This window comes from Osmerus eperlanus, chromosome 7 (genome assembly GCF_963692335.1).
Source record: "Osmerus eperlanus chromosome 7, fOsmEpe2.1, whole genome shotgun sequence".
In the NCBI taxonomy this organism is placed as follows: Eukaryota; Metazoa; Chordata; class Actinopteri; order Osmeriformes; family Osmeridae; genus Osmerus; species Osmerus eperlanus.
The window spans coordinates 18268583-18340093 of NC_085024.1; the positions used below are offsets into that span (position 1 = coordinate 18268583).

General features: G+C 39.8%; 5 protein-coding genes across 6 annotated transcripts; 2 read left to right on the top strand and 3 right to left on the bottom strand.

Moving 5' to 3' along the window:
• The first annotated feature begins 8558 nt into the window (after positions 1-8558).
• Positions 8559-18680, top strand: tmod4 (tropomodulin 4 (muscle)). Its single transcript, XM_062465489.1, has 10 exons — positions 8559-8704; positions 12891-13085; positions 13495-13651; positions 13975-14097; positions 16558-16650; positions 16921-17051; positions 17225-17332; positions 17508-17651; positions 17843-17987; positions 18391-18680. The coding sequence occupies exons 2-10, from the start codon at positions 12984-12986 to the stop codon at positions 18411-18413; spliced, it is 1026 nt and encodes a 341-aa protein (XP_062321473.1). The 5' UTR covers positions 8559-8704; positions 12891-12983; the 3' UTR covers positions 18414-18680.
• Positions 18681-19957: 1277 nt separating this feature from the next.
• On the bottom strand, positions 19958-22780 carry scnm1 (sodium channel modifier 1). 2 transcript variants are annotated; one of them, XR_009930770.1, is made up of 9 exons: positions 22578-22780; positions 22329-22399; positions 22138-22226; positions 21943-22037; positions 21755-21855; positions 21519-21649; positions 21085-21214; positions 20651-20922; positions 19958-20453 (listed from the first exon to the last, which is right to left on the bottom strand). XR_009930770.1 is itself a non-coding variant. In XM_062465490.1 (8 exons), the coding sequence occupies exons 1-8, from the start codon at positions 22626-22628 to the stop codon at positions 20784-20786; spliced, it is 807 nt and encodes a 268-aa protein (XP_062321474.1). In that variant the 5' UTR covers positions 22629-22780; the 3' UTR covers positions 19958-20783. The 2 variants fall into 2 exon arrangements, 1 of the variants encoding a protein (XP_062321474.1); XM_062465490.1 differs by having other exon boundaries at positions 19958-20922.
• Positions 22781-22794: 14 nt separating this feature from the next.
• lysmd1 (LysM, putative peptidoglycan-binding, domain containing 1) lies at positions 22795-24513 on the top strand. The gene is made up of 3 exons (XM_062465492.1): positions 22795-23383; positions 23535-23842; positions 24027-24513. The coding sequence occupies exons 1-3, from the start codon at positions 23204-23206 to the stop codon at positions 24205-24207; spliced, it is 669 nt and encodes a 222-aa protein (XP_062321476.1). The 5' UTR covers positions 22795-23203; the 3' UTR covers positions 24208-24513.
• Positions 24514-24969: 456 nt separating this feature from the next.
• tnfaip8l2b (tumor necrosis factor, alpha-induced protein 8-like 2b) lies at positions 24970-30249 on the bottom strand. The gene is made up of 3 exons (XM_062465493.1): positions 29774-30249; positions 26287-26610; positions 24970-26093 (listed from the first exon to the last, which is right to left on the bottom strand). Exons 2-3 carry the CDS (start codon positions 26602-26604, stop codon positions 25851-25853), a joined length of 561 nt encoding a protein of 186 aa, XP_062321477.1. The 5' UTR covers positions 26605-26610; positions 29774-30249; the 3' UTR covers positions 24970-25850.
• Positions 30250-32075: 1826 nt separating this feature from the next.
• LOC134023850 (soluble guanylate cyclase 88E-like) lies at positions 32076-38945 on the bottom strand. The gene is made up of 16 exons (XM_062466208.1): positions 38941-38945; positions 38660-38792; positions 38285-38459; positions 38099-38190; positions 37607-37864; positions 37118-37376; positions 36708-36833; positions 36504-36624; positions 36107-36236; positions 35570-35716; positions 35086-35232; positions 34481-34637; positions 34111-34220; positions 33900-33989; positions 33599-33717; positions 32076-33427 (listed from the first exon to the last, which is right to left on the bottom strand). The coding sequence occupies exons 1-16, from the start codon at positions 38943-38945 to the stop codon at positions 33064-33066; spliced, it is 2433 nt and encodes an 810-aa protein (XP_062322192.1). The 3' UTR covers positions 32076-33063.
• Positions 38946-71511: the final 32566 nt, after the last annotated feature.

Below are 71511 nucleotides of genomic sequence, written 5' to 3' on the forward strand. Positions count from 1 at the left end.
TGATGACACTGACTTACCTGAAGGACACAGGAAAAGGATGCCACTCCCTACTATTGTTTGATTACATTACTCTTTTCAACCCCATCATAACTTTTATTAGCCTAATTGAGATATGGGACCAACAACACAGTCTGGAAGTACCCAATTATCTGATGTTCAGAGCAGTGGCTTGTCTTGATGTATTGGTTAGGTATTCCACACCTACCATGTGGAGTTTATATCATTTAAGTTGTAGATCTATGTGCATATGTCAGTTTTACACTTCACTGTATTGTGCTTGGTGCTAGAAGATTATATTGGGGGATCAAGCTTTAACCAGCCTGTCATATAGTTTGCAAATGTGTGCATGTTTATGACTTATCACTCCTTGTCTCCTTTATTTGAGTATTTCCTTTTCTGGGCAATGTTTATGTTAATGATCTGCATGTGCCATCTGCACATGATTATTGCGAGCATGTTTACTCCAGCCTTCCCAGTGTCTGTTAATAAGTTAAACCATGTTGGTTCTCTCTGCTACTGTACATGAGGCATTGACAACAGGGCATAACATATTTAAGTATATTTCACATGCTAAGAGGTGGAGCTGAAGTACTCTTCTACTATAAAAATATCAAAGGCATGGGTTCAAAATATTTTTTTATCACATGATTTAATAATAACTTTTTTCACTCCTTTTTCAGCCAGTAGAAAAGATACTATCATGATGAATATTTCTAGATTTGAAATAGAGATATGAGTCATCAATTTTCATCAAGACAGCCAGGAATGTCTTAAAGGTCAAAGGAACAAACAACAAACACAGTGGCGGGTAAGGTGATTTGATAACCACACTTTACGATGGAAAACCATTATGTTTTGATTAGGCTGTAAATAATTAAAAACATTTCTGATAAGATTTATATTCTAGATTCATAAAAAAAAACTTCAACACCAAGATCTGTTCTTTTATTATTTCCTGTATGACTGTTTCACCAAAGAGCTTTCCTTGGTAGGTGTTAACATAGGGTTAACTCACAGTGTTTTGGGTACATTTGTATTCAACTCCCACTCAGTAAGTGGCTTTATTAAAGGCTGCTCTGTGGTGTTTTGCATCTTTAGACTGGGAAATTTATGTCTGCGTTTACAGAAAATCTTTTGGCTCTCTGGGTTCGGCAAATTCTTTAAGCCACCCACGCAGTTTCTTAAGGAAGCTCTAGTTTCGGGCGCTTTCACATTCAGACTTAACAGAGACTGACACTAAATAGTTTCTGTGGATATAAAGGCCTTCATGGTTTACTTTCAAACTTACTTCTTTCAAGGTACCCTGGTTGGGATGGGAATTGGCTGATTCTCATAAAGCTTTCCACCTTTGTGAATATAGTGTTGTCATTTGTAACACTAACATCAATTATATTAAAATTCCACATCTTTTATGTAAAAGCAGTTTAGAATGATCTTGGTCAGGTCATATTTAGAAAGAAATCTTTGAAAACAGTATACTTAACAACCAAAATGTCTCATTTGACACTTCTTTATTCTTTATCTCTGGCATTTCTTTGTTGTTGTTTTATAGCACTGGAATTCTTTTCCTGCTCAACTGACTTACCAGTCCTGACAAGTTAAAATGATTTTGACTTTAGACGGCGACTCTCTTTCTTCCTCTTTCTCTCTCTGTCTAACTATTCAGTACTTCTCCCACCTGATGTTGTTGGCTTCCTTCCAGAGAAAACATACCCTGGGACAGGCTCAAAACCTGTCTTTTCCTTGAAACTCATATACCTATTAGTATTTACACTAGTACCATGTTTAATAACATGATAAGGAAGTTCACATTGCATACCAGTAGGCCAATATATGAAATGGATTGGACATCTCCCATGCATCAAAACCACTTCTAAGGTTATTTCTAATCACATGAATACCTGTCCGAGGCAGTACACTTTGCCCCCTGTCAACATCCAACCTGTTCAACTGTAATCACAAGCCTTTGGTTATTCCAGTTTGTTTTGTTTCCAGTTTGGGGGAGGGGTAGTCACCTTTACTGTATAGCTTCCTGGCACATAACAGGAGGATTTCACAGTGAGGCTCATGTTAGGTCATATTCAGTTACAGGTGAACTGAACCAATAACATTCCCAAGCAGGAAGATGAAAGACTTATGCTTTGTAAGCACTGTTAAGAACAGCACCATCAGCTGTCTGTGAGAGAGTAGAGAGTAAACAGGTTAGAATCCCATGAGAAAATAACAGGCCTTTAATTCTTTGAGGTGCAGTCAACCTTATCAAAAGGCTTGGGAATGGTTTGAATGTCTTCATGCTAACAAAATGGTGTAAGGTGACTATTCATGTTTTCTCAAACAAACACCTGTGGGAGTTTATCTGAAAACATTTGAATTGGGTTGTAATGTATTTTTTTTCCCACCTCCATTTTATTATCTTCACTGCATATCCGATGAGTACTTTCTCACCAATGACTACTCAGTTTCAGGAAAGGATTCTAAATCTTGCTGTACACTGGCCAAAATAAAGTTGGTTGAGAAACTGAAATAATTTCAGAAAAAGAAGTAGTGGGGGATAGCATAAGCAAAACATTAATGTGAGAGAGCTTTCAAGCAAGACGTTTTGTTTGCTGCTGAGGAAAGTACCTAAAAGCCTCCTGCCAGAGTGAGGTTGGTGAAATGTGGTGAATACATATTTTTATGTTGTAGCAAAAAGAATTAAAGTTGAATAAAATAAAGAAAAAACAAATAAACACTTTTTTATTCCAGAATGTTGATTTCAAGAAGAAGGAGTTGACCACAATACACTATCATGTGTAAAAATTCATCTGTCATTCAAGATGTTCATGTTTGGTGCCTTTATACTTTCTTATATAGCTAAATAAACCTGGAATTCAGTTTAGGCTGTGAGCTACAGTATAAGGACTCAGCTTGCCAGTATTTTGCTCTGGGAACAGTCGTTTACCCTGTTCTCATCCTGTCATTGGCGTTGACACACAGCCAGATCTAAAGTGTTTACAATAGCTGGGGCATGGATTATGGCTGTAAATCACTCTGCAGAAAAAGATGGATAGAGAAATATCTGAAAGGTTATTTGTGAAGAAAGATTATGATTCAGAAGAGGGCTGCATCATTTCAATGTACCATCACAAGTTTTCACTATGACAGTTATGTGCAGACTGACCTCTGACCGATGTATAGACTTGGGCAAAGGTCTCAGTTTATAGAGAACATTGAACATGCATGAACTTGCCAGGATAGCATACAGTAGGTTATGTGTGTGTGTTTGTGTTAATTCTTGTCTGTTCAAACATCCACACCTATTCATTTCCGCCTCACACCTCACAATGGGCAAAGTCGAAGATGTTGGTGTGGCATGTGAAAGATGCCCATTAAAACCAACTTGGGCTTAGTAAAGAAATGCTCACATGTTCTGTGAGCAATTAAAAAATGCAGCACACACCTTAGTTAAGTCACAAGTTTGCCCAACCCTGCACAAACATGACCACTTACAGTAATGTGGAGGCAAGCACTATCAGGAAAGGAATGGCATTCCGGCATTGTCTAATGATCAGATTGTGTTCCTTCCTTGTCTCAAGTATTTCTGTGGGAGTCAGGTGGCTGAGTGGTTAGGGAGTCGGGCTAGTAATCTGAAGGTTACCGGTTAGATTCCCGGCTGTGCCAAATGACGTTGTGTCCTTGGGCAAGGCACTTCACCCTACTTGCCTCGGGGGAATGTCCCTGTACTTACTGTAAGTCGCTCTGGATAAGAGCGTCTGCTAAATGACTAAATGTAAATGTTAAATGTAAATGTAAATTTCATACACGGTATGTCTTCACTACAAGTTGAAATGTACTTGTTGATGTTTGATGCACCGCCCCCATAGATTTCTATTAGACCCACAAGTTGCTTGTTTGACAATTAAGAATTGTTCTGTAAGTCTTGAAGAAGCTTTTGCTACTTTAACAATGGTGTCAACCTCCTTTCCAAATAAAACATCTGTTGTAAAAGTACTGTACATAATGTAGTTATGGCATGTATAAAAGTGTACATAACATCACTGCAGACAAGTTTGGCGTGCATGCATACCTCTCTATGTAGTTATACAATCAAGCTGTTTTGTGGATCTGAGTGGATCGTGAGATCAGCTGGGATGAGGCATGACAGTGAGAACATGCAGTATGACAACTGGAATAAGCATGCAGGATTCAGCTTGTTGTGCGTGTATTGAATAGAGAGGAACAGTTACGTCAGTCACTGGACAAGGAACATTGTGTTCCGAACCAAAGCGTGGTTTGGGCTGGGACTGGGAGCATGTCCTGACTTGCAACATAGACTCACTTTAGTGAACTCAGCAGACGTTACGAGATGTTAAAATAACAAGGACTAGTAACAACGGTCATTCATCCTGGCCAGACTAGATCTTTAAGGATGATGGCCACATACCAGTGACACACCAAAACAACACTACAACACATCATTTTTTATGTTAACCCTTGTGTTATCTTCGGGTCATTCTGACCCATCAGTCATTGTGACCCACCGTCGTATTGCGACAAATTTACCTCCTACAAAAACAAAGTGAAGCATTTTCTTTTAACTGTTGGGCTGTCTCAGACCCCCCACATTGCAATGGTTAAAAGAAAATTATTTTTATTTGTTTTTGTATTGGGTAAAATTGGGTAAACACAACGGTGGTTCGTTATGAACCTTTGGGTCATGTGACCTGAAGGCAGCACAAGGGTTAACAGTCTTTATGTAACCCCCTAAAAACCCTCACTGTCACCCTCCTTTTTTCACCTAATCACCATGTAATTCTGTTCTGCTGCCACAGAACACTGTATGAAGCCTTCTGAAATAAAATTTCTGACAGTTTGTCTCAGGCTGAAGATTAGAAGTTGACACAGCAACACACTTTGTAGGTAAATGTTGTCAGGGTAGTTTTGGACATGATGGATGTTCATTACATAATTATGTTTTGTTGTGTTGTCAACACATGAGAATAAGCCATTTAATTTTCACTTTCCTATTGTGCATTTTGTTTTTTAAATTCCTCATTGTTGTCATTTACACTCTACTATTTGTTAGCAATGTCTTTCCTGAACACCTTTTGTTATTTAGTTTTGACCAGAAACCTCTGGTGGACTTTTTGGGATTTTCTGAATCTAAATTGAAGTTTGATTGACAAATAAATGCCATCATCTTGTGTTTTCCCTCCCCTTTTTGTTTTCACTTTGTTTTCTTTCTCTTTCACTTTTATACACCTCTAATCACAGAGATATAAGGTGATATCTGTTCTCAATTCTCTTTCATCAATTTGGTTTTACATAATTCTGCTTCTCCCAAACTACCAATTTTTCTGTATACTTCTAGCATACTCCCTTTTCTTATACTTTTCTAATTCCCCACCATATTCCCCTGCTTTCGCCTCTCTGTGTGGCATGTGGTTTGGATTCCAGCCCAAGGACTATTCAGTCGATGAGAACAAGGCCCCCCCAGTACATTCTGTTTTCCACATTCCAAACCCTTGACATCAGCTTGGCTGGAGGAAGGACACGGGGGGGGGGGGGGGGGGGGCTTGTTTTGCTTTCAATGACGACTGTGTGCGGGAAAAGGCCCCTGACCCCAGTCTGCCAGGCAGACCCTCAGCTACGGCCCCTGCCGGCCTACAAGAAGACGTCCACACAACAATACAATCAAAGGCATTTTTTAAAGGGGGGATGCTTCACATACCACATGTTGTTTTTCAGTATAATTTACGATCCTGGGATTATCCTGGGAGTATGGAGATTCAGGTCACATATTTAATGTAAACACTGATACATACCCAAACCACTCTCGCTGTAACTTTGTATTGGGATACATATGTTTGTTTTATTACTTCCTCATCAGGGTATAGGTTCATGGTATATTTACACGTATCATCGAGATTGAGAGCCCTGGCAGATGCTGTATTGTGTCTGCACTGCCTCAATGGAGAGCAAGGCAATGAGAGGGGAAAACTGAAAGAGGGGGAGTGAGGGAGTGAGAGAAAAAGAGAGGGGGAGCAATGTGGTAGGAGGAGACATGAAACGCCAAGGGAAATTGGATCCCCTCTCACAGACAAAGCAGCCTGTGAGGTTCAGGGACAAAGGAAATGCGATCTGCCATGTGACCATGAACGCTGGGACCTTGCTCACACGTAGCAAATACCTCAGCCTCCATTCAACTTTTCCCCCATTCAGGTTTATATATATTTACAAGCACAGAGAAAAACAGTAGTAATAAGGTCAATTCAAATATACCAAAAATGCATTAGACCTCGCCAAGTCTCATTAATGTGACTACATTTGTATTTACCAGAGTAGACTTTTAATAAACTATTGTGTCAAATAAATAACTTAGCACGGGTTGCATATTTAGCCTGTTCGTCAAATGAACTGCGTACCTTTATGCTACCTATTTCATGCCTCACCCAACTGAACTATGTACTAGATATGACTACAGTACTTTGGGTGGAGAGAGAAAATACATCACTCATCTGAGTTTTAAGACATTTGAACAATGACAGGCATGGTGGGTGTGTGTATTCATTCCATTCCATTCCAACCTACCATCCAGTATCACAGATCACCCTAACTCACCTCCCAACTAGGGCGTTATACTGACAAAGAACCCCTCACTCCCAGAGATATAAGATACAATGTAGATACAATAATATCATATCTCACAACATGAAGAGTTGAACAGTCCATACTTGGCTACAACTAGCTAGTTAAGATAAGAAACAGCCTTTTGGATGGCAGAATGAGTCAATGGAACGGACAGGCCATGCATGCTGTTCAAAATTGTATTATCTGATAATTTTTCAACTTTCATCAATATAATAATTGTGATTAACATGAATCCAGAAAAATCTACTTGAATTGCCAAAATAATACGTCTACAAACATAACACCAGAGACTGCAGATCTAGAATTCCTGACACAATAACTTGATACAGTAAGGTAATCGTGAAACACAAGAACAAAAATGCCATGACCTTTTATAGTACCAAAGAGAACACACATACAAGTTTAAATCCAACTAACTTTGGAGTACTTCCAAGCTATCAATAATAAAGACTATTACATTCTGTTGAATGTGCTTGTAGTTTCTGACACATGATTGGCTCTTACAGTTTCAGGTGTTCCTGAACCCAAACTGAATAGGAGTCACCTAAACAGATTTTTGTTTGCTGTAAACACTCGTGCTCCGAGCACATTCTGTATGTGTAAGCTCTGTGAAAAGACATATTTGCAACAAAGACCTTTTGTCTTTCAGCTCAACTTGTTCCTCGTTTTAAAGAGCGAGTCCATCTGGTGGCCAAATTGAGAATTACGTATATATGGTTAATTTCCTGTTTGGAAGCTATTTAGTGACGCAAGTGACCTAAATAAGGAAGTCTATTGTGTTTTAATGTCTATGACACATTTTTTTCAGATGGAAAACTATTCTGTGCATGTCAATTCAACATATTCTGCATAGTAACTATTCACAAAACAGAGAACAGAAACTTCTGTCACAAGCGATGCCAGTTCATGATGTGGTCCCCAATACAGTATCGGATACAGTAAAGAAGGGTTATGATGAAGTAGGAGTATGAAAGAGTTTCATACTCTTTTTCAAAAGATTTAATCTGAATTGATCACATTTTTTTTTTAATTCAAGCATGCCTAGCATATTGTGTAGCACTCATTTTGACTCACAGCAATGTTTCATCATGTGATAATAAAGTTAGGTTAGTTAGTTAACTAGCCTAATGCATGCTTGAATAATTAATGTGTTGTAATATACAGACGCACAAGAGGTGTGCATGTTTCATCATTGCCACAATCATGTTGATCTTCAGTCACGCAACAGAGAACCCAGATCTTGAATGGAGGTTTGTCGCCTCCTGGAGGGACGAAATTGTAATACAGAGGCATTTGCATCCACAGAAAATTTGCTGGGAACTATCCAACTAAACTAAGTGTCACATAATCATGAAGAAAGAAGGACACATTGACTGTACTGTAGAACACCGGAGAAGTTTCAGACACAAAGAGGGGGTTGGAAAAGATGCCAGAGAGAGTAAATAGAAGGATTAAGCAAAGGAAGTGATAAAAATAGAAAACCGAAGGCAGGCCCTGATGCTGTCCACAAATCAACCTTTACTTGTAGAACTCAGATCGGGCATTAATTTATTAGAGTAAGAAAAGAGGAGTAGAGTAAGGGACAGAGGAGAAGCATGGTACCAATGACCAATAGCATGACAGACATTCTGTAGCATATCTGTAACCATGGGTCAGATGGTCAAATGGTCAGACTCATTCAAATAACGACCACTAGGTGTCATCGTTTCCTTACAGCAGTTGTCCCCCGATGGCAGTTTGAATCCCGATGAGCACATGGATGGTCCCATCACTCCCTACACCCACCCCACTCTCCAGTGATTCACAGTCACTCTTGCAAAGCCAAAATAATAAAATGCTGACTTCTCAAAACGCTGCCAGTATCCCTGTCTCAGCATCGCAGCCTAGAAGCCTGGCACACCAGAGACAGGGAGAGGGACAGAGAGAGGAAGAGAGAGAGAGACATAAGGGGAGGGGGAGATAGAAAAAAAAAAGAAAACCAGCAGGAGGGGAGAGAGAAAAAAGAGAAACAACATTATCTGGTTTCTACTGTGGGCTTTGCCTTGCCGAGGGGCTCCACTGCTACTTTGTGAAGGTAGGTGAGAGGCTGTTTCTCTCTCTGAACTAGTGTAATACTGCTGGCAAGGGGATCTCCCGTGTTTAATCTCTCTCTCTTTCTGTCTCTCTCTCTCTGGCTGTCTGCTTGGGGCAACAGGTTACCAAATGTGCCACTGTGCATGAGTAACAAAAAAAGCATGTGTATTTGAACACCTGATGAGCAGATTAATTTATGTACCATGAAAAATGGTATTGCATTGTACTGGAAATCAACTATATTTTAAACTGAATGCAATGTTGCTTTATGTTCACGTGAGTTTGATGACTTGCATTGACAGATGGGTATGCATCTACCCAGACCAAATCCTTTTTGTTCTATTATTGCCCAGGCTAACGTTGCCCATGAGTTGACATTTGACTGGGGCATTTCCAATGCAGGGCGCCACAGGGGTACCTAAACTCAAATATTGTCACTCAAATGAAACTATTCTGTAGGCATGTTGGGGTTAAGTCATCTAATAGCTGTCCAATGCTTTGCACTTAATTCATCATGGGGCTTTTTGTGATGTTGACTCAGGGGGACTATATAATTAGAAGTGGGGGAGGGAGTAAAGTCCTGTTGTTTAGTTACAGTAACTTAGCGGCGCATGGAAGGAACTTGCTATGCCGGTGTATTGATGTGTAGAGGGTAGATGTTTTGCATGTAGATACGGTTAGCATACCCTTTTCTTCTCACTCACAATGTTTTGCTCCGTAGGAATATGAAATGGAAACATTTCATATTCTTTTTCATAATTATCATAATCTTCCTATTCATTTTCATAATTATCTTTTTATGTCATGAAGTACCATTCCACAAATGCACTCCCACTCACATATTGTCAGTACATTTTGTAATTTCACTATAAACACTAAATGCTATTAAAATTTCACTTCATTCTGTGTAGGCTACTCTATACACTGCTTTTGTGACCTAGGCCTACATATTTACATAACCCATGTATATGCATTCCAATGTTCATCGGCAACCTATTCCCATTCATTCATTTGAAACAACACCTCCATACTGAACACCATACAGTAATTTTGGAATAAAAGTTCTTAGTCCTCCAAATGGCACTCTTGGTCTGGGTTGAGAGTGCAACCCAAGCCAAAGAAGATTTACGCCATTGCAAGAAGCTGACTTGTGAAGCTAAAATTAAGCTGGGGTTGATTTGGAATTTTACACTTCAGTGGTAAGAACTGGAGGAGCCGACCTGCAAATGGTGTGCGATCTCCTGATCTGCCAGCCGGACAAAGTGAGTCACAGCTTCGGGCACTTTGGACACCGTTTCTAATGGTCTTTCTACACGTCATGTTGCCTGTCATACAGGTAGTGTGTTAGACTCTCACCTTGACCTGAATTGCGTAATGCAGTTAGATCATATTGAGTCTTGCCAGAGGTGAATATGACTATGGAGTCTACAAAGTCCCTTGGACTCGAGAGACTTGGACAAATCACTTTACATTTGAATATGTTGAGAGTACCTAAGAGTTTCAGTCTGGACAGTAATTGTTGACAAAAACATGCTGTACAGTATGTGACAAAACATGTTCCATTAATGTCAGAACTGCACAAAAGAGGGACTACAAGACTTGAGCTAAATCTTTTTTAACAGGTATTTCCATTTCTATCTCATGGATTAAAATGTCTTTCTTTAGGAAATGGAGAATGCGAGGCAGAGGAGCCAGCTAATAAATGCCTCTCCTTTAATGGTTTGGTTGTTAACTCACATTTGTGGATAATACTTGTGGAAAGACACAATCTGACCCAGCTAGTTTGTAAGGTCTTCCATTCTCACATTGTTTTGGTTCCCATAAAAACCCCATGGGAATTCTGTAGACAGGTGTGCATTCATTAGCATCCAGTTTGTTGTTTCCTGGAATATGAGACATGCTATTTACAATGTTACTGCAAGTCAAACCATGACAGTTGAACTCTAGGGCCCAGTTTCCCAGACATGGATTAAGCCTAGTCCTGAAGTAAATGAAAAGTTCAATGAAGATCTCCATTGAAAACTTTTTTAATCTAGGATTAGGTTTATATCCATGTCTGGGAAACTGGGCCTAGGTCATTTATCGTATATGCAAATCATAACTCTTACATTAACTTATAATTAGACCTATTTCAATTGCTGTATGGAATGGGCATGCACAAATATGATTACAATTATCATGGCCATTTTTTTATGATTCATTATCATGTAGTTGGTTGCTGTTAATTGAAAGGCCATTTGGGCCTTGTCATCTGATCTCCAGGGCATGGATATTATGAAACTCAGTCACCATATTTATGTAAACAAAACCCCAGACTTAGGGGCTGCATCAATATGATTCTTTTTTTTTGTCCAGTGAGATCTCCACAAGTTAATTGAAATGGGTTGTAAAGCTTGTCCTACAGCGCATCACTCTGGCAAGGGAGAGGGGAAAAGACTGAACATGGTTACTATGGTTACTCCTTTACTTTTAAGCAAGTTCAAAGTATTCAGACACTTCAGAATGGCATCTGAAATGATCCTAAAGTTTGAGTCGAGTATTCTGCTCCTCCTGTTCTTACCTCCTCCATCATTCCCAAACAATCAGCTGTTTGATCCAGTGTATGAGTTGTTGGCTTTACACATTAGAGCACCACTGTGCAAATGTCATGGTGTCCGTGGAACACTAAGATTGAAAAAAACACACAAATGCACACACACCACACAGGCACTTCCTGTCAAGATGAACATTTCAATTTCAGACATTGTATAAACTGGCATTGTGATCTGTAGCACATTGTGTACAGGTACACTACTCTACTATACAGTCATTGTATTTAGTTGATGTTGTAAATCCATAGTCACAGGATGTGTACATGTGCCTTTCATCGAGTCACAAGCTAGGTGTGTGTCCACTAATAAACTTTCTCATTGTAACCTGATCATTGGATACATTCACCTTGTTGACATGAAGGCTAAGGGCATATCACTTTCAGTGGACCTTGGTGAAGGAAATGTGACATTGACATTGCTATTAAAATGTGTGTGTACATTATTATCATCCCTGGTAGTATTAAAGATTCGAAACGCCTGATGTTGATGAGTTACTTATTTCCACGTAGTTTCTCATCATCTATTTACTTTTTACCAGGTTATTTATCATCTACTGTATGCTGATTCTAAATCACAGAAACAGAAAGTTAGGGGTTTCTCTTGTTTTCAATACTTGATATGATTGATAAAAAAATAATAATAATTACATTGACCAAGTTGGAATGGAATTTTGGCTGAACATTAAAATGGATTTGACCTCTTATACGATGCTGCATTACTCACACAGTGAGTCATCTACTTTGCCTAAGGTATTTAATTGTTATGGCATTTCCTCCTCTGGGCGCCCAGGCTTAATATAGTCATTGTTTCTCGTTTATCCACCACTACTGCTGAAAATGTACTACAGACCAGTTTGTTGTACCAGTGTGTTGGTACATTTAGTCATTTAGCAGACGCTCTTATCCAGAGCGACTTACAGAAAGTACAGGGACATTCCCTCCGAGGCAAGTATGGTGAAGTGCCTTGCCCAAGGACACAACGTCATTTTGGCACGGCCGAGAATCGAACTGGCAACCTTAAGATTACTAGCCCGATTCCCTAACCGCTCAGCCATCTGACTCCTTATCTGTGGTCATTCAGCGTTAGGTTTTGTGGCTTTTCAGGGGTGGGATCTAATATACTGTATGAGTGTCAGTCAGTGATAAAAAAGGAAACACCCTTTCCACCCCACTCCTTCCCTTCTCACGTCTCTGCTCTGTAACTCTAAACCTGTTGCTCACTGCACTGAAACTAAGAATAGCAAAGAACCACCTCTCTTTCTCTCTTGCTACTTCTCTCTCATTTTCCCACCTTCACCCCATTGCCTGAATTAATTCTCTTTCTCTCTGTCACTTTGTTTGTCACGGCCCATAGAAGTTAGTATGTAAGATGTGTGAATCTGTGATCTGATTCCAGTTCAGCTTTGGCACATGTGCTTAAGTATTGAATACAGTCCATTGTGTATTTTGTGTTAATAAGTAGAACTACGATGATCTTTTAAAGAGCCATTAAGCAGTGAGCTGTCTCAATAAAACAAGTTAAGTCAAATTCGATATTATTTCACATATTCATAGTATCTAAACTCATACCCTCTCTTTTCTCTGTCCCCTTTCGCAGACAGTGCCCTCTTCACTAGGGGTGTGTGGAGCAGTGTGTGAGTGTGTGTGTGTATGAGAGAGAGCCCTAGGAGGCCCCCACCAGCCTGCAGACATGTCGGACCCCCGGGACATAGACGAGGATGCGCTCCTCAAGGGCCTCAGCCCAAAGGAGCTGGAGCAACTGGAGTATGAACTGCAAGATTTGGATCCAGAGGTACAAACCTGGATAAGGAGGAACACCCAGGGATACTGGCCCTGTAGTCTCCAGGAGTAGGGGATGGAGGAAGAATGCCCATCACATTTGGGTTGGGGTTCATTGACACACAAATGCCAAAGTTTAAAACAGGTACCATAACTGTGTACTGTACTTGACCTCAACTGGGACGATAACATATAAAGACAAAATGTCTATCCAGAGGTATTTAACCACCGCCACATTAACCACTGCTATAATCGCTTTGGAAAAAAGTGTCAGCTTAATTTTTTCTTGTATTTCTCAAGAGTACAGCCATCTAGGTTGCCATGGTTGCATACAGTACAGCCAGATAGAACACATAGGAAGACCAGCGAGAACAATCTGTACTTGTCTCCACCACATAAACATCACCTCTGCCCTCTCTCAGAACGCCATGCTGCCAGCCGGCTACCGCCAGCGTGACCAGACGAAGAAAAACCCGACAGGACAGTTTGACCGTGACGCCCTGATGGACCACCTGGAGAAGCAGGCTCTGGAGCATGCAGACAGGGACGACCTGGTGCCCTTCACTGGAGAGAAGAAAGGTAGCTAACTGAGCTTCAGCAACCTCTTGAAAACTCTTGAAGGGACATCCGCACTCTAAATACTCAATATGCATAGATTTATGGCAGCATGCAGGGCAGAACTCAGTTCCAAGAAAAGCTTTATCCCTTTTTAAAGCAGACACGATCCAATGACATCCTGAAAATACAGTCAAATCCACTCTAAGGGACACACAATGTTGCCTGAAAAATGTGAGATGATGGTAATAATGGTGAGAACTCACCATTATTAAGGTTTTTGGTCTGAAGACTATATCTTTAGTTTCCCCCTCTCTGCCCCTCTCTGTCTCCCTATATTTATCCAGGGAAGACCTTTGTGCCTAAGCCAGGTTCAGGAAAAATCCCTGATAGTGAGCAGATCACCCTAGAACCAGAGCTGGAGGAGGCTCTGAAGAATGCCACTGATGCCGAGATGTGTGACATCGCAGGTGAGACAAACACACACCCACACATATTTCTTTCATCAAAACTGGAGACTCAATATTTATCGATTCAAGTAAATGCCTTTTTTCTTTGACAAGTGAGCACTATTGTTTTGTTAACTAACTCCCACTTACAATGACATCGTAGACTACACTGTGCCTTTGTCATTTAAACAAATAGATTTACAGTGATGTTAGCATATTCATTTCATTGTAATCTAATTTGTGTTGATTGATGAAGGTCCAAATTAATATGACATAGCCATTAAGATGTAATCTTGGATTTCCTTTCGTGGAGGTCTATTCTTTCATGCAGGCTTGGAGTTACTATAACGATAGCTTATGTGTAGTTGCCCAATGACATGATTGTGCTACTGGCCCATTTTATTCCATTGTTTTTGTTGGCACATTATGTGGCAATATTTAGTTGGATCAGTGTTGGGTTCACATAACACATTGTAGTTGGATGAAACATCCCCCACTTAAAGAGAAACATGGAACCATGGGATGTGGGGCATGGAATCATGGGGGTTCCAATTCCCCACACTCAACAATACCAAAATAGGCCTGCATAGGTCCACCAAAGGCAGGGTGGAGTGGGAAGGGAGGAAGAAGGGGAAGGGGGGGAAGGGGGTTAGTGAGTTGAATGTTGGGGACAGATACTGTATCAATTTGAACCAGACACTGTGGCAATGAACAACTGCACAGTCGATTGGACCAACCATTTTTGTGTTTATTTGCTGAGGCCATAGATCTGCAAAGTGTTTGCGGGATTATGTATTAAGTTAGCATGTGGGTGAGTTTTTTTATATGTTTCTCCCCCAAGGTATTTTTTTTGTCTGGTGGACTTCACCGATGTAGCCTACTGTTAGTTTTTTGGCCTACACTGTTATATACAAAAAGTCCTAATAAAGTCAATGCATTAACAGGAAGTCGGTGTATTAGCAGTAAGCTGATGCTTCCATGGAAATATTTATAGTATTGTACTGTACTGTATATATCCATGTATTTCACACAAACAGCATAAGCAAAGCAGCCTTATTTTTAGCTATGGCACAAAAAAAAACAATATCTAAAAAGTAAATTGTTCCAAAATTCTTATTCTGTTATGTTTTATTTGTGTTCCTGTGTATAGTTGTAGTTTCCTGTAGGGTGATCTTAAGCATGCATTGGACAGTCACCCAGAAAGTGACAGTGGGGGTTTGGGGGAGTCTAGGCCAGAGAGATTAGTCTGTCAGTCCTCTCACTGAGTCCACAGTTTTAACCATGGAGGGAGCCTAGAAGGGGATTAGAACTTCGTTAGCCTCTGTCAATCTTTTGTTTCGGTGTCAGTGGGAGACAGTGTGTGTGTGTGTGTGTGTGGTGTATATGTGTATGTCAGAGAGAGAGAGAGAGAGAGACAGAGAGATATAGAAAGAGAGAGAGACAGAAAGAAAGATGTAGACACTGTGAGAATATAAGACAAAGAGTGTGTGTAATCCATGATGGACAAGCTGGCCAGCTCAACAGGAAGGGAAGCTTTTTCCTTAACTTTATTTATCCCGGGAGAGGGGCAGGAGGGCAGCATGTTGCATTATAAAGCTAACATGGACCAAGGCTGCTCTCAAGCTGATTTGGTGCCGTTGGCTCATTGCTGCAAGCAGCTGTCTCTGCATCTCTCTATCGTCACAAGGCCATTCCCAGAGTTTCATGCTCCAGGTCAGGGGGCTGTTGGGGGTATGCTGTCGCAGCAGTTGGTGTGTGACACAGTTTGGTGGTGATGGGCCGGCTGTAACCAAAAGAAGAGAAGGCATTTTAAGCACTGCCTCCTGCTGGTGAAACGTAAACACTGGCAGAAGCAACCAATCAACTTAGAACTACACTGCATATTTTTAGAAGGCCATTGTGATTTGCCCCATCTTGCAAAATGAACATAGCTGAGCTGCCACAAATCAAACGCATTGTTGATTTTGTTATTCAAAGTTCTGATTCCCTAGCTGGTAGAATGCCACTGGACCATGCAGTGTTCTCTGTGCCTATATATGAACTCAAATAAGAAGCAAGACAATCCATCATTTAGTGTTGACCCATTATCAACAAGAATAACACTGGCCTCCTACATCCCTCACATAATTGCTGGGTGTCTTAACATTTTAACGGCTTGAAATTTGATATTTTATTGATCCCCAGGAGGGCAAATTTGGCTGTTACAGCAGCAGAGAAACAAGCCAAAAAAAATCGAATTGGACAAATAATACATCTATAATCTCAACACAATGAACATTTAAAAACATAAACAACACAAACATATGAACAAGAAGGAGCAGGAGTACAGGAGCAGTAAGAAGTACATGGAATTCTTTGTACTACTCCTTTACTGTTTCCAAGCTACAGTATGTCCTTTATGAATTCTACATGTACATTTCTAAATAAATACTAAAGTTGTGCTAAGTAACAGTCTCCTCAACAAAATATCTGTCTTTTCAGCCATCCTGGGAATGTACACATTGATGAGTAACAAGCAGTACTACGACGCTCTGGGCACGACAGGCACCATTGCCAACACAGAGGGAATCAACAGTATGTGGGAAATATTCAACCAGTCTTTCTTTAAAATATCGAAACAATCTTAGCAGTAGGCTTGAGTTGTTTAATTGTAATATGATAACAATCTACTATAATTTCAGTGCATTAATTAATCCAAGGACAATGATAGCGTTAACGCGCACATTCTAATGTTGACATAATGGTATGGATTCTTCACATTTCTTCATGGACCTTGATCATGAATACCCCACCATAGTAGCCTACTGCACAGCTCCCTCACCTGTGGTACTCTGGTGCCTCCAGGCGTAGTTAAACCAGACCCGTTCAAGATATTCCCGGAGGAGCCCCCCAACTCCACTGATGTGGAGGGCACCTTGCGGAGTATCCAGAAGAATGACAGAAGCCTGACAGAAGTCAACCTCAACAACATCAAGGTAAAGGCAGTGATTTCACACAGTATTGGGATCATACAATCGTGGTTTATACATCTTCTTGAAGGAGAAGACTAGTGTCGATGCTACAGTTCCAGTGAGCGGGTAGATTTGTTTTGAGCTTTGAATGAACTGAGAGCTTTTGAAAGTACTGACTATCCACTTTTCTTGTTTAGGACATACCCATTCCCACATTGAAAGAGATCTTTGAGGCGATGAAACAAAACTCTTGCGTGGAGAGTCTGAGCATTGCTGCTACTCGCAGCAATGACCCTGTGGCCTATGTAAGTTTTCTGTTCATCAGGTGTGATATCATAAATTCACTTTACTGAATAAAAGGCTATTGTTAATGGACATAACAGACATACTTCTGTAGCTACTACCGATGCTCCCCTCTTCATGATAGTTTAGAAAAAACTTCCTGAAAACAGATTCTTCATGCATGTGTGTGTGGTTCAGGCTGTTGCTGAGATGCTTCATGACAACACCACCCTTCAGAGTCTTAACATTGAGTCCAACTTTATCACTGGAGAGGGTATGATGGCTATTGTCAAGGCCATGGCCAACAATACAACACTACTGGAGCTGAAGATTGATAATCAGGTCGGACATCCCATTTGACTTAATGCCCTTTGAGTTGCACATCATTTAGTAATTTGTAACAGCTGATTGTTAATGGATTTCATTATCTACTTTAGATATCCAGGTTGTGACAGTTTCAATGAGATATGTTCTGCTCAGCTATTTTAACCAATTCACCATCTTTCACTTTTGCTTTCCTTATACACCAACAGAGACAGAAACTGGGAGATTCAGTGGAGATGGAGATAGCCACCATGTTGGAGAACAGCTCCAGCATCATCAAGTTTGGTTATCATTTCACCCAGCAGGGGCCCCGCGCCAGAGCAGGAATGGCTGTCACCAGGAACAACGACATCCGTGAGTCTCTAGAGGAATTCACACATAAACCTCTAAACCATTGTCAGGACTATACTTCTAAGCATTCCAATTGTGTCTACAGATGTACAATATTATTGATAGATAGCACTGTATCTGGTAGGTGATTTGCAGATGGAAAAGTCAATCATTCGGATTCAACATAATAGTCTGCCAATCCACGTTTAAGCATGTTGATTTCAAAGTTGAATTTGTTTAGTAAATATGGTGTACAAGGATATGAAGTAGGATGTCATGATAACTGCATATTCTTACTTAGAAGTCAATGTTCGTGACCAATAAGTACAGTTTGTGATTATGTGTTAGTGTGGTGTCACAGCTCTTGGGTGACCAGTGACAATCTGCCACCTGCTGTTATACTCTTTTTTTTCTCTCCTCCATCCAGTTCGCCAACAGAGAGTAGGATGAAGGAAGAGGAACAACATCCCCCTCTTTCTCTTGGCTAGTAGCCCTTGGAGATTCTGACTGTGAAAGACTGCTCTTGACATCCTGGTGCTAGCTTTGACAGTGGGGTGCAACGAAGCTCACAAAAGTCCTCATTACATGCTTGGATTATACCTACACAACTTTACAATAACATCGAGATGAGCCCCCCCCCCCAAAAAAAAAAAAATCCTTCTCCATTAACTGCATTCTGTAGAACATTAAACTCAATTATAAAGCATGTACAGTTCATCTAAATGTGATGCGTCTTTTTCTGCTTCTAGAGCATGCAATGATCATCCAACAAAAACCAACAGATTTCCTTAATTCATGCACATAATGTGGTGCTATAAATAGATGACAAAATATGTAAATACTTTAAATAAAAAGTTTGAATAATGTGGTCTGACTGCATGACTTCATAAACATATGACAAACAGAATAACAAACCACTGACAAACTATATATACATTTTTTGTTTATTTGTTCCAAAACAAAATTATACTTTTTTTGTTTTACATTTTTGGTTCAGAAGGAAAACTATGTAATATCTCAAGTATGGTACTTTTATGGGCCTGAAAAAATCTAGTTAATTTGTTGTAAATCTTACACCTCTATATCAGTTTGAGAATCATGACTCTTAATTTCTTCAGTCCTCCTGGTGTGCACCCCCAGCACCTGACCTATTTTTACAACCCTCTCATCATATACCCCCAAGCCACTAACCTTCCTGTCTATGTAACTCAGTCCTCTGGGCTTGAGTTTCCCAGTTCCAAATATATGTAACAACTTTTCACAGCTCTGGAGCAGTGAGCAACATGCGCAAGTTGCCAACATAAAAATTATGAACTCATGAAGAAACAGCTGTTAACCTTTGAGGATTTTCACAGCCCTGAAGAAGTCCACAGGCTTTGAACATTTGACTTTCAAGAAAATCATTCTTTATGCAAGCGGCAGATGATTTTGACATGCGGGCTAGCATGGATCATGGTTGCATTGTCTTATTTTACATGGTGACACTTGGCATAGAAACCAGTGTTGCAATGATTTAAGTTCAGTATTACCATACCATAATTTATTTTAGGAGGTATTTTCCTTTGATAATTGTAGCACAGGAAAAAACAGGTGTATTTATGGAGACTGAATGCAGGATAACATGCAGACTATGTTAGGGGTCAGATGGCTGAGCGGTTAGGGAGTCGCCTTCTGATTCATTGGAGGCTATGAATCAGAAGGTTGCTGGTTCGATTACTGGCCGTGCAAAATGATGTTGCGTCCTTGGGCAAGGCACTTCACCCTACTTGCCTCGGGGGAATGTCCCTGTACTTACTGTAAGTCGCTCTGGACAAGAGTGTCTGCTAAATGACAATGTAAATGTTGTACTTGACCTACTTTATCAACTACCCAGCTGAGAGGTGCCCAGGAAGGATCCGTTTCAGGTAAGTTCTAAGTTTCTGGTTAGCAATCATATATGGAGAGTATTAGAAAATCATAGGTAATTTTATTGATTTATACCGCACACAAACCAGTTTTGCATGTCCAATGATACATCAGTCAATAACAATCATTCACAGTATTTGCTTAGAAGTTTACACCATCCTTTTTTTTTAACCAACCCATTCATAAAAGTTAGCTTAAACAGATAACAGATCAAGAATTCACTTATTCTCAACATCCTGAGACAATCACATGCCGAGTTCCAAAAGGACAGAGCGACTTTGACACACGTTATCAATTTCTAACTCATGTGAAGTCCACACAAACCTAACTGAACCCAGGGAGATCGAATCCAACTGGTGATATGAATAATAACCTTCCGAGAAATGTTAATCGGTGGCTCCACAACCAAAATTAGCAACTATATTGGCCATCTAACTGACAGGGGGCGTAGTTTGAAGGTGTTGGGACAAAATACAATAGGAGAAAGAGTAGGACACAAAGGGAACTGAAAATAGATGCTGGCAAGTGGCAACAGTGTTTGCAAGGTGGAAAGTCACTGTGGTCATCTTGCAACAAGCTTCGTTTCTCAGGTCAATACAAAAATGGAAGGGTGGCTGAGCGGTGAGGGAGTCGGGCTAGTAATCTGAAGGTTGCCAGTTCGATTCCCAGCCGTGCCAAATGACGTTGTGTCCTTGGGCAAGGCACTTCACCCTACTTGCCTCGGGGGGAATGTCCCTGTACTTACTGTAAGTCGCTCTGGATAAGAGCGTCTGCTAAATGACTAAATGTAAATGTAAAAATGGTTGTTGTTGTTTTTCGATCATCTTCTGGTCATATTATTTAAAAACCTAGTAGTTTTAGCTGGTTTTCCCTCCAATGGGCTTTTGGAATCACTAACAGTGATGATAGAGTGTGTCAATGCTGGTCCTCTGGTCTGTTATTGGTTGAGTCACCAGGGGAAGATGGTACAGGAGCAGGTTCCTCTTCGTCTGAATCAAACTCCACATTCTCATCCTTAACCCACTGACCACTTCTATCCTGCAGCCACCCCGCACTGTTGACGATACAGAATAAAAAATGGTAGAAAAGGAATAGGGAAGAATACTAAGAAAGGCTATACTGACACCTAGTGGTGTGATATACAAGCAAAGGAAGCAATCATAAACACTGTAAAAAGCTTGACTTAAATTCATGCCCAGAAAACTATAAGCAGTACCTTTTCAACTTTAGATAATGCTCCAACTCTCGTCTTCTCTGGGCTGTTAAATGTTCAGACTCATGGGACACTGTTGGATTTGATGTCTTCGACTCATTCTTCCTCTCAGATGGACACAATCCCTGATTAACTGTTGAAACACATAACAATGTGCAACTACAGAGTTCGTGAAAATTCATAAGTACACCGATGCATGATATTACCAGGTTCCCAAGACAATCATGCAGTAGACCAGGAGCTGTCCAATCCTGCTCCTGGAGATCTATAATATCCTCCTGTACATTTTCACTCCAACCCCTGTTGAAGCAAACATGTTTCACTTTGTACTTCATCTAATTATTAGAATCATGTGTGTCCTATTAGGGTTTGCATGAAAAGCTAGAGGACAGCAGCTCTACAGGAACAGGGTTAGGCATCCCTACTGTAGACAGTACCTGTTGGTGTGCTGTAGGCTGCATTGATTGAGGGTTGCTCTCTTGTTTGGTGCTGAGGTGATGATGTTGTGCTGGAAGGGCTGATATTAATCTCTGAGCCTGAATTTGCTGGCCCCTTTTCAGACTTGGTGCTGGAAATAAATATTTTAACAATTATTTTCTGCACAGTTTGACTTTTGGAAGTGAACCAGTGTAGTACACCGGTGTCTAAAATGTTCACCATACGATCACCATACCTGGTCTTTTTATGGCAACTATTGTAGGGTGCAGTTTTCAGTAAGGCATGATGGGCAATCTTGCGTGTCTGTGTCAGAAGGGGGGCTGAACTGGAAGGTTCCTGGGAACAACAAAATCACAAACTAATGCCTTACAATTATGGTGGGCTGTTGACTCCTTTACAAGAAAAAAACTGTCCAAGTTTTACCTGTCTACTGTCTTCAGCTAGAACATAGTCCTGATGCTTCCTTTTTACTATTTCATTTTGCAGTTGTTTTTTCTGTCCATAATACCACTTCATTCCTGAAAAATATGTACTGTGTGAGAAAGTTCAATCTCCACAGATAGTAAGTAACCTGTTACTTAAAATTGCCATTACTTAATGTTTTGCCGTCACTCTCACCTTCAAGATGCCTTTTACCCTTCCGGTGTACTGTTAGCATGTCAACTGTATCAAAAACAGGACGGTAGGAGCACACAAGGCAAGTGTATCTGCAAAGGAAATTGAGAATCATTGATAAATTATCACACTACACATCCATGCAGGCTTTATGGTCTAAGCATCGAGTTAACACGCCGCAATATACTCCCCACCTTCCATTTTTCAACAAGGCTGCTTCGTCTTCTGGAATAAAGTTAGATAGGAGATCTGCAACACGTCGTTTCTGGAAAGTAATCGTTTGAATACAGACCAGCAAGTTAGACTTCCCAGCTCGTTAAGTAGCTAGCTAATACTCCCTAGCTATACAGCTAAACAAACATGTAAAATATGCTGACAATTAGCTAGCCGTAGAGTAGAAAACGTTTCAAATGATTAGGATATGTGAAAACCACTTACAGTACCTTCAGAATATTCAGTTGACTTGAGTCATTGCCTTCTCGTTTGAAAGACATTTTTAGTCTAGGCTACGCTTTATGTAGCTCTAGCAGTCTGACCGACTACAGTGAAAGTGTTAATGTTTATTTCCGGGTTTTTGAGGAAAGAATTGTGGGATATGGGGTCTCATCACACAGTGAGCATGCTGAGCATGAGACAAATTCCTCAATCGTTGAACTTCCTTGTTTGTTTTTAGAATAACATGAAGATTGCCATTGAGATATATACACGGCACCTTATTCCGTAGCCAACCTTAGAGACTTACGTTCACATTTGATGGCAACATGCTTGCGAGCAAGCCTAGTTTATTGAGTGAATCAGTAAGTACTAGTTCAGCGTGTTTAGGTGTCTGAAATCGAAATACTACGAAGTTAGTTAGACGAATGCTAACGCGGTGCGGTATTATAGCTAGCTATAAATGATAGAGACGAATAGTTTAGAACTATTACTAAGCTATTACGTTTACGTTGCTAGCTAGATTAGCGTGCTAACCTCAGTTTGCATGACAAATCAGCTGACGGATCTTGATGGACGCAAGAAGAAGGCTGAAGGCTGAAACCAACACACCATATGTTTTCTGTAAAGTCTAGCTATGTCCTCCCGTGTCAATGAATGTGCTCCCCTACCTACGAGTGGACTACGGGGTTCCCGCACTAGGTCGTATGGTAGTCTGGTTAAGTCTTCTCTTTCTCCACTTCGCCAAAGACGAATTGAACATCTAGTCCAACCAGGGGAGACATTGCAAGGACTTTCCTTGAAATATGGAGTATCTGTAAGTATAAAGCCTAGTTAGCAACGCTAGTTAGTGCTAGATAAATTAATGTAGCTACCTTTTGGTTGTCTTTAGCGTGCCTTGGAATTATATGGGACCTGGCTTTCCCACAACGTTGTAACCTTACCTGGAACTATGTTCTCTCTTACAGATGGAAGACATTAAAAGAGCAAATAGGCTTTACACCAATGACTCAATATTCTTAAAGACATCTCTGTCTATCCCAGTTTTTTTGGCACCTGACTCTTACAATGAACAAGGTTTAGCTGAGGAGAATTTAAACCAGGCAAAGGACACAATTTGCAACTCCGACCAACATTGGAAGCCAGTGAGAAACTCTATAAAGGAGGATTGCCTTGAAGAAGAACTTTCGCCAATGGATTTCTTGAAAAGGATGGACAGTAGGATCAACCAGTCTAAGCAGGCCGCTGTCAAAAAATGTCTAGAAGGAGAAAAAAGGTAGCAATAAGTGTAATTCCACATATTCTGTATTCTTAAGCATTATGGTTTAAGATGTATTTTAAGAGAAGACATGTTCATTCAAAAAAATGTTAAAACATCAGACGATCATGTGCTGTGATTAGTATTAAGCTTTTCCTTGCCAAATATCAGTGACTTTATTGGACTGTTTTTTTATTCACAGATTTGCCTCTCTGGAAGCAGCTTGTGCCAGCAGAGCACCAGATCGCAGACTCACAAGGTCCCGGAGTGCAACTTCAGCTTCCAGAATACACCAACAAGCAGTACTTGGGGCTGTGCCCCTAACTATCACCAGATGCTCTAAGAAACTAAGAGACCGGGAGGACGAGATCTTTGAGTTGTGATGCCATTTCTCCTCTCCAACTATGGGACTGATAAAGCTAATACATAGGCTAGTCAATGGGATTGACCTCCAAGATAATCTGGCCTGACGGATTTAGAGGAGTTGTTATTTCCTGCAGAAGAATCACCTCTTGTTCAATGGGCTCCTTACTTGAATGTGTGTCCATGTTTTGTTGGGGTTAGGGTTAGCTGCTGTGCTAAACTGGAATGTACTCCTCACCAGTTAGGGCTGCACAAGTTGTAACTGTGGTGATAATTTGTGAGTCACGATTTTGGTATTTGAGGATTAAATGAATCTTGGTATGAAGTCTGGAAGCTCAACAACGGTTTTGTGTTGTACTAAAACATTGTCTGAGCAATCATTTAGATGGAATGCAAGGTGTTGGTTCCTAACTCAAATTATGTAATCAGCTCATGACTTGAGTTTAAGTCCCTAAGTGTGTCTGATTATTAGGTCAATTCAGCTTGCAGGCTAAACAGAGCCTTTCTTGTGACAGGTTAGTTTTTTTAAAAGTTGGTGACATAGATACATGGTAGTGATACTTATCCAAATGATGTTGTCCTGATAACCAATCGAGACTACAAAGGGATTACAAAAACTAGTGGAAGGTTTAATGTGAGGTTGCAGTATATTGACTTTGTTACTCATGTGAGGAGCAAATACATTCAATTTCTGCAGTTCAGATGTTCCAGCATTATTGCACACTACCACCCATCTTAATAAAGTTTTTCTGAAGAAAAAATATTCATAAAATCTACAAAAAGACAGTAAATAACCAAGATTTATTGTTTAAATTGCATTGGTTTTAATGTTACAAAAGAAGCGATTTGGAGATTCATATAAAAAATCGCTATTTTTAGTTCTTCCTGAGCTGTAACATTAATTACTGATTGTACCCCACATTATTTTGAAATAGATGTGCAAAAAAGTAACTGCATTTTTCTTAAGCATTACCTTTTTTAACCACCAGATGGCAATGCAGGATCTTGGTATCAATTTGTGATTGGGACTTCAATGAAAAGCATTGGTTTATATTCGGGTACCTTTTTTTTCCAATGCATCCAACAAATTAAAATGTACAGATGGTAATTCCATTTTTAAAATAGTGATTTTATCCCATTCAAGCATATTCCAGAAACTGGAAGACCTTTTGACCTTTGTGTTTACCATAAAAAAAACAGTAGACCAGCGGTCTTTAACCCTTTTCCTGGAGAGCTATCTGCCTGTTGGTTTTGGATCCAACCACACTTATTTGACCTGATTCAACACTAGTTACCCAATCAACCAGCTAATTATTGGAATCAGGTGTGCTAGATTCGTGTTGGAGCAAAAACCTACATGCAGGCAGCTCACCAGAAACAGGTTTGGAGACTCCTGTGTTAGACGTACCATTTAAAAATGGAAATATTATCAGTTACTAGCAACAAATATTAAGGTCCAGTTGTGGCCATGTCTTTTTCCCATTTGTTCAAAGTCTTTTTTTTGGAATGATAACACATCAGCGTCTGCTTCATGTAACACCAGTTCCAACTGTAACAGTCTTCAGTGATGTCACATCCTATCTGATCAGTCAGCCCAATGAGTTCTAAGCCAGACGTTTTTGAACACATCGATCAGTGTCTCACACAGGCCATTGCATGTGACTCATATTGTTCCCTCCTCTACCAGTTTGTTGAGTCCATTGCAGATCTTGATAAGGTTTGGCCGGAAGGGGCCATCTGGGTCATACAGCTTGGTCAGGAGCTCAGGGTCAGCGTAATGGTTGAACACATGATTGATGCGGCCATGAGATTTGGCTGTGAGGTGAGTGTTGACCAGCTTCAACAGCAGGTCCCTGCATCCTGTCAAGATCTCCGACATCACAGTCTTGTCAAAGGTGAACTCCACCTACACCACAGGAAGTGATAGTCATGTAATTACCATGGTAGTTCAGCGTTATTACAATATGCCCGTCTTTTCAAATAATAGCATTACTATCATCAAATTTATTGCTCCTCTTAAATGTTACCTTTTGTCATTGGTTATCTAAATACTGAACTACAAATGCTAAACATGAAACAAAAACTTTTTTTGCTGTTACCTCATGGAAGCTAATGGCTGTCATGGCTCCTTGGTGCAGTTTCTTCTTGAAGTCCTGAGCCAAACCTAGTTCCCCTGCATTGAAGCGGTTGTGTCTGAACAGCACACCAATCTTCACTGCAATCTTGATCATATCTTTTATTACCTTCTGGGCCTCTGTACGATTGCCAGTATACTCTTTAGACACACGGTAGAGCTCATCCATGATCTCACTGCTGTTGTCGTCAATAAACATGTTGACCATGGACTTGTTGGCCATGTGGCTGAGGATCTTCTTCTGGGCCTGCATGGCCATGTCTTTGGAGCTAAAGGACTCCATGGTCACCTGAGGAGAAAGCAGGATAGAGTTGAACAAAAATGTTTTTTCTTTTAAATTCCGTGCCTCGTCAAAAACATCTGGAACAGCCATACTGCTTTATGCACTTATCCACCATTTTTTTGTTTTAGATGTTTGGGTTTAGGGTTGTTTTAAGCCCTTTAAGTACCCTTCAGCTCAGACAACTATTTTGGTTTTTCATATTAGTACAACAGACGTAAACAGCTAAAACCCACGGGAAGCACCTAGACCTGTACCCTAAGGAGACTGCACTCCCCATGCCTACCACTCTCCAGGGGAGAAATATGGAAAACCAACCCATGGGAAGTCATCAGTGATCATTGTATCTTTTTCATGCAAACATGTACAGCTGTTATACCACACAGTCTGACAGGATTAGGGTCATTCTAGGTGGAAGCTTGACTTGGATTTGCCTAAAAAAGATTTATCCTAACCCATTTGAGAAAATAGTTGTCTGGTTAACAATGCAATCGGGCTGTACTTACAAGGCTGCTTTACTTCAGTGGCATTCATGTAGTCAGTTGGAGATTTAAGTTATCAAGAATATTATCAATGGAGGTAAATACAAAATAATAGTCCCATAGTTTATTGAGGTAGGATGTGTCAAATTGAGAAAATATGAATTAGGGTTAGTCCACTCCATTCCACATCATATAAACATTGTCAAGAGCTAACTACTAAACAACTAATTGACTCGTTGTCACCGCCCTATGTAAAGTTCTTCAATGTTGAAACCCCACTCAGGCCTGTGTGGACAAGTATGTGAGGCAGACAAGGCAGCATAGCTACAGCAGGTCCCTACCTGCAGTGCAGGTTGCATCAACACAGTGGTAACAGAGAATGTTAGAGGCCAGGACAAAGTCGCTTTTTGCTATAGAAGTTTTGGAATGCACTCTCATGCAAATGAACACCTCCTCTTTCCTTTGAGACATCCTTTACAGAACATGGGCAACAGCATTTAACTCAATTTAAGTGTCATTTGGGTGTACACAACATGTGTTTTATCTACTTTTTAAACAGCTGCAGGTGTATTTCTGTATTTGGTTTAAAAGCGATAATCTAGACTTTTGACTGAAAGTATGCACACACTCATAGCACTTAAAACAAATTGCCAGGTGTTGAGCAATGTGATCCATATATTTAATGTGCTTAATAGATAATAACTGTAGCACTGCATTGCTTGCATACACCCAGTGTCAGTTACAACATCCATGTTATTCAAACACTAATCTTGCATAAGACATCCCATTACGCCTTTTAATACATGCATATTCATTAATTCTGAACCAGTGTCATGTTTCTAATGGTGTGCTTCAATACAAAGCTTCATCTCTGTGGGGAATTAGTGAACATTCATTAGATTCATTTCCCTCAACTGTGATAATGGAAGTGGAGCAGCGTGATAGTTATTTCAAAATAGCTCTAAATCTCATTTCTATGCTCCAAAAGCCTACTGTGAATTGATGAGAGATGTGTGCCCTCATCAGGAAATACATTCACTCCAGAAATATGGAGGCAGAGCTGGAAACTGGAAGCTGGTGTGGTTGTGTTTAAACTCTCTGCATGAGAGTCACTTGTTCGAAATACTATTATCACATTAAGCCTTTTTACTAATGGAAATGGCAACCACTTAAGGGAATAGGAATATGGTTAATGTATGTTTTTAAGAGTTTATGTACAGCTATAATAATCTGGTGCAGAAACTCTTTTGGAAGAGTTCAGACCTGTTATACTGCTATCTTCATAATAATTGTTTCACAACTGAAGATAGTCCCTTTGACAGATACTCCGATCGAGAGTGATGATTGGTGGATTAAGTACAAGCAGGCAGGCATTAAATATAAATATTTAGCATTCTAGCATTCCACAGACAACGGCAGCATGTAGCCAGGGGCTGGGTGTGTTTGTATCTATTTGTGTGTATGTACTGTATGTATGTATTTATGGATGTATACATGGATGTATGTCTGTGTGTATAGGTAAAGCCAGTGGTGACTCCCTTAGATTGGCCTGCTCACATGGGTAACACTGTTATTAAGAGGCACCAGGTCCTTGCTTGTACATGCTCCTTAAACATTAGCCCCAAGAGGCTTACGTGTGTCACCGGTTGTCTGGACTTGGGGGCACTGACACCCGAGTACATTATTCCATCCTCACTCTTATTCACCATTGAGAATAATGAAAATGTAATACATAGAATGTGTAACCCTTTTAACACTTGGTAGAGTAAATCATGGAAACAGTCTATGTTCTTTGCGACATCTTGCAGTTCTCTCTGTCAGAGAAGTAAACAAACGTGTTCCCGAAGTATATAATTGTGAACATTTATGCCATGTGGGCCTCATCAATGGTTTCCCATAGTAGATCAGAAAGGGATGTGTAGCACTTTGGTCACTCACAAAGGAGCTACACTGAGACTGTTGATAAATGTTTACTGGCTTCCTAAGATATCCTAGTTAGTGCATGTGCCAGTGCATCATCAGTTTACTGATAAACTCATCAATTGATTATGGTTTTAAGTGTTTTAAACCTCTACTTTATAGTACTGTGTAGTAGTACCGTAGTAACAATTACATTTCTAATAGGGTGTTCAAGACTCACAGACTTTTGTTGTTTCACAAGGGAAACGAAACTGACAGCAGTTGGGTTTGCATTGAGGAGTCATCACTGGCTCACAACTTGTTTTTTTCCATCCCTACCATCTGTTGAACACTGTTGTGTCATTATATTTCTTTCACTTCACAGGCTTGGACACTCAGTCAAAGTAGGCTGGATAAAGGAGGGAACGTCTACTGCTCCATGTTGCGTAATATTAGACAGGCACTGACAGTACTGTATGTTCAGCTTTACGGTCATAAGGACATACACTGTGGTGCTGCCTTTCTGTTACACCATCTGAATGAACAATGTCCCCCCCACCCAAGTTTTAGATGAGAGGAAAGTTAAACATTATCAAACATTATCCATTTTGCCAAATTGATTTTGATTTTACCACCTTCCTGCTTACTTTTTTGCCTGGGTGTAAATCGACCAATCACAAAACACGTTCAAACAACTTGTTCAATCCGAGAATTATGTACAAGATAATTAATCATTGCACAGTTGTTGTAGTTAGGCTGCTATTAGATAAAAACATTGAGAGCACCCTTACCTGAGTCTGTCAGTGAGTGTGGTTCCCCCTCCCTCCTCTGTGTCAGTTTTTGCTCTGCCTCTACACGTGGATCAAGTTGTCAACATAGAGAATACATTTATCGGAACACCTTCATTTTACAAGGTGAAAACTAAAGAAAATCAGTTGTGCCGTCTTTCTATCTGCTTGTGCTCACCACTCTCAAGATCATTTTCAGTTGTACTTCCTTGAGGAACTAAATTGCTATGACACACCCCTTAGTCTCTGTCTCTCTCTTTCTTTCTTTCTCCTCTCTCTCTCTTACACCCACTATCTCTCTCCTATCTCTTTTGTATGTCACTACATACAAAATACGCTAATTCTAACCTGTCTTGTTATTCTTGAAATTACAATACTCTGCAGTAATCTATATTTTCCTCCCTTTCTTGCTTTCCAACTCTTTTTCTTTTGCTTAGTCTCTCTCTCTCTCTCTCTCTCTCTCTCTCTCTCTCTCTCTCTCTCTCTCTCTCTCTCTCTCTCTCTCTCTCTCTCTCTCTCTCTCTCTCTCTCTCTCTATCTGCTGACAGCGTGCCTTTGCCTGTCCTGACAAGTGAAAACCCTAGAAAGAATTTTGCAATAATCCAGTGATGCAGTCATTTGAAAGGGGAGCGGCTTAGTCCTTTTTGTGTTCACCTTGTGGAATGTGGCTCCTGTCAGCACTGAACACCAGCACACTCCACTTTCCCGCAATGTGTAACCATACAAAACATAACACACAACATGTTAATCCCAAACTTCACACCTCTTTTTCTTGCGCTCTATCTCACGCTCTCTCACCTTTCTGACTTCCTCTCTCTTCCATTCTCATTTCTCTCTCTTTCTGACTCCCACTGCCCTCATAGGAAATCATACAGAGGATCCATTCATCCTAATATTAATGGAATAAACTGCTTACATTTATGGTGTTGTTATGACCTATGTAACTAGAGTGTTGAAATGGATTTGAATGATGTAAAAGTCTGTGGAGGCCAGTTCCAAGCTACTACCTCCTCACCTTCATGTGATATCCTTGTTTGCTCTGGTTGCCATAGTATTTATCACTCCTCCAGTGTTTTCTTACCTCATTTGGATGTTACATTTGTAAAAAAACAAACAAATAGACTGTGATATCTTCCAGAGATGGCAATTTGGAGTCACACATGGTCTCACTGCTGAGTTCATATGAAGTAAACATTATTAAAGCTGTATAAAGAGAATCAAAGAGCACACTGACAAGTCATGAATGAACTGATTCAAATGGGTTGGGCCAGTCCCTAATTGAAAAGCAATCTGTTTATCCATCGGTTTATCTCAATGACAACCAGCTGGACCAAAGGGCAGTCAACAGAGACTCAACCCCTTAAAGGGATCTGTCTAATCGTGCTGTAGTCTGAAAAGTGTGATTGTTTTCAAATTTTAGGGTGAGAGGTCAAGTCAAGGCCCATCTGGACTGAAGGGAGTGCCAGAGTGGATACCAGCCCACAGTGTGTGGAATGTAGATTTTGAGACGTACATCATTGTGTTTCTTTTTGAAAGTGTTCTTTACTTACATCCCTTTGTAAGAAATAAACTGAGTTGAGATGTTGTAAACTGTTCAACTGAAAAATGGGGCCTGCCACCATGGCAACAGACAGGAAGCAGTGCTTAAGCGGTTTCCTGATGGCTTCCTCTTTATCTTGTAATGACATCTTACACAGAAATGTCTGTGACAGTTAAATGTGTGTTTTGTGAGCTTGTATGTGAGTTTTTGTCCTTTACCTTTTCCACCCTTATTATAACAAGCCCCATTTGAACAACTTCCTTGTTGAGATAAATACTTTGAGGAAAGCGAGAATCACTATTTTAATGTTAATTTACTGACTTCAGTGTGTGTATAGGGTTTAAAATAGGGTTTTTCTGAGCACACATTATAGTTCTGCTAGATGTGTTATTTGATAGGTGGGCGGGTGGCACATAGAAAGATAAGTCATCTTAACTCAAAAGGGATCAAGAAATTAATCTTATCGCCCTACATTTGACTACTAGTCATCTTCCTCATTGCTTTGGTGGAATGTGTATCACATGCAACTCTTCCTCCTTCCTTCATTTTTGTGGTTCTTCCATTGCTTCTATAATCATTTGATTGTGTTTACAGTTTTTTATGTCTTAAAAACTTGGCTAACCTTTTTACTGTAAAGAAGAATAGGAACAACAAACAAATGCAGAGTCATGTTTTAGTGACTGTACATCAAATTTTTATAGTTAAAATATATACTAACATAAAGGTAAGTGGGAAACAAATTATTGAGAAAATCATGCTAAATATCCATCATTATAAATAATTAATCTATATTCTTTTCTATTCAAATGTTCTAAAATCGTTGTTCATGCAAATAAAATACAACTTCTCGTCATATCACCCTGTGTACCAATCTGAGTGTGCAGTCTATTTTAATTGAAGAAAAAGAGACTTATATCACTCTCCAGAACATTGTTATGATTCCTCAATTGTAACATGGTCATATTAACGGAACAAATGTACATTACAGGTCTGTTTTCTCTTGATGCGTGACAACATGCAAAACATTAAACTTGAAGAACTGAAGTTGGGATTAAAAATGTATTACTTGTTTGAGTCTTGTTTCAAAAGCATTTGAAAATGTACCTCTTTTCCGCATTCATTTTCTATTCACAATTACTGATACTCGAGGCTTGGTGCCCAACACTTGTCTGAGATTAAAGTGTTACAAATACGGTTTAGGTGAATTTTGGGAGAAAATAATTTCTCAACACTTCAACGATATAGCTTCAATAATAGCTAAATTCCACTTCCACTCACTTTGGACCTAGTTTAGTATAAATGGCACAGGGGAGCATAAACATTTATGAAGATGCAAGACTCAAACAAGGAAAAGGAAGTAACATGAGAAGAATGGGGATTTTTGGGGTGTGTTTAATAAAGGCCATTGAGATAAAACACTGGCTCTGCTGTTCTAGGTTTCTCCCAGGTTTTGCAGGCCACTTTTGCCATGCTGTTCTCCCTGACTCTCATGTAGGAGAGACAGGGGCCTTGAGACCACCTATACACTACCTATGTATGTCTTTGATAGGATATGGTCTCACTGGCTAATTGTGTGTGGAACTAAATGGCAAGGCTGGAGTATTTTGTTTTGGAATTTCATGTTGCTATACTCTTTACTGTCCTGACCCATGGAACATATCTTGGGGCGTCGCACAACATATCCTTTCCTAACTTCACTCCTCACCCCGCCATCATTTTCCCTATAAGCATGACTTGAACACTCTGGCTGCTCTTACAGTATGCAGCAGGAAGTGCTACGCAAGGGCAGGTTGGTGGGTAGCTTGGCATACTGCTGCCGGAAGCTGTTTCTCTTGTTCAACACAGGGGCTGCATTCTCTGGCTTGCCCACTAGGGGTGCACTTTCCTGCACAGCATTGACTTGGGGTGCTTCCGTCTTAGCCCCTTTGTTGTTCTTAGTCTTTTTGGCTTTCTCCTTCTCCTGGGGCTCAGCTGAAACAGAGGGGGCCTCCGTGTTGCCTTCTCGCTGGGGTAAGGTTTCTGCAGGCATATCGGTCGGTGTGGGCTTTCTCTCCGCCTGCTCCTCATTGGGGATGTTGAGGTTAGAGGTGGAGCGCTTGGTGTTAGTGCAGGTGGAGCTGTTGGCACACATACACAATAAACAATAGGGGGGATGCTGCATCTGTCTACTATAGAAAGGTTGCTAATGTGGAGGTTTCCAACTCCAGTCTAACTTTAGTCTCCCCTTCCTTTCACTCCCCCTTTCCTTTCCTCTGTTCACCCTTCCTCCCCTCCTTTTCCCCACTCACCCATGTGAGCTCCTGTCCTCTGAGTCTTTCTGTTCACTGCTGTAGCGCAGCTCTGCTGGGGTCTTGAACGAGAGGTCTTTCTTCCCTTTCAGCCAATAGGTTTTCATTTGGCCTTTACCCTGGGTTTAAGCACAATCAAATATTGACTCTTACTGCTATTATTTACTTTCTGTAATGCCAGTGAAATGTATGTTTATGGACACAAAAAGGAGTATTACGAAACAGAATGCTATTGTGGTATGTTGTTTTTTTCTTCTTCAGTGTCAGTTGGCCCAGCATTCTTAAATATAAAAACTCTGACCTTGACAAATATCTTGCCCCTCTCCTCGATTATATAAGGCTCGTGCTCCAGATGATCCTTGGCGGTCTGGCTGATATGTATCTGCATACCCTTTATACACAAATAGTCAAAGGTTAAAGACTAACAGACAGTAAAACATTCAGTCAGTTGTACCATATACCTAAGCCACAACAATAACTAAAACATTGGATCTTGTGGCAGCATTCCTTACCACCCCATTGCTCTCCATGCGAGAAGCAGTATTCACTGTGTCTCCAAACATACAGTAGCGAGGCATCTTCAGTCCAACCACCCCAGCAACCACCATGCCTGAGTGAATACCTACAACACATAATCAAACAAATAAGTTACCAATCTAATTTCTTAATCTGGAAAAAAGATATACCTTGAACATCATTTGATAGATTTTTACCAGGGTCAGAAAGACCATACTGTAAATTCGGAATGCCTCATGTGTGTATTAGTATATTAGTGTTGGTGTCAATATAAATGGGCACTTTCGAACTAAGATGTCTTTTCAATGGAAAATCTGTTTATTTAGATGTCCAGCTTGTCTTGCTATTGTGTATCTTTGTGCTCACCGACTCGGATCTGAATGTTGTCCCCAGTGGAGGGGTCTTTGAGGTGGTCGATAGAGCTCAGCATGTCCAAGGCCATGTCACATATGTGGTGGGCATGGAATGTGGTCTTGTTGGGCACACCTGCTACTACCATGTACGCGTCTCGGATCGTCTCCACCTGGTAAGATTAAGTTTGGTTCAGACTAGCTGCTGAAAAAAAACGTAATTTTCTACATCAGTGTAACCACAGAACGGTTTAGTGTGGGGACGTTGGATTTGACAGTCAGCATAGAAATGCAATACAATGTGAATATAGTGGGTTTCCGGGGAAAAATCAAGGCCAAAAAGAATAATGGAAAAAGTATTGTGTATGTTGCTATTATTACACATGTATTGATTCCAAGTCTTAAAAAGAAATATTTCATATTTTAAAGATCAGAATCCTTGAATACAATAGAACATTTCTTGAATTTCCATTATAGGTTGTTAAAGAGTACCACCACAAATCTATTTAGGGCACAATAAGCCATTATCCCCTTTTTGAGACTGAAATTGACAATTTCAGAACAGGACATAACATATATAGGACCATATAATGGGATTAACATAGTCGTGATTGTTTTCACCTTGTACACGTTGTGCTTCTCACTAAGCGTGTCAAAGACAATGTAGATCTCATTGAGCATGTCCACCACCTGCATGGGCGTAATGTGGATGCAGATTTCATTGAACTTCACAACGTCGCTGAACAGGATGGTTACATCTGGGAAAACCTGGCAAGGAAAGGCAGGAACAGTCACCTTCCAGAGTTTTTAGCAGTTTACCATAACAGTTTAATGGGTATTTTTGGATCTGAGGAAGGGAAAGCCATGATACATATGGAATATAGGAGAGGTTTACGAAAAGGACTGAAGTAATAGCATGCGCTTTGTGAAATATACATATAATATATTTTTAAGATAAAGCCTGAATCATTGCAGGGTTCATTGGCCCTAATAGCAACAAAGAAAATACACTAAATTACAATACACTTCTCTGAAGTTTTCCAAAAGTTTTTTGGAACTAAAAAAGCAGTTGGTTTGCATCCATGTTGCAATGTCTGTCAGTTACCTGACAGGTCTCCAGGGCAGTGATGCCCTTCCTGAGACGGTCGGCCACAGCCTTTGGGATCATAGCATAGAGCAGGGAATCCCCCCTCTTTTTCTCTTCGTCCAGCTTCTTGATGATCTCCATCAGCTGGGCATACTTCTGCTGCTCCTGTAGTTGTACGCAAGGTTGAGAGACACTTGGGCATGTACAATATTCCTCAGCTTCTTTAGGTCTAAGCTTTTCATCTTATTCATGTGGCCAAACATTCTTCTCATGCACTGTATCGGTCGATGTGCAATGTAAGAGCCTATATTAGTGTCAGCATAATATTTATACAAACAGTATTGTGGAACCCCTAAAGGGACATAAGCAAAAAAAGTAGATGACTTGAATTCTTATTTATTTTTATTGAAGTTAGTCATAGTAGTATCAAGATCTCAAGAGACAGTTTCACATGTGTAAGAAAAGGGCATCTTATGGAAAATAGGTGGAACGTGCACGGAATGTTACCAGTAAAATAAATAACTGCTGTTCTTGTGACAAGAAGAAATATGTTACCTGATCCAGAGCCAACTGCAGTTCAGCCGACTGCTGTGTTCCAGCTAAGATGAGCTCTCTGCTAGAGTCATGGAGGTTTAAGTCGTTCACATATACCCCCATTTTAATCATGTCCTCCACGGTTTCTATGCTGCATGAACAAAGGGGAGTAAGAGGACAAGGCACCAGAATAGGAGAATAGATCAATAGAAAACAGTAGTGTGGGGCGGTAAGACGGTGTTGAGGTGACACATGTTTGTGTAACAGTTTTTTTTAACAGCATTCTAAGATTGACTGAATTTTAGTTCTTGATTCACAGTACCAGTCAAAAGTTTGGACACATTTTCCCATTCAATTACTGTATGTAACTGTAATTTATGTTTATATTTGTTTTCTTAAATATTGTGAAGGATCTTACATGGGGGTGGAAAGGAAGATGAGAGAGTCCCACTGAGGGACATACTTCATCTGGCCCTTCAAGTGGAGGGGCTTCTTCGGGGGTTCCCTCATATCCTCAAAGATGGTTTCACTGCATTTCCCTGGACATGATAAAGATCAAAACCTGTGTGTGATTGACATCTGAATGATTGAAGTGGTTTTTGAATAGAGAATAGATTCTCACCAGTGACAGTCTGGAAGGCCAGGAGCTCAATGTCCTCCCCTCCAGAGTTGGCGGAGCTGTTGTATTGAGTTAGGGCACCACTGTACTCTTGGTCCGTTCCCTTCATGTCCTCCACGGACTTCACATCTAACGGTTGTAGGGATAAATGACTGAATAAATGAGGAAAGAAAGGCTTCGAGAGGGGAAGTGAATCGATTCGTGAGTGAGTGAGTGAGCAAGCGAGTGAGTTATGACTGAGTGAAGGAGTTAGTTGTGAGTGCCTGAGTGAGTCCACGGCAACATGAGTGAATATGCAACTGATATGCAAGCAAATGTGTGAGAGACCAATACAACATTGATTTTGTAATTGTAATTGTTATCGATAACTTTATTCATCATCGTCTCATAGACATCTTAAATGATGTGTTGTAAGTCAGTTGAGTGAATGGTTGGTATGGAAAAACAAAGGTTGAGGTACTCCCCTTTCTTTTCGGCTGCCTGTGTGCAAAGTCGGAGTAGGGCATGGACCCTTGCCAACTCGGTACCTCTCTCTTCCTCTCGATTCACTTTCTCGCACTCCTCTTTCTCCTCAGGCTCCTCCTTACTCAGTTTTGGGATGTTGACCTTCTGTTTGCTCTCTACCACAGCTTTGGAGAGCAGCTCAAACACATTGTTCAAGTGGGTATAGATCTAAGGGAGCAGAAAATTGGGCAGAAAACAGAAATACTTCATATTAAGGTGTAATTCAAAACAACCATGTAACTACATAGCATTAGCTACAGATGGGTGTAGAGGTACAATATATTACAGTGAAACTTGATATGGGGGAAGTATAGCTTTCCATGGCCAAGTGGATGCTAACTTTGATGTTGTTTAGGTAATCACATGGAAAATTTAATTTTCTTTACTTCTAGACTTACATTTTCCCAGCTAAACTCCAGCATGGGTCGCACCAGGGTGAACTCCTCGTTGACCTTCTTGCCCTGCAGATCGGAGAAGACCTCCTTCAGGCCATCGCCGATGCGATACATGGTCATGTCCCGTCGGAAGATGACACTAAAGGGGAACATGTCGAAGAATATGCCCCTCTTCATTGGGAGCTTCTCATAGCCAGGGGCTGTCTTCTGTTGAGGCATGCGGTGCTTGAAAGCGGCATTGTCAAAGTTCATCTTATAGATCTGTGGGTGGATAAAGTACAGGCGATGGTAACTGCAACAGTACAGCTGTGAGGCATTAGAGTTAATCCAGAGGTGGTTTGACAATGGAGCTGATTGTATCACTTCAGAAGTGATACGTTTGTGTCAAACGACAGATCCTTCCAGATTTCCTGGTCAATGCAAACCTAAATCCTGTCCAGTCACAATGACCACGCACCATTGGCCAGGCAAAAATACTCCTTTCCTAATCCTTACCACATATGTCATTTTCTCAGTCTCCTCTTTTGACAGGATTTCCACTTCAATGTCTGTGTTGTAGAACTGTCGTCCCACTTGGGAGAGCTGGCCTGTGTCAGTAGAGGAGGAACAATCATCATGAGGAACCTGGCGACTCAAGTCCAAAATCTCAACCGTAGACCCGGGGTTTCCACTGTCACATACCTTTGACAAATTGGGTGAACCCTTTGCGGGTGCTGCGGTAGTGCAGCGTGAGGCTAGTCTCACACTCCTCCTCCACACAGAAGCTAGGCGGCTGCACCTTGGGGAAGGAGAAGCGGAAGTACTCGTGCAGGTTGTCCAGTTCATTGATGAAGTCACGCACATTACGCCCCAGCACCTGTCACAGATAGGAAATTATATATTCAGCCATCTTTCGTATTGGCTTGGATACATCGTACTTCAAATACAAACCAGGAAGTTTAATATGTGTGCGTTTGTCCTACATGAGAGTCTTGTATTAAATATTGAATTCATCTTTAATCAAAATCATTGTCATTTTTTATAGATTGCTCTTAATTCCAAAGGTTGCAAGGCCACCTTCAGAATCCTCTCATAGCCATAGTTGCCGATCCTCTTCACCATGTAGACTCCAAAGGCATACATCAGCTCGTCGTGGGTTTTTCCCAGTACCTCGCCAGCTGCCTTGGCTAACCGTAGGATGAGGTTGTCACTGTAAAAAAAAACAAATTCTACATCACAATAGGCACAGCTTTCTATGTTGCATTTACATCCAAGTTTACAACTCAAAATATATTTAGTTGATGTTAAAGCGACAGAAAGTGGGTTTGAGATTTGAAGGTTTGAAAAAAGTAACCAACATCATGGTGATTAATGTGAAAGAGCATGACGATGACCGTACTTGTACATCTGATGGCGGACAAACTTCAGATGGGGTATTTCTGCTCTGGCCTCAATCAGTCTCCATACATCCTCCCCATAGGACTCATTGATGTAATCATTTACTGCTTCCAAGTACAGGCCGTACATCTTAAGGGGGTTAGGGACCTCCATTTTGATGCCTTTGTTAACTGCTCAACTGAAATATTGAAGGACGAGAAGATAAGGACAAAGTGGGTGATTAATTATAACATTTAGGTGAACATAGTTTTTGTTATTTGAATTATAGTCTATTAAACCCATATATGGGTCTGTGGGACCAATTTTCCATGTTATTACAACACAGTATTTCCAAACATTATTGTGATACATTAGAAAATGTGTTATTTTCCAACACTTTATCACAGTAAAATGCAAATTGAGGGTTCAGTTACAGAAATTATGGCTGTATTGTTTAAAAAATACAGTAATATTGTGAGTCCATCAAACCCGCAGACATTGGGTGAGGACCAATAATATGAACACCACACAAGAATTGAAACCTATTAACACACACTGGTCGATAAACTAGCCTGTTCAAGATAGTTGTAATTGAAAAAGAAGCACTACTAAACTACATCACCAGATTTTATCTTTGAAAATCAACCAGATCTCGTCCAATACATGGGATTACGTAGAAGAACACATGAATGCAGAATAAGCATGTTTCTTTAAGCATCACAGAGGATGAAAAGACAGGTGTCCTTACCTGCAGTGCGTCTATGCCGTGTAATCCAGGAGTCCAACTGTTCCAGCCTACGCCACAAACAATTCTGGTCCCTGCTGAAAGCCAACACCTGCTTGTGACACCCAGCCTCTCCTGACACTCCTCTGTCAGGTCAATAGGTGGCCTGGGTTAAAATAGCAGTGCCAAGGCATGTTTCTGGCAGGTAATCAAAGAAAGAGGGGTGGTGATGAATGTACAACACTAGTCAAACAAACTGTACAGAAAGACTTAGCAGGCTATTATCATGTATGTGAGCAAGTTTCTTTCCTCCAGGTACACTCTATCACTTTCGAGGATAATGTTGTTTATTGTAATTTGTTTAACTACATGCTCTTCTGGTTCTACCCATTGGCACTTATTTGCTTTTCACACTGCATGCTTCATGTTTTGGCTACCCGCAATGTTTTTGGGGCTATCTCGTTGTTTATGATCATTGACCTATGCACTTTTTGTAAAGCTCTTTCTTGTAAGGCGCTTTGGATAAAACTGTCTGCTAAATGAATAAATGTAAATGTAAGTTATGTATGCCAATAGAAAGGTGTGTTGGTCGATTCAAGGGGATCTCTTGTGAGGGAATTTCCCTGTTATAATTCTGTTACTGTACTATATGTGTTACAACTATACATTTTACATCTATATTTATTTCCACTCATTGACTTCAATTAAGAAAAGTATTATATTATCGGCATGCATTGCATAATAATATTTCTTAGTGAGGCCAATAGGAACTTAATGTAACAGACCTAGATTTGAATATTCCTTTAGATAAGCAGCATATTCAAGTGAACGCTTGGATGTGTCCTCCCAGATAACATTTTCTTTGTGTTTTGACAGCGCAGAATACATTTATAAACAAATTAAGTGTTCTATTATAGAGTTAATATGTTTTTCTGCATCCTACATGTTTTGCATTAATAAGAAGAAATAAGCACATGCCAATGACATGAAAATAATGACACAAAGTACATGAAGGAATAGTATATGCATTCCCAAAAATATGGCTTTTTGGACCAAAGTGACTTTGACTTAAATATTCATTCACTTATTTGAACCAGAAATCACAAAGCAGTAAAGCAGGCCTCACCAGGCACAGTGACCAGGTAGAACCTGTGGTCCATATTAATTTATTCCTCTGATTTCCACTGGAGGACACTGTTACATCACTTGCACCACAAGATGGAAAGTTGGCTCAAGGTAAGGTGAGATAGATTGAAAGCCAAAGAAAATAGATTGCTTCCACCTGCAAGCTCTGTCCACACTGTATGTGTAATGACAACTTAGCAATTTGATCCTACTGTATATTTTCTGTGTAGAATTTACTCCCGCTAAACCTTTTAGTCCCATATTTGTTATCATAGAGACTGTGCCAAATTGAGGCTTGCATATATTGTGTTTTGAGCAATAAAGTTTTACGTCCAACCACAAATGATCCTTTTCCCATGACCGTGTACACCGCAATTAATAAAAGTATGTGTGTTTTCACCAAAAGTAACTAGTTAGATAAGTGGGGGGTCCTTCCACACATACTTTGCCTGTTCCCCAGGTTCTCTGTCCAGGTGTTCCAGCCTTATTTAATGGCTTCTTGTACGGTGTGGCAGCAACCCAGGAGGTCCGTGGCTGGCTCTTAGCTTGGAAATGGAGGGAAGATAACCAGGTGCTGATGGTGCCAACCGCTTCTCTTCAGATAGATGCCTTGGGCAATTTTATTGCAGGGGAAATTACTCATCTTATCCAGCTTTAAGTCCAGATACATCTCATCCTTTACTAGGTCTACTTTAGATTGTTGTGAAGCCCCCCATTTGAAAGCTAGTGTACAGCAACATTGCGGTTGCATATCCTTTGATGTACACTCTCTTGGTCTGACCCCCCACTAGGCAAGAAACATACACACACACACACACACACACACACACACACTCTTCTACCCTTTCCCTGTCTATTCCTCACTTGTTATCTTTCAAGGGAGTTATCAGGCTTAGCTTGTGAATGATTTGATCTGTAGAGAGTACTGGTGACAGTGCAGGAGATCATGCATACCACATTCAGCACCAGCATAAAATGTAGGTTGAAAGATGGCTTTGCATGTGTTCATCTACAGCATCTGAATAGGGGCCACAGACTGCATGTGGATATGTACACTGACTGTCATGTATTGTAATGAGGGTGGGACTGGGACACAACAAGTATTGTAAACATTCGACCTTGCCAAACTAGGAACATGTTAGCTGCTGAATGCATATATTCCTGTTTACCCCTGAATAGCTGCTATATATGGATGATTCACTGGATACAGCAAATGGAAATCTCCGGCTCTGGATGTGCTTTTACTTTTGCATCCCTGTGCTTGAATACCTAATAGGAGTCTATCTGTCTCCAGCCTTCCTATATCTCTGTCTCCACCTTCAGCGCATTCCCTGCACAACAATGTGCCATATTTCTCTCCTGTAATCCCATGATACCACCCTCTTATTGGTTTTTACTGTACACACAGCAGTAGCTGGGGTTGTGCTACGTTAGGTGAATGCTAACAACGGGAGGGTGACTCATTGTGGATCCTGGCAGAGGGGCTAGCTCTCACCACTTTAAATCTCTCTTTATTTCTTTTTGTCCCTTTGCATTCTTCCACTTTTCTTTCTTTGCCCTAATTTATTCCTCTGTTTGTTTCTCTATCTCTATCATTCCTTCTAAATCCAATCCCCAATCATTTACACATCCGTATAAATTTGTTTGTCTCGTTTTCAGTCCCTTCGGTTACCAGCTCACTCCCGCTCCCATACTCTGACATTCCAACTCATTCACCCTTCCATTCACCACCACATAATTGTTAGACTGATATCTGGCCAGGTTATTGTGGAGGGGCCGTATTAAAACTCACAGGCCTAGCCATATCTTCCATTGCTGACTGCATTAGTCTAATTGAATCTTCTGACACAGTTTAAAACCATACTGCTGGGCGGTCTGTTACTCCTTTGCATTGATTTCTATGTGCCCCAGTGTGGTAGAGATAATAGTGTTGGACAAATCACAGTTCTCATTCAGTCTCTCCCCCAAGGGCTTTTCAGTAGTCTGCAGTAGTACTACAGGCCTCTTGGAGGTGTAAATTTTTTTGTTAAATCCTAACAAAGGCAATTGTAAAATGAAGGGGAAAAACAGACTGCTATAAAAAGAAAGTGAGAAAAAATTCCACCATCTGCATAACAATATTCCATTAACTTTGCAAGGCTCTATAATGGTACATTTATGCATTCAGTGCCTTGAATATGAAATGAAATTATTGCAAGGGGAGAGGAAAGTAGCCATTTCCTCTTTTCCAATTTTCCATCTTTCCTTTTCTGCCCCTCGCCTTATCATGGGTGACACTAATCCAATTTCTGTCAGGCTTGTGACAGCTCTAATGTGGTTTGTATACTAATTTGTCCCTCCCTGTGTATACATGTGCACGCACACACATGCACTGAATAGACACACACACACACACCATTGTGATTTTTCCATCATCCATGTGTTATATGGATGATGGGAGTCAGGTGGCTGAGCGGTGAGGGAATCGGGCTAGTAATCCGAAGGTTGCCAGTTCGATTCCCGGTCATGCCAACTGACGTTGTGTCCTTGGGCAAGGCACTTCACCCTACTTGCCTCGGGGGAATGTCCCTGTACTTACTGTAAGTCGCTCTGGATAAGAGCGTCTGCTAAATGACTAAATGTAAATGTAAATGTAAATATGGATGATATATATATGTCAGTGTTATCAGTCATGGCTGCCACTTGGTAGGTAATTAGGTCCTTCAGGGCAAAATTACCTATACTGCTAACCTACATAAAATCATATTGACAGTCTCTTTGACACTGTGCGGAGGGAATTCAAAAGAGAAGACCCCTCTTTGGTACTGTTGCCATTTTTCCTTGGTTAAAACATAATCATCTCCTCTTCACAACTTTCCAAGACATATACAAAAAGTAGAAGTCTGCTTATGTTTTACCTTGGGCCCAAAACCAATCCATGTAAAATAAGTGCAGAGTAGCATATTACAGACATTTATCAGCAGACATTGTCTCAGAGGATTTTTTGTTTGTTTGTTTGGATGATAACCAATCAAGTTAACATAAGTTTTTACTAAAAGTTATAATATATTATCAGTCATTTTGTCATTAAAATAATGATGTAATCCCACTAACACGATAGGACATAATATTGTCCTATTGACTCTGAGGTGAAAGAGGTCTCATTGACATTCATACTATCATCAGGTCTTAAGCAAAACATGGAAATGCATTTTTTGTTTTAACTATGTCAAAGGACCCATCATGGTGTATCTATTCAGAGCACAGTTGTTTACATCAACTGTATTCAAACTAGAGACAACATAAAGTAAAAAACATCATAGTGAATGGTGTGGTGTAAATCGTTTAATTGTATCATGTAGTACACCTGTATAGAACAATCGGCAATTCTCCCCTCATGTCTCATTTGTCCTTCCCTTTGTCACTTGTTTGTATGAGCATTAATTAGCTTTTATTATGTCTTATATTGCAGGTGACAGTCTTATCAAGTCCTGCTGTTACAATATATTCACTGGTTCTCAAATGTTATAGCTACTTTTCTCCCTCTGGGTCAACTAGCACAGCAGCACAGAGCAGGACCGGTTAGTTTATAGCCTTTGAGCCCTGCAGCCCTTCCTGTCTTTGAATTTTAATTACGTCCCCCTCTGCTGGAGACTGTTGTACATCACACCCTTTCTGACAGGACTTGGATCAGCATGTAATGTCTCTAATCCCACTAGAAGGCCTGTCCTCTTGGTTGGAGTCTCAGTTTGGCATTGGACAGGCCTTGTTAATCCTTGGCAGCTGGTTTGGATGCTGGAGGATTCTGCTTCCGGATGTTTATTCTCTGCACAGTTGGTTTCTTTTCCTCTCTTTCGGCTTTTTGATGGCAGTTAGGTATTATTGGACAACCTGTGGTCAAAGCTATTTGGTAGATTAACAGGTGAGATTTGTACTGTATATAGTTCAAATAAATTGCCAGTGATTACTATGAATACTAAGCTCAGAAGCCTACAGTAATTCGCTTTTAACAGTTTACGGTGTGGTTTCTTGTGTTTGGCTTGTGAATCCCTGAACATGTCTCTCCATGTGGTTGATTTTGGCTCTGGTTACCAAGTGGCAAATCTATGCCCAATCATGTGTGGAGCCTGGTTCCTTCACGCAGGGGGAAATGGAAACCAGATTGTTGGTCTCTTATGTAGAATTCGGCTAATGAGGAGCCTGGCAACATGCTTGCCCATATGACAGCTTCCAGCCTAATCCTTGTGCTCCTGTGTGGCCTTGTGGCCTTTTTTTTAAAGCTCAAACCTTAAGCTCTGCCATCATAAAACACCCACTGTTTTACCAATTGTAAAGAAGAAGAAACAATTCTGCACAGCAAAAATAGCAAAGTGATTTCATTTAGTTAAAAGTAAACAGAAATATTGGAGAATTATTTAATACATGCACAGTTTGGTAACTGTAGGGAAATATTTGGAGTTTGTACACAGTGCCTCAAAGTAAGCTCCAGTAATGAGTTTTGTTGCGGTGGGAAGAAAACAGACCCAAGGGAGAATAAGGAGGCATTGATTTGTGTACAGTGTGTAGTATTTGTGTTTTGTATGTGTGCATGTATGCATGTTTATGTAATTATTTTGATTTAACAAGGATATCAATTGAGAAGGACTCATACTGTACCTGGATGTAGCTCCTTATTATAATTATAGTTATTATTATATTATTATAGCTCCTTATTATTGTCTTTCATTGAAAATAAACATAGGCTAGCCTGGACAGAGACAAACAGATTGAAATGTAAAAACACGTTGTTCCTTCCCTTGTGTTCTCTTGCCTCATGCAGCGCAACAATAATTAATTTACAAACAATCAAATCGCATCAACCTATTTATAACGCATTACCTGAATTATAACAATCTTTGGTCAGTTAAGGCCATGGATATATCTCCTCTAACCTTCACTAATATCTGAGGTCTCAGCCAACTAATTACAATCATTATTCTAAAGGAGAACCCCTAAGCTCAAGAACAATTACAATTTCAGACTCCGATTGCAGTCGGAGGGCCAGCATTTAGGAAGTGATTGCACCCCAGAGGATGGACGTCTCAATCGATCAACTCAAGTGTGGCTCGGTGAAAGCTGTGCGAGAGGGACTGGCCTCTCATTTCCTCAAAAACCCGCTAATTTGTTATCACCTGCGATGTTCCTCTCCTCCCTGTGACCACCCAGCCTAGCATAATGCTGCCACAGGCGCAATGAGATTACCACCAAGCCTGGCCCTCCCCGTACACAAAACAAATGTAGACCTCCAGCAGCAGACAGCGAGGGAGAGGATGTAACTAGATTTTCAGACCCCATTGTCTTGCAGTATGCTGGGTGATGAGATAAACTGAATCTGGCGGGGGTGCGCTTTTCCCCACACCAGTGCCAGATGCTTGCAGCATGCCAAGGCAGCCACGTGCCACCCTCGCCTCTCCACCCCAGCCATGCGGTGCCAGATTGATGCTCAATCTGTGCATTAATGTGGCAAGTCTCATCTTTCAGATGATTAGCATTCCCATCTACTCTTCTGTTTTGCCCTCAGTGAAGGAAGTCAATGTGTTACGGTCCAAAAAGCCTGCCTCAAGGATGCCATGAAGAAGACGATGGCTCAGCATTTTATAATTCCCACACTCCAGCCTATCTGCTCCAGTCTATTAACATGTCTTAAGCATTGCATGCGCCTGAGAGAAAGTATTGAGATAGAAAGTGAACCAATCCCTCCCTTCACATTGTCAAGACCATACGGAGAGGGCTTAGAATTGAGTTTACTGTAAACGCTGATCGGGATGCTCAGCCCTGCTCCAGGGCTTTATCTAGTATCAGGCTGGTATCAGAATCACCTGGGGCCAACATGAACTACATCTTTTTAAGGTCAAGGCTAGATTACATTTCTGCAAGCTGTGTAAATGTATCTATTCCATTCTGGGCCGATAGAAAATGTATCTGTACAACAGCAGGCTTTCGTTCCTTTTTTTCTCTTTATAGAGAGCACGGTGCAGTATTCTTCTGACTGCAAAACTAAAAAAAGATTTACTCTTGTTTAGCAGATTCAGGCCTGTGTATTCTTCAGACTGGTCCTCACGAACCATATGTCTACTAACATCTTGGACAGTCAATTTTAATGTACCAACATTAACATTAATCTATATTAAATAGCTAAGGTGACAATATATTTTGTCAACTGTATTATGTAGGTAATATAACATTTTCAACCCTTTATAATAAATGCTATGCAGCTGATTGCAATAAACCATCAAGTGCGTCTGTGTATCATCAATGGCATAATATATGACCTTTCCTTCATTTTATCTTCATCACTTTTTCTTGCTCTTTTTCCATCCCTCTTTCTTTTGCAATGCAATTAACTTCACTTAAAATTGTTCAAGTGGTTTTTATTGAGAATCAGATAGCTACTGTGCCCTAGGCTCTGTTTAATATTTCATCTACAGCTGTGGAAATCATTAGATAAGATTCTCCATTTGCATGCAATTTCTTTAAGCGATTCTTCCAACTCACCAAAAATATAGAAGAATCAAAATGCAATACTTAAACATTTTCATCCCAAATCTTCATGACCTTCCTTTTTACCTTTTGCTCTAAACAAATTATAGGGTTGAACACATAGTAGGTATACTTGAAAAACTTGACCTTCAGTAACTTCATGGTCTCAAGCATGGATGGAAACTTGAATTTTAACAATATTGTCAAGGATCATTAGAGTACCACCTCAATATGTGACTGAAAGAGTCTTAGATTTTGTTTTGTTCAAAATCCATAGCAACACTTAATTTGTTTCTTACACTAATTGTAAAAACCAGGATTACCTGTTCTGAAAGCAATCCGACAGTGTACACAAGTGCAAAGCCCAAAAGAAAATGCAAGGAGTTTTTGCTACATACGCCTTTTCACTTTCTGTCTTACTATCTCACCCAATGTCTGATACTCACAAGCATCACCACCTCCACCCCAGTCCCATCTTTCAATGTGACCTGGACATTTCTCACCATTTAGCTTTGAAACAGTTATTGATCCTCGTGTAAACAGAACGAAGCCCCCTTTTCCCATGGTGCAATTTCAGTCTAACTCATACATCAATACATTGATGCACTCCTCGGAAGCTGGACGCGAACATACTCCCAAATTGATATCCAATGTAAGCTAAATGAACAGCCACAAAACTCCTTCTGCCCTTCTCCCTCTTTCGCTTTCTCTCTTTCCGTCTCTGATTCATCTTCTCAAGCAAGATACCAGGCATGCCCACCGTACATCTCAAACAGTCTGTATTTCTTCTTTTTAGGTGGGACGTGTTGATTTTGTTGGTTCCTCACGTCAGTGCTCATTTGGGCTATCTACTGTGCTTTCAGTTCTGCAGTATGTCTAAGCTCAGAAACACAGTATGTTAAGATTAGATACAAAAACATGAACTGTAGAAAATAAAGAAATGTTTGAGGCAAATTAACTGCCTTATATAACCATTCAGACAGCACTGATGCTATTCCCTGTTTTGTTTTTCTGCAGCCTGATGCCGACTTGAGATTTCAGACCCAGTCTCAGGTATTAGGCCCAGTCCCATTGTGCAGAGAAAATATGGATTGTGTGCACTTTTCATTGTCAACTGTGACCCCATATGGAGTTTTGGTGCTGGGACAGTGCATATAGAGAGCACTACTCTACTAAATGAAATTCAAGTTTTATGCACAGACAGAAATGAAAAGAGCTTTCTCTCAGGCATTTGTCAGTAAGGGAGTAGGCCTCATTTTCTTCCAATTGGTGCATTTAAATCAACTTTTCAGTCATGAATCACTTTGTATAGACATGGTGCCCATTACAGCAGCATAATGTAAACAAGTACAAAAGCATGAGAGATATTGAGGGAAAGTTGCAAATGACAGTGAATGACGTTTGTTTGTTGCAGTATAATGACAGATATGGTAGGCACGTAACTACGTGACCTTTTAGGGGACAAAACTATCACCATTTATTAGAAACCAAAGTTGGAAATAGACAGGGGCAGTAGCAGGATCTGAGAAGGGACACAATGTTCAATGAGGTGTGTTGACAAAAAGGGTCCACGGCCTGTATAGTATTAAGTGGTTGCATAAATTCAACAACAAAATTAACAGATTTCCCCCTAAGGGTAAGCATTGGCTTAAAATGGACTGCAGTGTTTAGAAAGCGGCAGACGCTGGCTTTATGTTTTCTTGATTTGCATTCCAGTCTGAATACGAGATTTGTGGTTTAATCCACAGTCATGGCAAGCGGATGGCAGGACATTGCATGGACATTATTTCAGCGATGAAACAAGCAGTTAGAGGATGAAGTGGGAAGAATTTGTTTGCTAAAATATGAATGGTTATCAGGACACACACACTGTTTATCAGTCAGACCAACATAGCTTTTTTCCTTGCAAATGGCCAATGGCCAAACATCTGGCCAACATTACCCGACCATTACCCATTACCCGTCATTTGTATTGTTCATACAGATTAATACTGTAAGCAATGGTCTCTCTGATTTACCAGCAAAAGAATGCATTCGCAGTTTGATCTTCTATTAAATAAATACAAATATCCTCTTAAAGTGGAACCTTTTTAATTATTGAGAAAATTCTTCACCTTTGCCAAAATTCCTTAAAAGAGGACACAGTGATCATGTTTATGAGCCTTTTCACAGCTAAATGTGGGTTTGGGCTCCTTTAAAACTACCCATTATCATACCTTGGACTGAGTTTCACAGGTAATAAGACAGAGCAGCCCAAAGATAACCAGCATTCCCATAACCTTTACGTTTCCCCAAGCGACGTAACTGGATCGATAAGGTAATGGCAACCACTCAAAACGTAAGGGCAAAAAGTCACCTTGCACCTGCCTGTGACCTTTAAAAGAAATCCTGTCAAATGTTTGGTTGTGAAAAGACCACAATGACACACTGCTTAACAATAGTGCACGTTTACAGAAGCTTCGGCTACTAGTCTAGGTAAGTTTAAGAGAAGTTTTAAACTGCGATAACAACAGTCTTGCATTATGGCATCTTAGGACACCTGCTTTACTAAGTGGTCTTGTTTTTCTGCAGGGGGTCTCATTGGGAGGTCTGGTACGGTTAATATTTGATGGAGCACGATGGAGGTAACCTTTAAGACATCCCACAGCTAAAATACTCCCCAGTGACCTTTTCCACAGATGCAGTACCGGCAGTCGTCTCTTTAGTGGCTTAGCTGTCTCAATGCTACAGTTGGCCTACAAGTGGATCCTACGAATCTCAGACATTAGGGCCAGTAATTTACTTCCACTATCAGAGAACTTTGAAGTTTGATTATCATATCTTAATAATTTCGGACATGAGTTAGTTTGTGGTACAATACAAACATAGAAAAAGTAGGCTACCGCAGCCTTTGAACAGATCCTGCAATTAAAAATGATAGATAATCAAATTATTGAAACTGGAACTGGAATATGATGGTCCAGAAGAAAAAAAATGTTGCACTGTTATCCTGCCAACACTGTTTGGAACAGGAAGATAGATTCCTGATAGCATCGGACAATGTTGGTTAATGATTTTCTATCGCAGGTAGTCCCCGATGTCCAGACCTACGTTCTGTTATGGAGGCCAGTGAGAGGAAAGCAGGTGTGTCTGTTGTCACTAGCTGCTCTTCCATCGATCTCAGTCATCTGATAAGCAAGGCTTGCAACCTGCTGTTAACCTCAAATGTTGGATGATGAAAACGTTTCAACCAATCCCTTCGCTCTGTGCTCTGCCCTGCCTGCTATACCCTCCAGGCATCCAGACCAAGGATAACTTGGTTAGATAGATAATTGTTAATCTTTCTCTACAGTGTAACCCAGTGTTTGCATGATTTGGCACAGCTAGAGGGGAAGGCATAAGGCTATGAGGGGCCATTAGGAAATAATTACGACGTTCACACACATTCATACTACTCTCACATCCACATATGTGAAATGCTCGCATAGAAGGTTATTTCTGCAAGAAATAATATTAATATTTTTTTATATGTAAAGATGACTCAAATTGTGAATTATATTATGAATGTTGTTGTATGCTATTGTTTACATTTCCCCACTTCTCATGACATTTTGTGAAACTGTATGATGTTTTTCTCAGAGGGACAAGTAAAAAAAAATAGAAATCAATCGAAACATTCAAAGGATTTTTTTTTACCCTTTACATCAAATCTGTTTGTACGTGTACATAAAAGCAGTGTATAGCCCGAGACTGAAAACAAAGTGACTGTTTGTAGCTCATTTTGTATTATTTTTGTTTGTCAGAGGCAAAGGCTTGACAGCCTGACAGAAATTATCTACACTACAGCAGGGCGATTCTAGGATCAGATCTTTAGTGGTGTTCAGCCCCCAATAAGAATGTGACTCATGAATACAGTGCCTTGCAAAAGTGCTAAACCCCCTTGCTAATAACAGGCATGCAAACAGGTCAGGGGTAAAAAAGGTGAGAAGGATACAGCGAACCCCCGACCCTCTAGGGTCTTTATAAAAATTTTAAGTTAAACGCATGAATCTGGTGCACTTTGAGAGCTAAGGCTAGATCTATGTAGAATCTGTGCTCTTGTAAACAATGTCATGGTCTTTTAACCATAAATATTTTTTTGGTATAGCATACATCATAAAAAAGTTTTTAACAAATGGGATTACCTGTGTTGAACTACTTTAAAAATCAAAAGCATCACTTACTGTAAAGCTAACACACATCCAATAAACATAATTTTTTATATTGTATTAAAATTATTTCTACTAGATGATGAAAGATGGGTTTGTAAACATATCCCCACTCTGCCTCTGATGTCCCTTTCTTCATGAACTACCAGCATCAAATGATAATAAACAATATATAAATTTATCAATAAATTTATATTTTTTTATTTTTATGGGTGCTGAGATGAAATTTAGGGGTGCTTGAGTCAAAAATCTCCACTGGCATACATTAAGATTCTCCATAATCGTCTTGGTTACTGTTTTTCATTGTTGTCCCTTAGTACACCAGAATACTGCAGGTAAATGAAACAGTCAGTCCTTAATCTCTGCCCATTCTTTACTGTGAACCCAACACAGGAAATGCATGTGTAGACTAAGGAAACGTTAACTAAACTATGGATCTTGTGTAGTTAATGGTCTGTGTGTTTTTTGTTTGGAAACTTGTCATGTGTAATTGTATTAAGTAGTCCATGTCCTCAGCCATGTTGAATCTTTTCTTTATTTAACTATCAAGTTAGGAGAAGCAACAAAAACTAACCCTCACTAAATTGCACACATTAGGAAATGGGTGTATTTACATTTACATTTAGTCATTTAGCAGACGCTCTTATCCAGAGCGACTTACAGTAAGTACAGGGACATTCCCCCGAGGCAAGCAGGGTGAAGTGCCTTGCCCAAGGACACAACGTCATATGGCACAGCCGGGAATCGAACTGGCAACCTTCTGATTACTAGCCCGATTCCCTAACCGCTCAGCCACCTGATTTCCCCTGACTTCCCCTTATTTCGTGTGACTTTTGTTAGTATGACAGTAGTGGTTGGGGAAAGCATTGTAACAAACATGCACACGTTACCTGATAGTGGGGTCTATTTAAAGGACCAGAAATCCTTACATACCGCCATGCTGCAGTCATTTCAATTTCCTCTACTAGTTGATATAATTGTGTTTGATGTTGTTGACTCCAGTACCCCTGCCTCAACATTTGGTTGGTGGGTATTGAATTATGGATTTTATGGAGCTCCCTCCCATTGCTCTATAATGTAAAATAACTACATTCTTGGGCTGGGAGCTTTCCAACAAAAGATGAATGTTTACATAGATCTATTAAACAATAAACAACGTACACCAATACCTTAGTCTTCTGACGAAAATGGTTTGATTATGGAATGGTCAAATATAATACACATAATAGTAATGTAGTAGTAGTAGTAAGTAGTAATGTAGTAGTAGTAAGTAGTAATGACACATGGGATGGACAACATGTACAACTCCAGCTATATTTTTCTCTTAAAGACTGAGTATAGGACAATGTTCCTAACTGAATCAAGCATCACATCCCTTTTTAATTTAGCAATACTGTTATATCGTCTAAAATTTGATTTGAGGCAAAGCTTTTAGACTGTTAAAATAGGCAAGAAATAGCGTGGGAGTTTGAGGGAAATATAGCTTGTCTTGTTCTGACATCTCGCTGAGCTCTGTGCCTCCTTAGCCATGACGATATGGGTGTTGGAGCTTAATGTGGTTTGACCCATGGGTAATGTTGGCCTAACTCTTGTTTAGTGTAGCACAGGTTCAATGTGCCTGCATCTAATTGAGGATGACAAGACAGAACCTGTGGATGGCTTGGTACGGGGTTAAACAAGAGGGTATGAGCGGAGGAGTTCTAGATTAAATAAAACCTCATCCTCTTGTCATTAACCCGACAGCGGGAGGTGAGAGATGAAAGTGAATTTCATGTTTATTACCTTCAATGTTCCCTGTTACGATTTTGTTTACTCCATTTTGTTGCCTGCTTTTGTTTTGATGGTGAAAAGTGGTCAGTTAAACCTGCAGCTGGTTTTTGTAACCCGGGAACCACAATTTCACACAATCTGTTACTCAAATGAAATTATTTTATGACTTAAGGTATGCTCTTTGTTTTATGTATTATGAATGTAGAAATAACCAACAGCACAGTGGTACATTATACAATCAACAGATTTCTTTCAAGCTGATGAAGTATTCTGCCTGTTTCAAAAGATAAAAGGAAGTTTAACTATTCATAAAACGTTTTTTATTTGACAATAAAGTTTGGATAGGTGTGGGTAGTCTACCCCAGAATGGATACAGCCTCTATAACTCTTCCTCTGAAATCAGAGAAGCCTTGCTTTGATGAGTACACTCCAGGAACAGTTTGCCTTATCTACAGTATGTATTATTTAATTTTACCAATTGATCTCTTTTCTCATTCATAGCGTTTTAGTCTGTAATATGAGTATGGAGAAACAGGCCAGCCTGTGATATAAAATTGTGAACAAAAGGGAATGAGTGAATGAGAGTGATGAAAAAGAACCAGGTATTTCTAAAAGTGAAAATTAGGTAAATCAGATTGGAGAAATGAAAGGACTGAGGCACATCCGTTCATTAGGGCTTGATGGCCTTTGCTATTTCTAGAACTCCTATCTTTCTACTCAAGGCAGTAACACTTCCACAGTATAAAGACTGCAATTTTGTCTCTCTCTTTATCGTCTCTGTCCAGACTTCTCAAGAAGCTGAGGAGAAGACGAAATGGCCCATACTTTTCTCTATCCTCATTAGCCGGCAAAAAGCTTTACTCCAGGTCTTCCCGTCTGCCTTTGTCTCTTAAATATGTCTCCTCACCAAGCTCTGTGATGGAGCTGCTGCCATAAGCTGTGTGATCTTCAGGGGCGATATTTATGCACCGTAAAGGTGCTTGAACAGCAGGCAGGCTGCTAGGTAAGGGAAACGTCCCTTTCTTCTTTGCTCTCTGGTAGCTTGGTATTTAAAGACACAAGGCCAATGTTATTGTTGTAAGTATTTGGAGCTTTTAGATATGTATGTTTTACTTGGTGTCAATACATGTTAATGTTACTACAATACATTGAATACAATACAAAAGCAACAACAACATTTCTACAGCATGTCATTCCAGTGGTTCTGTCATTGTTTATATCCTTATACTGTTTGTGCTTGAAGCCAACACGCCCTTTTAATCTATCTGATGACCGTTTTCCTGAAAAGTCATGTTTTTGGCATTTTGGACATCACTGGCTTGTCAGATATGCCTGTGATGTTTAATTGTATGCTATGACATATCAGCAAAATCATGAGAGTTGAGATTGGCAGAGTGATCACCCAAGTTTAGTGTTTGTAGATGTTTTTTCTCACAGTGTTTGTGTGTGTGAGTGTACAATGTATTTTTTTTATTATTATGGATCACCCATTTTGCATATAGTAGTGTCCACTCATCTATTCAAAAGTCTGAATAACTAAGAGTGACATTTAATTACTGTATGCTAATTTGGATTTATTTATTTATTTGTTTTGCCATTTATGAACTTAATTAACTATTTTGGATGCCAGGTATCACAAGCAGATTGAAATTGTATTCAGTAATGTCCATAATGAAATATATAATTAGCAATAAAGCTAATGGAACACTTGAAGCGAGACAAAATGGGATGCATGGTAGATTAAAGAGTATAAAGACAACAAAGGCACAAACTCAACAAAATGGCAGATGTTTGTTATTTGTTAAAGGTACTATTTTGTTTATTTGTCAGGAGAGCATTATAATGGTCTTTTTCATAGTTTGACGATTTGTTATTTGGCTCAAATCATCCGCCTGTTGTTTTTTACCTTGCCGTTTTAGCAAATGGCACACTGTTCTCAACTAAAATTCAATAGACTTCAATTAATATCTGTATTGGCTAGTGGATTGTTGTCTACATCAACCAGAAAAGGAACACACGATCAAAAGAATGTAGTTGAAAAACTGTCAACTTAATGCAATAATAAATGACAAGTAGCAATTTTGCAATATTAGCTGTTGATTAAAAGGAGGTTGGACTGGATGTATGGTTGTTATTAAACAGTTTGACACAGTGACCTGAGTTTAGGCCCAAGGTGACTGTTACAGTAAATCACAACTCACAGGTGACTTTTCACATTAAGTTTGTGTTTGAGCCAACCCAATGTTTTTAAGCCTAAATATAAAGCAAACCTACTCAGTCAGTTAACACTTCTTGTTCCAGAACATGACTAGTCATTGAAGGTCACATATGTTAGATCACATTTATTGACATCCGTAAGTGCAATAGTGAGATGGGGACATTGAACATAATTGCACAATTATAAATGAGCTGAATAGCTGTAGAACATCAGTAAGTTAATGTTGCTGCTATAGTACTTGGTTAATCCTGATCACAGTAAAATTAAGTAAAACAAAATACAATAGGGTGTGTGGAATACATTTCCTGCCAAGTACATATCATCTTTACAGCCAAATATTTGATCTGATGAAAGATGAAGGCAAATGGTTTTTGTGTGTTCTAAAAGATGAGGCTGAGAATGCCTTTTTCACTCAGATACCTGCTGGCTCTGATTTACACCAACTCAACGTGGCAAATCTAATCTGTTCTTCTGTTAATTGGAATGAAACCTACGGCAGAGAAGCAGTATGTGTGACCCTGGTAGCCAATTTGAACAGAAGCTTAATTTGATGTTTGTCTGGTACTTGGTGCCCAGCGGGTTCAGATGAGATTGTACAGACAGTGTGAACCCTCACCTCTGCTCACAGACTAAGCCTGGGGCAAGGGTCAGTTGTGTAGAGCAGGGTGAAGTTGGTCCTTAACATGAAGCTTTGTTTCTGTCTCTAAACATTGAGGTTAGCAGACAATGAAAGGAATATAGTTTATGGGAAAGATAACAGATATTCTGTTATCAAAAGTGTCACAAAGTCACATCCACACATTCAAAAATATAGGCAAAAAAATAGTCTCAGAGCTTTTGGTCATTTTTGCCTCCATGAGCCAGCTGTGTCTCAAAGTTAGGTGAGAATACAGATCTAATGTCCTTCATGACTGTGAACCCACCTCGATCCCAGCACATAGACAGCCTCCATTAAAGAATAAAAAGTGAGAGCTCTTGTGTAAGTCCCAGATCTCCTCATTGTTAAAGAATCCCATTAAGCAACAGGAGAAGGTGACTTTTCCTTTCAGCTCGATGACACATGCAGACACATAGTGGAGCCCCTATCAGGTCAGCAATCGAGGCAGAGATGGGGGGGAGTCTGAACTCCCCCTAGATCTAGAGAAAAGGAGCTATTGATTGACTGAGCCAGCCGCTGTGCATCCTTTCCTCTGTCAATCACCTGTAGTCCTCCTCTTCCTTTTTCCTTTCTTCCCCTCTTCTACCCACCGGTGATAACCCCTCTCCACGTCCCTCCACGGACCCGTCGCCCTCATTTAACTTCATTACTGTGGGTTGACAGCCAGCAAGGGGACAAACAACATCCCTCGACCCCAAGCTCTGCTGTCTCCTTTAGCTGCCTCTCCTTCATCCTCCCCTCACTCATTTTCTCATTCACTCCCTCCATTCATCCTTCTGTTCTGGCATGGTTATTCAGTCACTGTCTCTCGTCTCTCTCTGTGTGCCTTCCCCCTCCCCTTCCTTTCCTTCTCCCCCACAGTCGGAGCTCAATCGCATTGATAACAGTCTGACAGTCCACAGCAGAGAGCTGGCATCAATCCCTCACCACCCTCTGAGAACACCCCCCCCCCAAAAATCGCACCTCACTCCCTTTCTAAAATAATTTCCTTTTCATCAAGGTCACCAGTACCCTTCTACCACAGGATGCACATGAGGCAGACAAAATGGTTACATGCAAGGGATCCTCATGGTTACCTGTTTCTTTTATTCGCAGACATTTCTTTTGCCCCTTACCCAGAGGCCGGTTGTGGATGTGCCTTTGAGAGGATTCTACACAGACAGGTGTTTAAGCCACATGAAAAATAGATGTGTTGGCATATTCAAAATAGGGAATTTCATGCTTGTGATTTAACCTTTCTCATGTAAAATAATGCTAAGCCTACATTTAAAGATAGTTTACTGAAACTATACTTAAATAATTCAAATTTAGAGGTATTTCAAAGTACATCATGTGCCAAACAACATAATCTGACAGACTTGCTAAACCTTTTTTGTATTTCACTCCACATCTGTTTGCAACTGTTAACTGCTAACAGATTAACAACAGCTAGCAACACTGGAAATGTTGTCTATCTACAGTGTACATGGCAGTATGCTTTATCAAGTACTTTCTGACAGGAGAAGAATGTTGAGTCATAATGAATTGTACTGAATGCACTACGAAATACATAATGTAGCCTATCTAAACTATAGCGACTATGGCCTATGCAGGCAGTCCTAGACGCGAAGGGACTGAACATAACAACAAATATAATTCAGTTCCAGTTGAAGGAAATGAGTTATAACATGTATTCTTCAACTTAAGAAACAAGAACATCAAACTGGTACCGGTTACCAAATCATAAATTTGCCAAAAATATTCACTACCACCCAAACTCAGGTGAACACACCGACCACCTGAAGAGACAGTGCAGTTAAAAATACAAGACTATTGAAAATACAGAAGATACGATTGTGTGGCTTTTACAGAAACGTTTTGGGATCCATTTTGGGACAAACGTTTTGCAGCAATAAACAATATTCACATGGCTATTTTGCCACTCTAATTGTAGGGTATTTTTTCATCACTGCTAATGGACTGTCTGAGATGATGCTTAAATTGGTGATATGGACTGAAGGGAAAATGAAATATTTTTGGGCTTGACCCCATTAAATAGCTGAAAGAATCTGTCATTCCTCTCTATCTCGCTCTCTGTGTCTGTGTTGTTTTCTTTCTTCCTCTATCTCTCCTCTCTCCCACAATTTTCCCCTAACAAATGTATAGTAAATATCATCTTTGGTCATTAGTGACTCAATTCTTCATGTAGCACAACATAAACACTGAACCAGAACTAGCTCAAATGATTACGCCTTGAGTCCACCATATTCATGCTTTGGTTTTACTCTTTTCATCTTCATCACAGCTGAGTCCAAATGTTATCGCCCGGGCAACCACTTGATAACGTCAGTGTATCGTGTTTTTCCTGAGGTGGAAAAGGCATTGTAGGACAAACCAGGGAAATGTCAACAGACAATGTGAACTCCTTGGGAACTGTGCACTGCTGCCAGAGGGAATGGTAAGATGACATTAGACATCAAGCATTTCATAATGCATTATGGTCCAAAAGGTACCTTCATACCAGTCATAGAGACATTACAAATACAAACCTATTTCGTTTTGGTCATTTTGGTTACATAGTATGTGGGGATTATTCGTTAACTTACAAATTATAGTATTTTACTATTATGGCTTGACACTGTTACTTCTAGGACATTAAATTACTTCTGCCCTGTTTCAATATGGGTGAATGTCAGAATGTGTTTTTCTCTCATAGTTCCTCTCTTGCATAAAATGTTGGTCTTGTTAAAAGGATGTAAGTAGATTATGGTTTGTAATGAGATAGGGTTAGCAATTATAAAACATTAAAGGTGAACTGGTATTGTAGTGTGGAGTAGTTTGTACATTGGTATCTTCATTTTCGTCGCATGGTATAAGTGTTGAGGTCTATGCAGAGGGTCCTCATTCAATTGAGAGTTGCATGTTTGGGAAGAGATGAGTGCAACCCAACAAGTCTAGAGGGTCTGAGTTGATATTTAAGTGGAATACTTCACTTGCGTGAACATTACGGCAATTACACTAATCAAATAAAACGGATGACAGACTTTCATATGCCAGTTGCCTGAACATAACCTCCTCAAGTTGGGTAACTGCCTGCCAAAAGAACAGCCTCTATTTTCTCACCTCTCAAAGAGATTGACAACAACATTGTCTGTATCTCTGTGGTCAAAGGAGCATCCTGTATTCTAATTGTAATTACTTGCTTGAAAATTACTAAGTTGACTATGTTTCCTCGTTATAAACATATGCGGTAACACTTTATAATAAGTCAACGCTTTTTGGCATTTAAAAAGTGTTAACTAATAGTTAGTTAATCTTTTATAAAACATTTTGAAACATTAACAATACACTATTAAATAGTTAATAAGCTTATTATTAAACACTATGTTGATCATTAATAAACACTGTTAAAAATTATGGATTTTATTCAAAATACAATTCATAAGGTGTTTGATAACTGCATTATCATACTTTATAGACAGCTTGTTAATATAGCTGCAAACCAGTAGTTTAAAAGGTGTTAGTGGTACATGAGCTGGTATAGAAAGAATTATCAAATGGTGAACAAACCATTTACATTACCTTTACAAAGCATGAGTAAATAACTAACAACATATTTACTTTTGTCTTTAATTAATGTACGCCAAGTCGAATACATGATGTACACTAATATTTAGCAGATATCTTAACAACTATTTTATAAAGACTTACTAAGAATGCAAAATCTGATTAGTAATGCAAGTTATAAAGCATTTACTAACTGTTAGTTAAGGCTTTTGCGTAACCTAATCTTAAGTGTGAACTATCTATGCCTTATTAAACATTTATAGAAAGACTATAGATGTGTTTTTTTTTAAGAAATATCTGTTTATTCATTTACCTGGTTAATAAAATAGTAATTTATTTCCATTAAGAAGCAATACAGTAGAATTGGTATAAAAGTTGGTTACCCAAAGCTGTATTTTATTTTCAAAAAATGGCTGTAATAAACCGCAAATGTTTACTCCTCAACAGGTCTGCAAACGCCTTTAAAAGCAGAGATTTGTTAAAACGTTTGTTAACCGAGACCGTAGGTCTCATTACCTTACAAACGCTTTGTCGCCTCGATTTGTTAAAACGATTTGTTTGTAAATGGTTTGTTCACCATTTGCTAATGCTTTCTATACCAACTCATGTACCATTAACACCTTTTAAACTACTGGTTTGCAACTATATTAACAAGCTGTCTATAAAGTATGATAATGCAGTTATCAAACACCTTATTAATTGTATTATGAATAAAATCCATAATTTTTAACAGTGTTTAATAATGATCAACAGTGTTTAATAATAAGCTTATTAACTATTTAATAATGTATTGTTAATGTTTCAAAATGTTTTATAAAGGATTAACTAACTATTAGTTAACACTTTTTAAATGCCATAAAGCTTTGACTTATTATAAAGTGTTACCACATATGCTGTCATAGAGTTGTCAGATTCCTAAATCTTTGTAAGTGTAATAATGACAATTCCAATTGAACACAGTTTGATTAAAATGTCTTTACACTAATAATAAACTGTATGATTGCGTTTTTATAGCCAGACTCTCTCAGCATTGTTTTGGTTAAGTATTGTTTTATCTGAATTAACTTTTATATTCTTATGCTTATTTTCTGTGTGTGCTGTGTCATTTTCAACACTGTTCTTTTGACAATTCCCATTACAGTGGAACCTACCGAGACCAACTGTATTTTCAACACCCTAAGAAAGGCATAGTAGCTGGGGTTGAAGCTGGATTCATCTGGTCACCTACAGTGGCTTTCATCCCATTATATTCTTCAGAGGAGCAGACAGGGCTGGCAAAGAGCTGCTGTTTTGATTAAGACAGACTCCGCCTATTCAGCCTGTCCTCCGGAGAAGCAACTCTTTTGGCAGTGGAGAGAAACAAACCATGGCCATCTGGGATAAAAATACAAAACCTCATGTTCCAGCAGCAGCAGTAAATATCATCAGAGAAAGGTAAAAAGCATAGGACAGATACAGAAACCTTCACAAAGATTCACCTGAAAGGAACCTGAAGACAAAGTGAATGGAATTTTAAAAAAAACATTACATTGAAACCCATGTGTATGTGGGTTAAAAGTTGCAGGCTTCATGCTTGGTCATTCAATTTTAAAGAACCTTTAGATTCTGCGAAAGTCTCTGCAAATTATCTTTGCTACTGAAGATGCGATCACAAAGTGTTGTGGTTAACCAATAATGTTGCAAGTCACAAACTCAAAGTCTAGAATATCAAAACCCATTCTTCATAAGACTCAATGGATTGAAATGCCTTCAGTGCTTTTCTTGAAGCTATTGTTTCATCGATACATGAATGGATTATGACAATAGATTGATGATGCGTCCAGACAGGTAAGTTATATTTATAGTAAAGCACCCTGGAAAATAGCATTGTTGACCATTTTGAAATGTTCCTCCTCTCTTTCTGCTGTATCTGTTCCGAGTCTGCTCTGCAGGATGGATCGATGTTGGAAGAGGACAGAAGGTAAATAGATTAGACCGAGTGACTTGCATCTAATTGAAGGTTCCCATGATGGAAGATATTCTCCAATAAATGTCACCTCATATCTAGAGAAATCATGTTCTCTCCATTCCACCTGAGGTTTACTGCTATGTAGCCCTCCAATCGCAGTCCGCCCACCACTTGTGTACTGGCCTGCTTGCTCAACTCTAAATATTCATGACATTTACAGTGTGCCATGAGCAACGACTCCCATAGGTTTCTTCTTGTGTGCTCATGTTCTGGTTGTAGGGACTTTTATGTTTACAGAGTATGAACTTCTTCTAGCTTTTGTGGTCTGCTTGCTTTCAAGTGCAGTCATCTTGTTTTCTCATCTCTCATGAGGTGAAGAGATGTGTCCACACAGTGGACGTAGGCTGACTTTATATTCAATAATGCTATCAATATAGAAAGATAGAAATAGAAATTGCAAAATACCTATCAAAGAGAATAGTTTGTTTTCTGGTCTATGTGAGAAGACTGTATTCGAATAGTTCAGTATAGAATGTTGAGAATGTCATCTCAGGTTGCACTACAAGTCCACATCCTCCATTATTGTAGCTCGGTACTCTGGTTTCCATGCAGTAGCTAATCAATTAAGTCAACTAACTGTCAGTGATAGTAATAGTTTATTTGTGACAAATAACCTCTGTAAACGATTCTTTTACAAAACCACTGCACATGGTAGCGTTGCATGATAAAGCAATCCATCTTGAATGCTACCCAGCTTCTAAATGGCCCACCCGGTCGAGTGCATCATGCCTGTGTCAGGGAACAAACAAATAAGATGAAGTGGTCTCTCAAAGTCAGCGGAAAGGACACCACACTGGCTCCCAACAAACAATGATAGATGAGCAATACATGATTGTGCGGCAAGAGAAAGAGGGAGTATTCAATTAGTACAAGGAGAAATGGTGCTTTAAAGCAGGGAGAGAAAACCTGGCAGGCACTAAGAGACCCCAAATTGAAAACACGTTCATCTCTGGTCTCTGACACTCTTATACCCTTGTCCAAATTGGTCATAAATTTCTAGTTTTCCATAATTGTTCATTTTTGACCACCTCATATTTCATCCCCATGAATTAATGAGAAGAGGCTTGTGAGATAGTTTCTGGAATGTTAGAATAATATAACTCAAAATATCGGTAACAGTTTACTTGAAGAGGGTCTTCATAAGCATTCAATGACACCTTTATGAAATCACTCATAACAGCTTCATGAGTTCTGATGTGATCATCCATAACTCCAGCAAATAAAATTAGATTTTAGGAACCGTTTCCCATTAGTTTTATGAATACTTATGAAGACCCCATTCAAGTAAGTGTCACTCATCCTGCATATCTACTTAATGCATTTTGTTCATCCTTTTTTTCCAGGGAATTTGAAACCCAAGAAGGAGTTCAACCATGGTTTCCCAACCTCTAAACTTTCTCTTGAGAATGTGTGACATGTTTGAGGTTGCTTGACAGCCCATTGTGGAGAGTTACACCTCCAAAACCACTCTGAGTAGGACTCATGCATATTTATACCCTGATTAGGAACTGTGATTTATCAGCCTGCAACAAAAGAGAATGATGGGTATTCTGGTGTTGAACTCCAGAAATTCAAGTCAGACTTTACACAGTGAGTAATGGACCACCCATTTGGGAATTAGACAAGGGTCTCCCACAATGGTTTTGATGTGTACCGGCATATGGGGGCTTTATGTCCAGAACAAACCATCTTGATTACAAGACCATGCATTACCTTTGTAGACGAGGACCTAAAGTACTCCTGCAGAGGTAATAACTAAATACTCATTCACGGGATTTGGCTCCTGAAGACCACTGGATCCACAAAGGCATCTTCAAAGATGTTTCATCACAAAGTACTAGTCCTCTTACTCCAGCAGACACTGTGCACACCATGGATACTGTTTTATGCTCTGTTCTTGTCAGTCTTCCTGCCATGTCTCTTGAGTGGCAGGTGAGATTAAACACCTTTTGAACTCCATCTAGTTATAGACGGAGGAGTCTAAATTGAAACAGTGTTATTTCATATGGCCTTGCTGAGTCAGGAGGAGAATCGGCGGATGGGGGGAATTCCACAGAATGAATAAAGAGCTTTTCAGAACAGGGGGTTATAAACCTGATCTCAAATGCATTAAACAACAATAATGAGAACCGTAAAGGAAGTGTGGGGGGTGGAATAAATGTGCTTTGAACGGAAATGTTATTTTCATTTAATCCTTGATTAAAAAGAAATTATGACCCAGAAATATTTATCTTGGGAATGATATAAAATAAGATAGATCAACAGATTCAACACATCGAACTCACTTATAAAGAGTTGGTCACTAGAGTTGGTCACTATTGATAACTGTATTATTTAATTTAGAAATTGTTATTATTATTATTTCATTTGGGTTAAGTAGCCAAAATCTTACAAGCACAAAGTTGTCATATGTGCCCGTCAGATTGTATTAGTTTCATTTTACGGGACAGCAGATGTCATAAGAAATTGTTGCAGCATTCCTGGAGAAATTGGTTTTGGCTGCCACAATCTGCTGACTTCATCCATCACCCGCCTGTGGAAATGGGAATACAGATGTACCGCATGCTTCAGCTTTCCCAGACATACAGTATGGATGGATTGATGTTCAGGAACACAGCAAAGTTAATCCTGTGTGTTAATAGAGGAAGGGGCAAGTGAAGTGAAAGACTACTGGTGGAAAAAGGATCTTTCTCAGAATTTTGATCCCATGTCTTCCATTTCAGCTCAAGGACATTTTTTCAACTGTGTGGAAACATATGTTGTGTCCTCACTACAAGTAGATGATGAATAAAAGCCTTTCATAACCTGTTCTTTTCATTTATTTTCCCATGGGACTATATTACCATTCCATTTAGCTACAGTAAGAATATGTTTTGTCTATTTCTAGACATCAAAGATCATACTTTTGTACGCTACCCGTTTCAATGCTTCATATCATCCTGCCCAGGAACACAATGTTCATTAAATAAATACAAAAGTAATTACAACACATAAACCAAGCCTCCACCACTCTGTATTGACTCTTACAGCAGGGTGACCATTCTAAACAAATGCAGTCTCAGCCTTGAGGCTATTGATATCCAGTGATAATTTAAAAGCAAATGAGAACAGCAAGTGCTGTTCCAAAGACATCGATGTGGTGCCTTTTCAATGATTCCAGCTTCTTCTTTTTTAATTTTTAGGAGGACGGTTTGCTACAGCTCAAAAGTGAAACACTACAATGCATATATCATAAGAGTTGGTGTTCTACCTTGTGTGTGATGGACAAATTACTGATATTCAAAAATACAATTTCTATATGATAAATGTATTAATAATTTTTACGTTTACTATCTCCAGACCAGAGAGATGTCAATGGTTTCACTGGATTTTGAGCCTGAAGTCTGGTCACTGAAGTACAGTAAGTGGAAGATCCATCAATGTGGATCCATGACAACAACCTCTTTCTTGATGTCAATAACACAAAACAAATCATTGTTGGATCAGTGCAAAATATTGACATCAAAAGGTTGTCTGTTGAAATTGAGGATGGTTTTAGATTTCTTGAAGTACACATCTCGAGACACCCTCACATGGTATCTCAACACCAACTGCATCTTCAAGAAGGCACAGCAGAATAGGTCGTTTCTGAGGTGTCTCAGGAGTTTTGGTTTGTGTACCAAGGGTCTTGTGAACATGTATCATTGTACATTGAGAATGTTCTAACAGTCAATGTCACAGTGTGGTTTGGCAACCTGGCTCCCAGGATTGCTACAAAGGACTGTAAAGACAGCAGAAAAAAAATCAATGACACAGAGCTACCTAACATTTACACCACTTGCTGCAACAACAAAAAAATAACAGCATCAGGATAGCACTCCACTCATGTTCTGTTTCCACTCCTTCCATCCTAAAAACATTGTCGGAGCATCAAATCACACACCACTCAACTCAGGTCAGGTTGCTGAACAGCTGCCACACCCAGATGCACACCACATTGGTTTTGTATAATATGTAATGTTATTTTGTACTGTATATTGTGTATTTAATGTATACATACAAGTGCATTGTGTACATAGTCTATGTAGGTCTGTAGTGGGTTGTTTTCATACACATGACAATGAAGTTGAATTTGAACTGTAGGCAACACGATGAAGAACTAGATGAGCTGGTGGCAAACAACCAGAGCATTGCACCCACAGAACGGGCAAATAGACAATTTGTCCGAAATGCTACTTCCTACTTGATAAGTCAATGGTCAAAGTCAAGTCATTGCTAGAAGAGCACATAAGCAAGTCGTGAAAAAACATTCATTTGTTCATTAGATCATCTTAAAATGAACTATGGGTGTCAGTTGGCTGAGTGGTTAGGGAATCGGGCTAGTAATCTGAATGTTGCCAGATCGATTCCCGGCCGTGCCAAATGACGTTGTGTCCTTGGGCAAGGCACTTCACCCTACTTGCCTCGGGGGGGAATGTCCCTGTACTTACTTTAAGTCGCTCTGGATAAGAGCGTCTGCTAAATGGAAATGTAATGTAACTATATTGTCCCCCATGCCTGCGTCAGTGGGGCTAACGGTGCTAAAGGACAGAGGCTTTGCCAGAGGTTTTGCTTACAGCGCAGATCCGTCCAATGGCATTCTCTGCCAATGACAGCGACGAGTCTCACACCCTACATGTCAGCTTTCTCATTGCAGCTCTCTTTCCTTTCCTCCTCCTGCATTTAGTCTTCAAACCAGGTCACATTTCAAAATGGCAGCAAATCATTTAATTGTGCCCTTTATGCAAAACAGGGACACCCACACAGCTGCTGCTGCAGTTTCTTTCAATTAATTTCATATTCACAAATTATTAATTAAACCCAATTCTTCACATTGCTGTAAAATCAAATAAATGGCAAATCATTATGATGGTAATTGCACATTGCTGTAATAAGGGACTAGTCATTACGGCTCATATTTTATGTATGCATGAAATTATGTTCTCGGGACCTTGAAGCACTGATAACTGTTCTAATGTGAGACAGAAGGTGCATGCTATGGTGTTTGTGATGGTTCCAAGTGTGTGGCTCATGTTCAGCTGTTCTGGGATACAGAGGAAAGGAACACAGTTATTCCCTGTTGGTGAGAATACAAATGATATCAGTAAGAGAAAATTACAGTGACAGTTCTTTTTTTATTCTTATCTTATATTGATTGTGTTGGCAGTGCAACTCTTTCTTATATACTCTTTGTGCCTTTGTGTATCACATTTAGTTAAGGTGGCTGAATCAATACATTTTAAAGAAGTCAATGCCATTCTGGAATGTAAAAACTTCAGATTCAGCAGACTCAGCAGATTGCTACAGTTTATGATAGTTGTCCATACAGTTTTTACATCAGGGACAGTAGCTAAAATGTTGCTTGTGTGAACTTTGATTAAGAGCTCAAGAGATGGGACTGTGTCCCATCACAATCTTTCCCCTAATTCTCAATGTATATTCACAGGCATGTTCTGTGGCACTTCGATTTCAAAAGCTTAAGCATTGAGGGTGAATGTGGCCTGTGTGCGTGTATGTGTTTTATGTGTGTTCATATGTATGGGGACCTATGTATGTGTGTGTGTGTTCTTTGCACCCGATTAGGGCAGCATAGTTACTGTTGACTCTTGAATTATCAAGGGGGAATTGGACACAACCACTATTGCCTGACCTCCTGAGAAGAGATGAGGACTATGATAAGGAAGGAGGAATAGGAACATTAAACTTTGGCCTGAGGCCTGTGTCTGACTCCTCTGCATGGTTGGTAGTTTCAGAGACTTCACAGGAAGATGAGGAAATTCAGGAGTCCAAGAGGTTTCTTCCGCTACCCAGCTTGGATTTGGTCATTTCCCTAATTTCTGTGTCAATATGTTGCAACCAATCGCCCTAGTTTTTATCCCCCATGATCAGTTTCGAGAGCAAAATGTTCTATAATACATTTACAGACACCTTTCTAAGATTAAATTTTGTTTTGTTTTTGGTCAACATTTTGCTCCCTGTCCCTCCCTTATTCCCTTTTTATTCTTCAGTCTTTTCAGATCTTTTGGAATGGGAAAAATGAAATAGGCACAAAAGGTCTATGCAAACAACATTCATTTCCTGCTTTCAGATGACAGTGATGTATGGCCCCGGGCTTAAATTGATTCATTGAAGAACAACCAAAAGTGCAAAAGACATTGAATGAAAAAGAGGAAATCTGCTGAATGGACCATTTTAGATTTCATCTACATAATTTGTTATTTTACTCAAAATGATGAATACACCAAAACACATGCATGAGAAACAGCGAGCGCTAGATAAAGTGGGGTCCACCACTGCAGACGGAGCATGAAGATAATATGCCTGTTGTTGCTTTACATTTACATTTAGTCATTTAGCAGACGCTCTTATCCAGAGCGACTTACAGTAAGTACAAGGACATTCTCCCCGGGGCAAGTAGGGTGAAGTGCCTTGCCCAAGGACACAACGTCATTTGACACGGCCTGGAATTGAACTGGTAACCTTCAGATTACTAGCCCAACTCCCTCACCGCTCAGCCACCTGACTCACTGGAGTTGACTTGCTTCTCATTAGCACTTTGGTGCTAATGAGATAGCAATGCAAAGCAAATGCCCACATACATCTTTGTGATAATGCATTTAGGCATGTTGCACATAACTGATTTTTTGGAGCACTGATACTCAACCTTTATCGAGATTCAAAATAAGTGTAGTAACAAAACCAAAAATCAATAAGTTATATTCTTCCTTTTCTGTAATTTCATGAGAGAAAAAGGTAGTTGAAAGTCAACAGCAATGTTGAACCTCATCCATTTGCTGCATGTATTTCCCTCTGTTACTATCCAAAAAAGTATGAAAATACCCCAAAATGTTTTTTTTTAAATGTCAGTAAAGACTGCGGTGATGATTTACATGACATGGTTTCTCTCTTTGCCATTATGATACTGTTTGTCTTTCTGCTCTCCAAAGCAGATCATAAACAAAAAGGTGAGATTAGATTCTTCACTATGTCCTTAAATGATCGCAACATAATTTTAAAAAATCTGTCATTCAGCAAAGGTAATCTAGGAACACTGATTTTCTTCCTCTAGCATTTGGGCTTGAGGCACCATGCCATGTTCCTGACCTGAGACCATAATCACCGTGTGTTTTATCAGACCCCTTTATAATCAACTGGAGTGTACGGCCAATCAAAATCGTCAACTTGATAGATTTTCTAATGGTGCTGGGTTTGATTAGTCTATCTTCAAGTGCAGCAGAGTTATTTGTTAATTGATTGATTCAACTGGGCTATCCCAACTGTAGCTTGAAGCATCAGCACTTGACTTTGAACTAACATGAAGGTGAAATCTGAAAATGTGCCAGGATGTAGTGAGGCAGCACAGTTCTAACACAACTTTAGTTGATAGGCATGCAGTATTTTCAAGTAGAAAATTGGAGGAAAGATTTTGCATGACTGCTTCGTAATAGAATTCCCTTTCTCAATCAAATACTCTCTTACACCCACCATACATCGACAAAACCATAGTCCCATTTTATAAAGAATAATCATTACCAAAGATGCAGACATCCATCAACCTCATTGTCACCAAGCTTCCCATCCCTCCAAGCAGACAAAACATGGTCAGAACCGAATGAAAGGGACAATAGTTCAGTTTCCTCAGTGGAGCACTATGGCATGGTCTGTGTGTCTCCCAGCCTCCATTTTCCACAAAACCCCTCGTTGTCACCCAACTTAGAAGATTGACACATCCAGCTCAGCCCTTTCCATCCGTCTGTGTCCCCTCCACTCGCACATGCTTTGTCTCCTCCACCCTGCCTCATTGGAGCAGTCAGTTCCATTGAAGTTGTCTCAGGAGGGTATTTAGTCATGCGCTGTCAGCTCTGTTAGGTGTCCCCAGCTCCCCGGAGGTGTTTGGGTGGCATACACTCTTACGAGCTTGATGTAACGGAGACGTGCAGCCTGCACACAGATACACACAAACCCACACACACACACACACTTCAACTGACACGCTGATGGGAAGTTACACTCACGTGTTTGTGTGTGTGTACAGTAGCATGCAAGACCAAACAATCTAAAGGGATATTACAGGTAAGCTCATATAGTTTTCCCATTACAGACATGATTTGCCTATTTCATTTACAGTTGCATAGTACAGTATGAATAAACTAAAGGCCATGACATTTTCAAATACATCACAGAATATAACAGAATGTAATGTGAGTTGCTATGTGCAACTAACCATTTAATAACCATACATTGAGACAACATCAAGTCTTTCTAAAATGTATTAAATGGTCTAACATTAAATATTAAACAGATATCAAAGACAAAGATATTGTGTATATTTTCAATATCATCTTTGGATATTACAGCTCATCCACACACACACACACCCAGACACACAAACTAACACACACACATTGGATTCTCGAGGTGAAATTCAATATAACAGAGGCTTCATGACAACCAATTTTCCCTCCTCGTCTGTTATATTAGTACTTGTATCATGAGGAGGATAAATTGGTATATTGCACTGAATACCAACAATAGGGGGATCTAAAACACATTTTTGGTTCTCTTTGTGATTCTGAAATACTGGGGTACTCGCCCTAAAAGAGAACTCATCCAGACTCCACAGATAAGGCAATTATTTCTCTAAGTGGTTGAGTGTTGGCTTGGCTTATGAGGAATTTTTAGGATGAGATGTTATGAATAGTCTTTTAGTTCTTAGTCTTTGAAACTAAATTTGATTTATCTTGATGTTGTTTTAGTATTTTTAGTTTAGACCACCCTCCAACCACCACTTAATCTTAGTTCACATAAAATACTATTAGCAATTTATGAATCCAGAATGGCTGTTTTGCTTTAAAGCTTCTTTCTTCTTCCCTCAGATTCAAGGACCTGCTGGAAATATTCTTTGCTTGTGTGGGTATTTATAGGTTTGGATAATCCAGACAAGGTATACCTACTGATAGTGGTACAATGATGGGGATAAACACTGTGCTGCCACTGCCTGTTAAACATCACATAATGTTAGGCGATAATAGACACAACATTTCTGTTCAATACTTATGATAACTTCCATCCATAACATATACAGCATAAACGTTCTCTGTTCCTGCTTCTTTGAGAACCTTTCCCACTCCTAAGTAGTAGTATATTCACAAAGATTACTCATTTCATAGGCTGGTACCATTTGCAAACCAAAGTACAAACCCAACCAGAAAAAGGACCCACCCTTCAAATCATGTTGTCCTCAATACCGACATTTTTACCCAAACGTATACAGGTATAGGAATCTTACGCCAAACTTTTGAAAAAACTTGAGAGCCCTGCAATATTGTACTGTACTATGGCTTGTCACAAACATTTGTAGTAGCTACTGTAACTATTGTGAGCTCAGCATTCTGTCCTGATTGTTTGTGGCACTCATTCGCTTAGCCTGGCTGCATAATTAGGCAGCTTGCAGGGACATCACCCTCCCGCCAGGATTTGTAACACATGAACGATTTTGCCGCCACAATTACACAATTAAAAAACACCCCACTTCATTGCATCCACCACTTCAATCACATAGAAAGTTTACTCTTGAAAAAGCAGAACGGTGTTGTCATTGTTGTTTTTTCACATAGCCTTAGGTGGAGGGGTGGGGGGGGGGGCAGCTGGGCAGCTTGCATAGCTGCAAAGACAAATAATAGTGAATGTTTATAGTCAGTGCAGCTAAATTGTCTTATAATGTGGATTAGGGAGACTCGGCAGTGGGCTCAGCATGTCAACATATTCTGACGACAGCTATCAGGTCCAGATGTGAAAAA

Coding starts and splice junctions, on each gene's coding strand:
- tmod4 (XM_062465489.1), top strand. CDS start 12,984: ATGTCGGACCCCCGGGACATAGACGAGGATGCGCTCCTCAAGGGCCTC. Junction 17,652..17,842: donor AGCTGAAGATTGATAATCAG/GTCGGACATCCC, acceptor ATACACCAACAG/AGACAGAAACTGGGAGATTC. Junction 17,988..18,390: donor CACCAGGAACAACGACATCC/GTGAGTCTCTAG, acceptor TCCTCCATCCAG/TTCGCCAACAGAGAGTAGGA.
- scnm1 (XM_062465490.1), bottom strand. CDS start 22,628: ATGTCTTTCAAACGAGAAGGCAATGACTCAAGTCAACTGAATATTCTG. Junction 21,856..21,942: donor TAGCTGAAGACAGTAGACAG/GTAAAACTTGGA, acceptor TGTTGTTCCCAG/GAACCTTCCAGTTCAGCCCC. Junction 21,650..21,754: donor AGTTGCCATAAAAAGACCAG/GTATGGTGATCG, acceptor ATTTATTTCCAG/CACCAAGTCTGAAAAGGGGC.
- lysmd1 (XM_062465492.1), top strand. CDS start 23,204: ATGTCCTCCCGTGTCAATGAATGTGCTCCCCTACCTACGAGTGGACTA. Junction 23,384..23,534: donor CCTTGAAATATGGAGTATCT/GTAAGTATAAAG, acceptor TCTCTCTTACAG/ATGGAAGACATTAAAAGAGC. Junction 23,843..24,026: donor TGTCTAGAAGGAGAAAAAAG/GTAGCAATAAGT, acceptor TTTTATTCACAG/ATTTGCCTCTCTGGAAGCAG.
- tnfaip8l2b (XM_062465493.1), bottom strand. CDS start 26,604: ATGGAGTCCTTTAGCTCCAAAGACATGGCCATGCAGGCCCAGAAGAAG. Junction 26,094..26,286: donor CAGCCATTAGCTTCCATGAG/GTAACAGCAAAA, acceptor CCTGTGGTGTAG/GTGGAGTTCACCTTTGACAA.
- LOC134023850 (XM_062466208.1), bottom strand. Junction 38,460..38,659: donor GCTATGAGAGGATTCTGAAG/GTGGCCTTGCAA, acceptor TATCTGTGACAG/GTGCTGGGGCGTAATGTGCG. Junction 37,377..37,606: donor TGGAGTTTAGCTGGGAAAAT/GTAAGTCTAGAA, acceptor CTGCTCCCTTAG/ATCTATACCCACTTGAACAA.